The sequence below is a fragment of the Nuphar pumila genome, chromosome 17, assembly GCF_984573655.1.
Source record: "Nuphar pumila chromosome 17, dmNupPumi1.hap1.1, whole genome shotgun sequence".
In the NCBI taxonomy this organism is placed as follows: Eukaryota; Viridiplantae; Streptophyta; class Magnoliopsida; order Nymphaeales; family Nymphaeaceae; genus Nuphar; species Nuphar pumila.
The window spans coordinates 65,567,894-65,628,841 of record NC_143265.1 but is presented as its reverse complement, the minus strand read 5'-3'; the positions used below and the strand labels follow the sequence as shown (position 1 = coordinate 65,628,841).

At 37.2% G+C, this 60,948-nt stretch overlaps 1 protein-coding gene and 1 pseudogene across 4 annotated transcripts; one reads left to right on the top strand and one right to left on the bottom strand.

Annotated features, from left to right (window-relative positions):
- Positions 1-11,498: 11,498 nt before the first annotated feature.
- Positions 11,499-33,110, top strand: CXIP1 (CAX interacting protein 1). 4 transcript variants are annotated; one of them, XM_089993836.1, is made up of 4 exons: positions 11,499-11,877; positions 13,434-13,726; positions 32,283-32,329; positions 32,832-33,110. In XM_089993836.1, coding segments are annotated over exons 1-4 (537 nt in total). In that variant the 5' UTR covers positions 11,499-11,681; the 3' UTR covers positions 32,833-33,110. The 4 variants fall into 4 exon arrangements, with proteins under 4 accessions (XP_089849962.1, XP_089849960.1, XP_089849961.1 ...); XM_089993834.1 differs by having other exon boundaries at positions 11,501-11,877; positions 13,434-13,703; XM_089993835.1 differs by lacking the exon at positions 32,283-32,329 and having other exon boundaries at positions 11,501-11,877.
- Positions 33,111-43,832: 10,722 nt separating this feature from the next.
- On the bottom strand, positions 43,833-50,307 carry LOC149812070 (uncharacterized; annotated as a pseudogene).
- Between the last annotated feature and the right edge of the window lie 10,641 nt (positions 50,308-60,948).

The following is a 60,948-nucleotide window of genomic DNA, read 5'->3' as shown; positions in this document are numbered from 1 at the left end:
TAGCATAGTTTTCTATGATCGCAACTTGATGTTATATAATGGCCGAAGAAATTGCAACAAGTGTTTCCTTCAGCACACTCATTTTGGCCTCCTTTGTAGCAAGTGTATCCTGCAGTTGCCTAACCTGTGCCAACGCAAGAGCTAACCGAGTATCTACTCCACTTGGATTTTTTTTGCCCTTTTGGCCACACTCCTCCTCCTCCTCTTCCTTGGCTCTCCTTTTGAAGGGATTGTCTACATCATGATGAGAAGCTACTTTTTTGTCATCACCGACAACTACCATGGAGGTCAAGCAAATGTCTTGGCTTCCCCGACCCGAGTTTGCAAGTTTCAATTGGAATAAGGTGGGGGTAATCCTTTAACTTATCCTTGATTGTCATCCGGACAGTTTTGCTAACTACGACAGGGCGATCAATTCATTGTTGAATATAGCAAAAAATCTGGACCACTCGAACAACTATTTGGCGCTCGACTTCATTCATGTTGTGCAACCAAATATCCTTCCTCGCTATAGCTTTTGCTTGCAAAACGATATTCTGGTTCTCCTCCTCCTCACCCACATCTTCATAAGGGCACCACTTTACCTACGTAATGAAGTTTCATTCATGGTTAGTCCTATATTGCATTACTTAAAAATATATATGATATTAAAAAATATATATACTTATATCTAGTCTGGTTTGCTTTTGCTATTTCTTGAAGTACTGGTCTCAACCATATGATGACTAGACTTCCTTCCACAAGGTGTATTTTCATTGATATTCCATCTCCACATTGCGAGACATGAAAATTCATGGACAACCTAACCTCTCAGGGTCCTTCCAACAGATATGTGCTCCCATAACCCAACCTACATGGATTAATACAAGGATTGACACATAACAACACAATAAATTACATAAAAAAATATAAAATACAACTAAATAACTAATATTTTAGCTTAAATCAATAGTTTAAGGACAATAAAGGAGTAACTACTTCCAACAAGACCAACATGCCAATCAAGTTTAATTTTTCAGTCTTTACACTAGTCAAAGAGGCATAAAAGTGTGTAAGCACAGTTGCCCCTCATGCATATTTGTCGATGTGATCCAAGTTTGTCACCATATTAACAAAGAAACTATGGATCAACTTCTCACCGTTGTCAATGAATAGGCATGTGCTAAAGAAGTAGTGCAAGAATGCTCTCAAATCCTTCTCCCGAGTGCTACTGACCTTCCCTCCAGCATACGGTAGTTTGTCCTTTCACTACAAGAAAATACGTTGTTAGCGACGGAAAGATTCCGTCGCTAGTTAGCGACGGATTGGCGAGCGACAAATATTCATCGCTATAATTACTGAATCTTATGAAAATAGTGACGGAAGATAGTCCGTCGCCTAGTCCGTCGCTAATTAGCGACGGATGTTGCAACGGACTGTTTTGTCGATACGATCGCACCATTTACCGACGACGTTAGTGACAGAACCTAGTCCGTCGCTAAATAGTGACGGATGTGGCGACAGAATATAATTCGTCGCTATTTTTGCGAATTTGATTTTACGTTGGCTTAGCGACGGAATGAATCCGTCGCTAACTTTCGAATAACCCTAATCCCAGGCAGCTTTTCCTTTTCTTCTTTCGCTGCTCCTGCCGTTCGCCGCTCCCGTCGTTCGCCGTTCGCCGGTCCCGCTCCCGCCGTTCGCCGGTCCCACCGTTCGCCGCCCGGAGAAAGGTAACGCCCTCCCGTTTCCGGCAGGGGGTTAACCCCCGTTTTCACGCAGGGGGTTAACCCCCTGTCGTTTCCGACAGGGGGTTAACCCCCTCCCGGTTCACACAGGGGGTTAACCCCCTGTCGTTTCCGGCAGGGGGTTAACCCCCTCCCGGTTCACGCAGGGGGTTAACCCCCTGTCGGAAAACGCAAGGGATTAACCCCCTGCATCCCCTGCCGTTTCCGGCAGGGGGTTAACCCCCTCCCGTTTCCGGCAGGGGGTTAACCCTCTGCGTTTCTTGCAGAGGGCTAACCCCCTGCGTTTTTTGGCAAGGGACACTTGCCCCCTGCCTTTCCGGTAGGGGGTCGACCCGGGCAGGGGTTCGACCCCGGCAGGGTCGACCCCGACAGGGGGTCGACCCCGGCAGGGTCGACCCCGACAGGGGGTCGACCCCGACAGGGGGTCGACCCCGGTAGGGGGTTAACCACCTGCCATAACAGGCTGGGGGTCGACCCGCTGCCCGAACAGGGGGTCAGTTAACTCCCTACGTTCCGTAAGGGGGTTAACCCCCTATGTTCCGTAAGGGGGTCGACCCCCTGCCGGAACAGCAGGGGAGTCGACCCCTTGCCAGAACAGTTTTTTTTCCGTGGTGACTTCATTTTAAAACAGTGTTTTTTTGTGCAGATTTTTCAACGGAACTCGCTTGTGCCCCGCCACCCGTGGTAAGTAAGTGACAAAAACAATGCAAATCGGGTAAATACCCGTGGTGAGTAAGTGATGCAAGCGCATCACATGTTATTTAATTTATTAAATGTAACACTTTATTGTTCACACACTCACTTAGTTGTTGATATATAGGACTGCTTTGTTAGAGTTCGGAGATCATGCTAAGCATGATTTTAATGTATGAATATGGAAGTGTTCTTATTTTTGGAGTACGAAGTCCATGCTAGGCATGGTAGTAGTTAGTGGGATATTGAAGTGTGTTTGCTGCAGGTACATGTTTGAGATTTGTTTAATATGAATTATTTCAATGTATTGCAATGTTTGATGTGATTGTATCCATGCTTACATGTAGTTACTTTCAATTTGATTATGTCTACCATGTGAAATTGTATACTGAAAGCATGCTTCAAATGAATGTATCGTGTCATGAATAGTTTGCACATGAAAATATTAAGTTATCAATGCATGTATCATAATTCTTGTGATTGTATGACATCATATATTGCATGATAAATTTGATATTTTCTTCATCATAGCATTCTGATGGTTCTCTTTCAACTGGTTAGGATACTATTTGCAACATCATACGACAAAATGACTGCAAACCGTGAATGTATGTACCGTAGGATAGTAGACAATGAGTTATCGCATGAATATATGGATGGTGTTGACAATTTTATTGAATTTGCAATGGCAAGTGTCAGTACAGTAGATCCCACAGGTCGGATTAGGTGTCCCTGCAAGATTTGTAAGAATAATCAATTTGTAGAACCTCATGGCGTTAGACATCACGTATACAGGAAGGGTTTTGTGAGTGATTATCAGAACTGGATGTTTCATGGAGAAGAATTTAGAAACGATTTTGATGCACGGGTGAATGTGGTGCACGATAATCCATATACGAATTTGATATTTGATGCCGCAGGAACAGAACTGGGTTCTGCTATGAGTTCTAGTGATGTAAGAACTGCCATAGATGAAGAATCACCAAACGATGCAGCTAGTAGATTTTATGATTTACTTAGAGATGTTGATGAGCCACTTTGGAACGGTTGTGAGAGTCACACTATCTTGTCTGCAGTTCTTCAACTAATGAATTTGAAGTCCGAATATAATTTGAGTCAATCATGTTTTGACCGTTTGTGCATGATTGTGAAGAGTATGTTGCCTAAAGATGAGAAATTGCCACAAAATTTCTATCGTGCAAAAGTTATGGTCAACGCTCTAGGTATGGGTTACAAAAAGATTGATGTTTGTCCAAATCACTGCATGTTGTATTTCAAGGAGCAGGAAAATGACATATCATGCCCGTCATGTGGGCATCCTCGGTTCAAGCCAAAGACAAGAGGCAATAGTAGCACAAGATCAAAGGAAGTTTCATACAAGTCGCTTCGCTACTTTCCTATCACTCCTAGATTGCAGCGATTGTATATGTCTTCAAGGACAGCTAAACACATGAGATGGCATGCAAATAAAGTTCGACACGATGAAAACAAGATCACGCATCCTGTTGACGCTGAAGCTTGGAAGCACTTTGATCGTACTCATCAGAACTTCGCAATGGAAGTGCGAAATGTTAGACTCGGTCTATGTACAGATGGATTTAATCCATTTGGGGGTAGATCAACTCCATACTCATGCTGGCCAGTATTTGTTACTCCATACAACCTTCCACCAAGCTTGTGTATGAAACGTCCAAATCTTTTCTTGTCTCTGTTGATCCCTGGTCCGACCTCACCTGGCCAAAATCTTGATGTATATCTAAGGCCATTGATTGATGAATTAAAAGTACTGTGGGATGACGGTGTTACCACGTATGATGCCCAGAAAAAACAAAATTTCAACATGAAGGTCGTTGTTCTATAGACAATCAGTGACTTCCCTGCATATGGTATGTTATCTGGTTGGAGCACACATGGGAGGTTGGCTTGTCCGTACTGCATGGAGGATTCCAAAGCTTTTAGATTGAGGCATGAAAGGAAGCCTTGCTGGTTTGAGTGCCATCGTCGATTCCTACCCAGCGATCATCCGTTCCGACGTCAAAAGAATGCATTTAAAGCAGGCACAACTGAAACAGAAGGTCCATCCTCAAGATTGTCCGGCATAGAGATTCTAAGAAGATTGCGATACTTTCCAGATGTATTAACAGATGTTTGCAGTCCTACACCCTTCCGTGGATTTGGGAAGGATCACAATTGGACGAAAAAATCTATTTTTTGGGAACTACCGTATTGGCCGACCCTATTGATACGACATAATTTGGATATGATGCATGTAGAGAAAAATGTGTTTGATAATGTGTTCAATACAGAAATAAATATTAAAGGAAAAACGAAGGATAATCCGAAGGCACGTATGGATTTAAAATTAATATGTAAAAGACGAACTCAAAGAGTATAATGGCAAAGTACTGAAACCAAAGGCGAAGTACGTGCTCTGACCTGATCAAATAAAACATGTATGTCAATGGTTGAGACAACTGAGATTTCCAGATGGATATGTCTCTAACATTGCTCGGGCTGTGAAGATTGACGATGGACAGTTATATGGGTTGAAGAGCCATGATTGTCATATCTTTATGCAACGATTGATACCCCTAGCATTCCATGATATGTTAGACAAACCTATATGGGGGGTATTGTCTGAGTTGAGCGGATTTTTCAGAACATTGTGCGCATCGGAGGTCGTTGTATCAGATGTAAAGAATCTCGATGACTCTGTCATCACCACTGTTTGTCTGTTAGAAAAGATATTTTCGCCAGCATTTTTCGATGTTATGGAACATTTAATCATACATCTGCCATATGAACTAAGGGTTGGTGGCCCTGTGCAATATCGATGGATGTACCCATTTGAAAGGTATATGTTTTTTTATATTTGTCTCTTTAATGACAGATATTTAAAATTTGAAATGCATATTCTTGTCACATGCATGTTCGACCTAAAAAAAAGGTTCGTAATAAAGCAAGAGTAGAAGGCTCTATTTGTGAGGCGTACACTTTAGAAGAGATTTCAAATTTCTCATCTATGTACTTTGAACCTCATATTCCAACACGTTACACATGCTCGCCTCGTAACGATGATGGAGAACAAGTAACTGTAGCTGACAAACTGTCCATATTTCAACCACTTGGGCATGCATTTGGTAGTTGCCGATCAAGGCTATTGCCTGCCTAAGAACACATATGAGCATGATAGAATCACATATAAAGTTTTTTTGACTGCATTAGAACACATATGAGCATGCTATAATCACATATTCAGTTTTTTGACTGCCTAAGAACACATATGAGCATATTATAATCACATATTCAGTTTTTTGACTGCCTTAGCACACATATGAGCATGCTATAATAACATATAGAGTTTTTTTACTGCCTTAGAACACATATGAACATGCTATATATCATTTATGATAGAATCACATATAAATTTTTTTGCTTTGCCTGCCTTAGAGCACATATGAGCATGCTATATTCACATATTCAATTTTTTGACTGCCTTAGCACACATACGAGCATGATCGAATCACATATATAGTTTTTTGCCTGCCTTAAAGCACATCTGAGCATGGTAGAATCACATATAGAGTTTTTCTAGATGCCTTAGAACACATATGAACATGCTATAATCACATATTCAATTTTTTGACTGCCTTAGCACACATATGAGCATGATAGAATCACATATATATATATATATATATATATATATATATATATATATATATATATATATATATATATAAATTTTTGTCTGCCTTAGAGCACATATGAGCATGATAGAATCACATATAAAGTTTTTTTGACTGCATTAGAACACATATGAGCATGCTCGAATCACATATTCAGTTTTTTGCCTGCCTAAGAACACATATGAGCATGTTATAATCACATATTCAGTTTTTTGACTGCCTTAGAGCACATATGAGCATGCTATAATAACATATAGAGTTTTTTTATTGCATTAGAGCACATATGAGCATGCTATAATCACATATAAAGTTTTTTTGCCTGCCTAAGAACACATATGAGCATGATAGAATCACATATAAAGTTTTTTTGACTGCATTAGAACACATATGAGCATGCTATAATCACATATTCAGTTTTTTGACTGCCTAAGAACACATATGAGCATATTATAATCACATATTCAGTTTTTTGACTGCCTTAGCACACATATGAGCATGCTATAATAACATATAGAGTTTTTTTACTGCCTTAGAACACATATGAACATGTTATATATCATTTATGATAGAATCACATAAATTTTTTTGCTTTGCCTGCCTTAGAGCACATATGAGCATGCTATATTCACATATTCAATTTTTTTACTGCCTTAGCACACATACTAGCATGATCGAATCACATATATAGTTTTTTTCCTGCCTTAAAACACATTTGAGCATGGTAGAATCACATATAGAGTTTTTCTAGATGCCTTAGAACACATATGAACATGCTATAATCACATATTCAATTTTTTGACTGCCTTAGCACACATATGAGCATGATAGAATCACATATATATATATATATATATATATATATATATATATATAACTTTTTGTCTGCCTTAGAGCACATATGAGCATGATAGAATCACATATAGAGTTTTTTTATTGCCTTAGATCACACATGAGCACATGATAGAATCACATATAGTGTGTAATTTATTTCATTATATTTTGTTTATCAATAATGATTGTTCTTTTCTTGTGTAGGCTGCTAGCGATAATCAGCGTAGTGGAGCTGAAGGGACAGATAAAGACAATGAACAAGAAGACGCACAAAATCTTGGCGATGATTAGAGGACTGTGTTGAAGAAGTTCTATTTTTTTTATTTTTCCTAATTGTAATTGTTGAATTGTAAATAATTAAACTTCTTAATTTTAAGGTGGAACGATTAATTGTTGTAGATTCTTGTTATATGAATTTTTTGTGTGGTTTGTTTTTTATTTACAGGAAATATAAATTGTACAGGAAATAGAAATTGTACAGTTCTCGGTATTTAATTTTCAAATAATTTTTTTTTTAATTTTTTTTCGTGTTTGCGACGGATTAGCGACGGAACCATCCGTCGCTATTCATATTAATCTAGCGACGGCATAGCGACAGAAGTAAATCCGTCGCCAAGCCGTGGTCGCCGTTTAGTACCGGCGGATTGGCGACAGAATATAGCGCTCGTTATTCTGTCGCAATTAGCGACGGACCTGGCGACGGAATAATTCTGTCGCCAGTTAGCGTCGAAATATTCGCGACGTAAGCATACTGTCGCCTCGTTATCGCTAATCCGTCTCTAACCATGTTAGCGACAGATTAGCGACGGATTAGCGATGGAATGTGGTCGTCGCTAATCTACTGCTTTGTTGTAGTGTTTATCCTTCTCACCGTTGTGGGTCATGGTAATTCCTCCATCGTGCTAACTTCAACCTTTCTCCTTTAAAGACACCATCTGACACTCTCAAAACCATGGTAGTCAACTGCTTGTAATTTCTTCACCGCTGACCACTCACTGATACCTCATGACACTTCAATCTGGTGATTTGTGTCACTTCCTCCAACGTGATGATTATCTTTGTATCTTCAAATCAAAAGGTATTGGTTTTTGAATCCCAAAACTTCAACACGACCTTTAAAAGCGGGTGACTGATCTTCCATGGTGAGATATTGAAGAAACTTTAAAAATGCATACCACCAACCATTTTCTTCGTGTCCTTCGGGATAGCTTGGAACCAATAGAAGTGGTGCATGTGGTTGTCATCGGCTTGTGCCTCCTGTCCAAGAGCATCAGACCATCTTCCACTCTTTGAGGAAATCCTAAGAGCTTGCATTTTATTCTCGATATCCGCCCCTTGTTGTGATGTCATTGAATCTTGCTGAGCTGCATTCTCCTCTTATTGAGAAGCATCCTCCTGTTGCACAACTACCTCCAACCTTTGTTGAGAAGCATCTAACTATTATACAACTCGGTCCTCTCCTTACTGAGCTGCTTTCTCCCCTTGTTGAGAAGCATATGACCATTGCACAACTGCCTCCAACCTTGGACGAGGAGCATCCAGTCATTGTGCAAATCAATTCTTTCCTTGTTGAGGTTTATCATCCACTTTTCTATCATCCACATTCGCAACAAGGGGTGGAGGCAACTCAGGTACATCTCCAACAACCTCTGAGTGAGTGCATGACTCAAACAAATGCTCCATCGTTGAGTCCCCCTCCCCCTCCTTAGATGCTTCGAGAATCAGAGACATCATTGTGACATCTACTCCTTCATCAAATTTTTTCGGCTGGTATTTGTAGTTGCTTCTTACAGAGTGACAAAAATTTCAACTTACATTTTTTGTAGAAACGTCTAAAAAACTATGTTTCAGCCATTATTGAGGCAAAGACAGTGAAGGTGTAGCCCACTTTCTCCAAGTTTCAAGACATTCACATACTTTACAGTACAATGATTGAAGAACAGCATACGTCACGTACACAAGGTTCTTAATCACCATAATACCGAAAAAGGTTGCTGAAATGCTAAAAATAACTACCGAATTATTTTTGTGGGGACCACAAAGAAAACTCTAGATTATGCAAGAATAGTGCTAGAATACGATCCCTGAAATATGAGATGTCTTGGCCACTACTATTTATATAACACAGAGGAGCCCAAGAGTCGGTTAGAGTTTAAAAGACATTTCACATACTTTTTATGCGGATTGCATATATTTTTTTATGCGAAGTAAGTCAAGCATTTACGATGTTTGGAGGTTTGAGTTTAAAAGAAAGTTCACTCACACATATTTTATGCGAATTTAATAATTTTTTTATGCAAGGTAATTCAACTATTTATCAGGTTTGGAGGTTCGAGTTTAAAAGAAATTTTATAGCTTTTTTATATGCATTTCTAAATTTTTTATGCAAAGTAACTTGGATATTTGCACAATTTTGAGGTTCGAGTTTGAAAGACATTTCATAGATTTTTTAATGTGATTTTGTTATATTTTTTATGTAAAGTAACTCAGGTATTTGCGTAGTTTATCGATTCGAGTTTAAAAGAAAGTTCATAGATTTATTATGAGAATTTAATAATTTTTTATGCAAAATAACTCAGGTATTTGCTATATTTTGAGTTTCAAGTTTAAAAGAAAGTTCACAGATTCTTTATGCAAATTTAGTAAAATTTTTATGTGAAATAACTCAAATTTGAGGTTCAAGTTTAAAAGATAGTTCACTATTTTTTTATGCAAGTTCGCCCATTTTTTATGCAAATTTTATAAATTTAATTTACAAAGTAAATCACGTATTTGCATAGTTTATGCAGACTTTATAGGTTTGCAATTTTTACCTTTTTATAGTTTATGTGAATAAAAAAATGATAGTGAATCCAATTTACAAATAAATCGAATTAACAATGAATCAAATTTAGAATGAATCAAAAAATGACAATGAATCAAAAAATCCATAGTGAATCAAATTGATTCCATTCATTAACAAATAAATCAGCTCATACACTCATTCATTTCATTAATTTATCAAAGAATCAAATTTACAATGAATCAAATTTACAATGAATCAAATTGATTCCATTCATTAACAAATGAACATGATCATACAATCATTCGTTTCAAGGACCTAGTGAGATGATGTTGCCTCCTTTGAACTTGCATTGACAAGTTTAGGGAAAGTTAAGTTTGCGTCGTCCTATGACTCTTCTCATACACAACCTTATTTTCACAATGCGTTAGAGCAGATACACCTTCAATTTTTAGAGCGAGTTGCTTTGAACTGTATAGACGATTTATGATCAAAGAAAAAAGTTAAGCAAAAAGCACCAACATATTTCAGGCATAGACCTAGTTTGAGAATAACTGTAATGAAAGTGACCGCTCAAACCATATTTTTTCTGTATTGTGTGGGTGTTTTTTTTTAACTTTCTTTTTTTTCACCGCAGACCGTCTGCACAGTTCAAATCAACTCATTCTAAAAATTAAAGAAGTATCCTATCTATCGTACTATGAAAATCAGACTGTGTATGAGAAGAGTCACATGATAACACAAGCTTAGTTTTTACTAAACTTGTTGATGTAAGTTCAAATGTGACAACAATACTTTACAAGGGCATAACTTCTAGTATTTGACTACCCCCTTCACTCCAACTTACAAGAGCATCCCATTCATCCTCCTCACAAACTTGCATACATGTGACATCCAACCAGAGAGAAAGAGTGATGAGCATTTCAATAATTTCGATTTCTTGTCTTATGCTAACAATGATAGCTCCCTTTTATAGGCTAAAAGAGGCTCAATAAAAGCTTCACAAATTATAAGATATTTAGTAAATGAAATTGCAAAGTCCCAAAAGGCTTCACCTTAATTTTGGTTAGGGCATTGAAGAAAGGAGGTCGACCTTATCTCTTTGTGCATGTCCACCTAGGACACTGAAGATTCCTGTGAAAATACTTAATTCATATATGTTTGAGAAACTTTTAAACTTTTAAACTTTTAAACTCGAATATCCAAACATCCCAAATAGGTGAGTTACTTCGCATATTTTTTTTAAAATTTGCATAAAAAATCTGCAAAATTTCTTTTAAACTTAAACCGATAAACTTCATAAATACTTAAGTAACTTCGCATAAAAAATGTAATAACATCGCATAAAAAACTATGATTTTTTTTTTAAACTTGCGGTTCAAAACTTCGTAAATACTTGAGTTACTCTGTATAAAAAATGTAATAACTTTGCATAAAAAATTATAAAGTTTCTTTCAAATTCGAATTGACAAAATCTGAAAATACCTGAAACTTACTTCACGTAAAAAAACATAATAACTTTGCATAAAAAAACTGCAATTTTTTTTTAAACTCAACCTGGAAACATCCCACGCAAAGAAAATTCACACGGAAAACGATAGCCGCTAGGGTTAAGAGGGTTATAAAATAATAATATTTGCAATTTAGGACCAAGACAAATTTAAAAATTTCTAAAGCTTTTGAGAAAACATGTAATTTTGATCATAAAGTGCAACCATTTTTTTTAAAGTAAAAGTAAATACTAGAGAGGGAGAATAAATGGGTGACGGCGGCGAAAGACGACGACGACGATGGGTAGTTAAGACTTCTCTCGCCCGTGACTGAAAGAGAACCTCAGGATAACGCAGATTTTCCTCTACCGGGAAGCTTCCCTCCCTAACCTAAGCAGGAGGAGGAGGTAGACCCCCCTTTTCAATAAGCTTTGTTATTTGGGTTGTTGGGGTCGAAGGCGGACAAAGGATGGCTATGGTTGCAGCAGCAGCTTTTCTGACGCTTCCTTCCTTGTCAAACACCACCCTCTCCTGCCCGTTTCAAAGAAGGAGTTTTTCTTCTCCTCGGCATCTTGGGTCCCAAATATTTGATGTCACCGTGTTTAGGCGTCCCCCAAAGACCTTCGGGAGGAGGGGAATCGGTGTTTCTTCTCGATGTTTCGCAGGTACTATTATCGGGATACAGTACCCATCTCATCTTTCTTACTCGCATCATTTTGTATTCCTCCATTCGTGTATCTCTGCCTCTGTGGTAATCAACCTATTCCCATGCGTATCGGCATCTTTTTTTCGTTGGTCATGTTTGAAGTTTTCGATGGTTTCTCGTATAAACATCCTCTTTTGGCTACCAGAATCGCAGTTGTTCTTGGTTGGGAAGGGCAGCATCTTATGCAGGTTCGCAAAATCTTATGGGTTTGACGACCTTTGGATTACTCATAATTGATGAACATTTCCTGTCTGGAACATGTTTTGCATTCTGTCAGTACCACATGGTAGCATCTCGTGCAAGCCATGTTCACACTGTCTACAGCACCGGACACTCTCTATGCAAGTAGCTGGTGATGACAGTTGTGCAGGTCGGAGGGGATGGGGTGACTTTCGTTCGAACGTCTCAGAACATAGGGAACGGTCCATTATTCTATGGCCTTAGTGTTGAGAGTTTTTGCAACTGTACGCACTGGGCCTCTGCGTAAGCTCAACCTAGACCTTGTTCTGGCGTAACCAACTGCAAAGTAATAAACGTGGGCCGTATGCATTCTGTTGTGTGCAACAATGGCGTTATCTTGCCTGGTATAGTGCAGCGACTGCCCGTGTGCCTTTATACATGGACCTTAAATGATTGGAACGGCTGCTAATTTCCTTAATTGTGCCCATGGTTCCTCCATGCTTCATTTTGTAGCTCCTGAGCCCTGACTAACTTATGAGGTGTTACTTTAATCAATTCTGTTGGTTGGTGAAATTATAAGAATGGATTTAGATTGCAAGAGACAAGGTATATCTTGTTTTTCAGCAAACGAAACATTGAAAATCTAGTGGGCATTTCTGTTTTTTTTTATTATGGCAAGGTGTTTTTGATGCTATACAGAGCATTAGTTGGGTTTTCTAATATCAGTCAAATATTGGCAAATTTTCAAAAATTAAAAAAATGGGAAATTTGTAATGATTTTCAGAAAATTATAAAAGTTCAGTTTCTTGAGAACTGACAATGGTAGTAATTTTATCATAAATAAAATCTAAATGGGAGAAATTAAAATTTCCATGACATTTTGCGCCTATATCTTGCTTCATTTTCCCAACTTCTCATAGATATATGCTATCGTATCTTTGACTATGCTTCTAACAATTGCAAAAGCTGCTGAGGGATGTGGAACACCCTAATGTTGCTGGATTCTGAGGAGTCCTATTTCTTCAATAGTTTCCGCCAAATAAGTGTTTGTTTTATTCCAACAGTTTATGTTAGGATTCAGACTTTGATTCAGATTAATCAGCTGCAACATCTTATTTGCTGGTATTACAAGTCACCTGTTTAACAGTGTGAAACTTTTTCTCCGTTGCTATTTATGGGCAGATGTTATGGATTGCCTATATTCCACTTGTATATATGTAACATATCATGCAAGTGTTGTCTAGTTATGTTGTTAAATTCTCAATAATAATGCTGTTCATGTGTGAGCAAGTTCTTGATTAATTATCTTATTTCAGTTTTTCCATACTGTGCCAGCATTAACTCCTGAACTAAAGTCTACTTTGGATAAAGTGGTTTCATCACACAAAGTGATACTTTTTATGAAGGGAACCAAAGAATTTCCTCAGTGTGGGTTTTCAAACACGGTTGTACAGATATTGAAGTCATTAAATGTGCCATTTGAAACATTGAACATACTGGAGAATGAAAATCTACGTCAGGGATTGAAGGAATACTCAAACTGGCCTACATTTCCCCAACTTTATATTGATGGAGAGTTCTTTGGTGGTTGTGATATCACAGTAGGTGAGCTTCTACATTTTATCCAGGTTATCTCATCTTAAACATTAACTCTCTCTCTCTCTCTCTGTGTGTGTGTGTGTGTCTCTCTCTGGGTACATACATACATACATACATACATACATACATGTATGCGTGTATGTATATATACACACATTTTTTTTTCTTGCCATGATTATTGTTCCTTGATTTGAAGTTGGTTGACCAAATCTGCACATATCTGCCTTCATATTTTCAACTTTTTAGGTTTTAATTATACAGGATTAACATCATGTGTAGAAATTATGATGATAGAAATGGAATGTACTTGTTTTAGTTGTACTTTAGCTTACTCTCATGTTAACTCTCATTAAAACATAATATTTTGGCGTTAATAATTACTATTTTTTACTGTTTTAGATTTTTATGGCATTTTTACGCTGAAAATCTTGTTTACTTTATCTATGTCACAAGTTTACAACCAAGGACAGTGAAGTTTACACGTCATACCAATTAGTTGATTGTGATGCTTGATATAATGGTCTCTTGAGTCATGAAAAATGAAGAGTTATGTATCTAATTTATATTTTCTGATACTTTGATATTAGTTAATTCACTAAACGTTATCTAATTGTTACTTATATGCTAATGTTTTTATGTTCATCGATATTTTTTCCCTCACATACAATTTATTTATTTATATAATAATAATATGTTATTATGTTTATAATTGTTACTTATATGCTAATGTTTTTATGTTCATCGATACCTTTGCCATCACATACAATTCTTTTATTTATATAATATGTTATTATGTTTATACTATTTTTATATTAAAAATATAAGTTAACAAAACCTGGCTGAGTCACTGGGTTGACCCAGCTGAGTCCCAAGTCAAGACCAAACAAGTAGAGTTATGAGTTGTTCGGTTTTCAAACTGTGCAAGCTTAGTCTTTCTGAAACATACTGACACGATGCTTTGAGTGAAGGAAGCAACACATTTCCCAAAGGACAATACATGTTGCTTGATAGTACTAATAAGAGCTCATACTTTTAATGTCTTCAAATTAGTTAAGTGGCACCTTTTCTTGAGCTTTAGTGGAAAATCAAAACCTGACTTCAAGACTTAACGACAATGTGAAATTTACATGGTAGGTAATCAACAACATGGTTTCCATTTTCCACCTCTGCCATTTTTATTTTTTCTGATAAACCTATAATAATTTCCGCCAGGGTTTTAACTTCAACATAGCTCTTAGGTGTATGGAAAGAGACCATGCAAAGATCATCTCTTTTAATTATTGCCTTGAGTTCCCTTCCCACCAATTTTATAGGGTCTTGGAGAAACTAGCCCTCTCTAGATGTTATTATAAGAATATACACCGTCCAAGAAGAGGATGCAAGAGATATTTTTTGAGAAGATGGGCGATCAAGCATGGCAATCCATTAGATTATAAATTGGTAAAGATCTGCTCAGTTTATAACTTTATAGATTTTTTCCTAAACAAGTGAGGCACATCGTGTGAAGATTCGGTGGGATGGTAATTAGGTGTTTTTAAATAAAACAGTTAAAAACTGTTTAACCAAAGGTACACAGGAAATAAATTTTTTATAAGAACTCTAGAATAAAATGATTTTAGGGATTTGCAGAAGGAAAGTAGATTATATGGAGTTCAAGAACAGTGAGAAGCTAGGGAGGAGAATGTATAGTTAAGATGGAAAACCTTTTTGTGCAACAATGCAAGTTCATGCTCGTATGATGAGTACTTGGCAGTAAGAAGCAACAAGAAGAGACTTACATGCTGTCACATAGGTGCGGGGAGGGTATATATATATATATATAATTTTTAACAGTTTTAAGTTAACACTATGTCTATGTGTGTGCATTTATGTATTTATATATAATATAGATAAAAATGGACTTGATTAGGGTTAACTGAATATACTTTTGGATAGAAATGGACCTCAGTGTGGTTGACTTCACCTAACACAAAGGAAGCTGTGTCCAAGTGTCGCACCCGCCTGGGTGCGGGTGCGGTGCCCTGTTAGAAGAGTCTGTGTTACATAGCTTACACGTATTGAAGATACGTTCGTTAAATTAGATGTATGAAATGACACAAAAAGGAAATTATTGACAATATACTATTGGATGCTAAAAAAATATTGCTGAGAAAAGGCAAAATTACGGAGTGTGATTAAATATGATTTGCACATGTTGCATAGAGGCCTATAAGAACTCTAATGAAAAAGCTCATAAGATGCAAGTTGGAGGAGTTGAGAAGAGTAGGAATCCAATGAAGACATGGACAAAAACTAAGGGGAAGTATACCAAAGGATGTGGGTAATGCTGGATTTGGTTCTAGATAAAAAGGAATTGAGAAACAAGAATTTGTAACAGGGTTACCGGAAGTGCCATACCATATGGGGAAGCGTGCTTCTCCAAAGCACATTTCGAAAGCACCACAACGTGCGGGGAAGCGCCAAAAAAAATTGGAAAGCATGAGCGTGCTTCCCCTAAATTGGAAGTTTGCTACCTCTTATTTTTTCATTTTTTTTGTGTTTTTTTTTTTCTTACTTTTTTCTCTTTTTTTGCTTCTCCCTCGCTTCTTAGGTCGCTTCCGGTTCGCTTTCGAGACGATTCCTGGTTCGCTTCTAAGTCGTCCCACGCTTCCCGCTTCCTAAAATTTTGGAAGTGCCTCGCTTTCCGCTCTCGCTTCCCCAACCAACAACTCTGCTTTGTAAATCCAAATCCATATATTTGGGAGAAGATCTGAAGATAATGATGATAATAATGATGATAGTGATGAATCTGATGATGATAATTTATAAAGGTCAAAAGATTCTAAAAGTACTATAGGAAAATGTTACTGGTGTCATAAACAAACGAAAGGCTATACTATGCTCTAGTGCTTTATGCTTTCTAAAAGTTTTTTGTTTCTTCCCCTAAGAGATGCTTTCTAAAAGATTAAAATGGTTATTTTGGCTAATATTACCTATGAAAATCAGAAGTAGAAAGTGCCAGGCATTGGCCACAAATACCAATATGAATAAGCTCAAATATAAAAGAAGCCCTTTTACTACTTTGAGGGAACGACGACATGTTTTGGAATTTGGCAATCATAAGACATATTTTTTATTGTCTTACTCTGAAGACTAGAAAGTCTCTTATTACATAATGACATGTCAGTCATCTGCATTGTTGTTGAATCATGTGACAGTGAGAACTTGGAGCTTTTTCAACTCTTCAGTTATGGCATATGACCAGTCACATCACAAACCCTAGCTCACATGTTATCTATAGTCAACTCTTTCGAAAAAACAAATTCAAGGGTAAATTGGATCAATCAAACACATTTTTACTAAAATTGGATCAATAAAGACATTCTTTACAGTAGCATGACCTTTGGACAGTTAAAGATTTACAACACTAATGTGTCGTCGAATGACCAAAATGATCTCTAATAATAATGGAACCATTACTTTGAAATGGAATAACGGTAAGAAAATAAACCTGAATTTCTTGTCACATGGTAGCAGTGTTGTGAAAAGCGTTGAGGCGTAGTGAGGCGCTCCAACAAAAAACGAGGCGAGGCATAAGCCTCGAGGCGTAAAGCGTAAGCCTCATTTTTTTTGAAAACTTTAAAAAAATTATAAAAAAATATCTAAAAATACAAATAAATAAAGAAATGCTTTATTGATGAAATAACAACCAATAAGAAATAGAAAATCTCAAATAAGTACTAAAAAATATGAGATTAACATATAAAAGTAACTAAAAACTGATTATATAATTGGAAAATACATGAGATTAACCAAAAAAAGTTAAAATATACTAAGAAACTTATTACATAACTGAAATAACTGAAAAATATATGAGATTAACCTACAAAAGTTAAAATATATGATATTATTCTAAAAAATATGAGATTAACATATAAAAGTAACTAAAAAAATGATTACATAACTGGAAAATATATGAGATTAACCAATAAAAGAAAGAATATACTAAGAAACCGTTTACATAACTGGAAAATATATGAGATTAACCAACAAAAGTTAAAATATATGAGATTATTCTAAAAAATATGAGATTAACATATAAAAGTAACTAAAAAACTGATTACATAACTGGAAAATATATGAGATTAACCAACAAAAGTTAAAATATACTAAGAAACTGATTACATAACTGAAATAACTAGAAAATATATGAGATTAACCTACAAAAGTTAAAATATATGAGATTATTCTAAAAAATATGAGATTAACATATAAAAGTAACTAAAAACTGATTACATAACTGGAAAATATATGAGATTAACCAACAAAAGTAAAAATATACTAAGAAACTGATTACATAACTGAAATAACTCAAAAATATATGAGATTGACCTACAAAAGTTAAAATATATGAGATTATTCTAAAAAATATGAGATTAACATATAAAAGTAACTAAAAAACTGATTACATAACTGAAAAATATATGAGATTAACCAACAAAAGTTAAAATATATTAAGAAACTAATTACATGACTGAAATAATTGAAAAATATACGAGATTAACCAACAAAAGTTACAATATAGTAATATACTAAGAAACTTATTACATAACTGAAATAACTGGAAAATATATGAGATTAACCTACAAAAATCTTTTTGATTATGTCTCAGAAGTCTTGTATAATTTTTTTTTTCGCCTTTAGGCACAGAGGGCCGCGCCTCAAGGCGAGGCGTGCCTTTTGTGCCTCAAGGCACATTTTTGATACCACTGTTTGGTAGCCTGTCACATGGATGCTGGTGCGGTTGCAGGTATGATGGGTGTGACACGGCAATTTAAAAAAACATGGGTGTGGGGGTGCAGCAACGAAATATATGGTGGTTCTGAACCATGATATTATATGGTGGTGCACACTCTTGTTTGTATAGATCTAGTCACCAAATGGTAAATGACTAACCACACAGATATGTTTAGCAAGATATGTTTAGCATGGTTTGATTACTATATTAGAAGGTTTTGTCATATCTAATACATCATACGATTTCATTTTTAAGATGGTGAAAGTCAACAGTTCACAATTCATGAGAATAAGAGGCTTAAAAATGGTATAAAACATCATATTCAAGTCAACTTTAGCACATGAAAATAATAAATAGAACATACTAAACATGATCCAATGGTTAAATTTTGTTTTTGGAGCTCACATCTATGTATATATATATATATATATATATATATATATATATAGAGAGAGAGAGAGAGAGAGAGAGAGAGAGAGAGAGAGAGGTTGGGCTTGGTCAGGGTTGAAATAAATTAATGTGGGGGCGTTTATCCCTTGACATGATTTGAGTGCTTCATATATCAAACATATAGTATTTCGGTGTTCATTAAAAGAAACAACAAAGGCACATAATAGTGAACAAAACTAGTTTATAGGTGTTCAGCTGTTAGTACCAGAGTTACCGGAAGCGCCTAGCTAAAAGGGGAAGCGCGCTTCCCCGAAGCGCGCTTCGGAAGCGCGAAACGTCGCGCTTCCGAAGCGTGGGGGGAAGCGTCCCCCTTTTTTGGGAAGCACGCTTCCCTTTAATGGGGGACGCGTTTCCCTTTAATGGGGGACGCGCTTCCCTTTAATGGGAAGCGCGCTTCCCCCACGCTTCCCCAACGCTTCCCCCACGCTTCCCCCTCGCTTCCCCTGTTTTTTCAAATTTTTTGTATTTTTTATTTTTTATTTTTATTTTTTTCGCTTCCCCCTCGCTTCCGAGACGCTTCCTGGGTCGCTTCCGAGACGCTTCCTAGGTCGCTTCCGAGACGCTTCCCGAATCGCTCCTAAGTGGTCCCACGCTTCCCCGCTTCCTAAAATTTTGAAAGTGCCTCGCTTCCCGCTCCCGCTTCCCGTATCGCTTCCCGCTCCCGCTTCCTCAACTGGCAACCATGGTTAGTACCAGGTTCAGATCGGCAACTGCCCTGTAGTCAGCAAAGCCGAGACATATGGAGGAGAATAGACGAGAAAAATATATATATAATGGAAATAAAGGAGAAACTGTTAAAAGACTACGATTGATACAGGAAATATGAATTCTCAAGAAGGAAGGTAACTTGATGAACAATAAATTTGGGTAATTAAGGAGAAGGTAAAGAAGAGTATTAAGAGGGATAATACGAAAAGGAAACACAGAAAGGAAGCAAAGCATGCAAAGAAAAGAAAAGAAATATGATAAGAGGAACAAGAATGGACGTAAGAGGATCCAAACCTAATTTACTTTGATTTACTGTGTATTTGGCTTGGTATCATGTAAATCTTAGAGAAAAAACCCACAACAACCAATAGAAAGAGAGAAAAGAGGCAAAGGAGCAGCCATAAACCCGAGAATCTTTCATTGTGTAAGTTGGCACACAAAAAGATGTATTTATATTATGTTTGTGGTTACCCTATTCAGGATTTTACTTGACTTTTGTAACAACACAAAATTATGACAAATGTCTCAAAAGGGATTCCTAACTAATTACATAGTATTCTAATAGATTGCCATTACTTGATATCTTTTATTGACTTGAGTGACTGTCTTATTGCCGGTGGCAGTCATCAATAACATGGATATGCTTACAATACAGGGTTGCATAACAAGCTAGGACAATGTTGTGTGCACTATGTATATACCAATGTTATTAAAAACGCGCTTCGCCTCAAGGCGAGGGGCTTTATGCCTTGAGGTGTATGTATAAAGCGCAAAAACCCCGAGGCGTGCGCCTCTTAGGCCTTGAGGTGCACGCCTCGAGGCGAGACGCCCCTCAAGATGAGGCGTATATGCCTCATTGCTTTTGGTCAAATGAGGGTCAAAACCCTCATTTGACCAAAATTTAGGACTTAAACAAACCCTCATAGTATGTAATATCATGTATTCTCACACTTAGTTGAATTTGAGTTTTTCGAAAATCGGGTTAAGTATAGAAGAAAAATCGGGTAAACCTCGATAATAGGTCTATGTTCTTTGAGTCTAAAATCGACCCAAGTCCCATCGAGAAGGTCTAAATGAGCCAATTAAAAGGTGCGAAAAAGTTTTATTTTCAACCTTTAAATTCAAGCGAATTTCGAATGAAATTCGGGTTAAATTCAAGCAAATTTCGGAAGCCAAATTCAAAGTCTGTGTCGTTGGATGCGTCTCGGAACCCCGAGTCCAGCGCTATTTTACTTTTCTCAATCTGAGCTACGGTTGATCCAAAAATCATTTTTTTCAAAAAGGGACCGCCTCGATGGACTGGGTCCGGATTTGGATCGGACTGGATCCAATGCTTTTGATCCAAATTAACATGGATCTGGACTTTGTCCAAGACCCATATTAATTAGGATTTGATCCATCCCAAGATCCATTTGGGGTCTGGATATAGATTTAGATCTTGGATCCGAATCCAGATTTAAACCCATCCCCAACGATGATATAGCTTTAAATTCACTTTTATATTCAATTTAAAGTTAAATTAAAGTTAAAAAGGCCCTCAGAGAGATAAGATACCCTCTGGAAGCTTCTGGATATTTATTTAGTAATAAATAATTTAATTATTATTTAATGGATATTTATTCCGAATTTTTGGTTAATCTTGAGAAGAATCTACCCTAACTATGAAAGGAGGAGAGAAAAAGGTAAGTAAAAAGGGTAAAGAAGAGTAATTTGTAAAAGAAGGAAAGTAATAAATGGGTTTGAAAAAGTTAACAAAAAGTGGTTTGAGGAAAAATAGGGAAAGTGGAACTCTATCTCCTGCCCACCATATGGGGAAACCCTAGAGGGGTGTCACCTCTAGGGGCTCCCTCAATAAGAAGAGAGAGAGAGAGACCGTCTTCTCCTCCGTATTGTCGAAGCGCGTGGGGTTCTTTTCAAATCTCAAAAAAAGGTACAGGCCCTTCTCTCTTCTCAAATAGGAAAAAGATGTAAATCGGATTCTATGAAGTATGAATCCGATTCATTCTACTTTGATAGTTTTAGGTAGGTATATATATCTTGTTGTTCATTTCCCTTTTATGAAAGTAAAAGTTGGAAAAAAATGGATATGTGAATTTGTATGCAGATCTGTCCACTTTAATAAGTAGACATGTTTACACAGATCGGCCACATGTACCACATGTAGTGTGGGCTGATCTGGATTGGTCTGACACACACATGTGGTATAGTTTTGGAACAGATCGGCCATGACTGCCATATGCAGATCTGACCCTGCGCAAAACACATGGATCAGATAGATGGTGTCCATTTGCAGATGTGGTTCTGTGCAACATGCTTGGAACAAACCATGTACATAACGTAAGGGTCTGGCCATCAGACCTTGTACCAAATACATGGGTCTGTTTAGAAAAAAAAATAGGGACTGGATTAAGTCAGTCCAGATTAGTATGCACTTGGATCCGAATTGGGTGGTCTCATGATATCCATGATCGAATAGAGGGTGTGAAAACATCATATGTAGACCCATGGAAAATTATTTTATTATACCACCATGTATATACTTATATTTTGGACCGTTTTTCTTAATTGAATTCATTCATCGCTGATTATAGTGATGTCTCACAGTTATGTGAATAGGAAGATCATATATACCTGCACCCTGATGTCATATGTAGATTTACCAAATCTGATATTGTGATTTGTATACTTAATCAGGCATTGTTTACAATTTTTTTTAAGTGGTTGTGAAACTTCTCTGTTAGATGGCTGTGCATAGGCATATGCACTCGTGTGTTCCTAGTTAATGTATATACGTGGGTCTGATTCCAATACATGTACGCAGCTATGTGAATCTTTCTATTTCCCAGCTGGTCATCTAGTGCACATCTTCTTGTGTTGGGACGGTTTCAATTAATCGAATTGGGGTCTACCACACCCCAGATTATATGTCAAAAAAGCATATAATAATAATTTTCTGGGCAGTTAGAGGGCCTGTCAGGCCTAGACAGTGATGGCTAGTCCCAGCCGAACCAGTGTCGGCTGGGAGCTGTTTGGCAGCTTGTCAAGCCCATTCAAACTGGATTTGGCTGGCAGGTGGGCTGGAACCCTGTCAAAAAAAATGTTGTATTTTTGGGCAAACTGTTGCCCTGTCAAACCCAGTCAAACTGGGTTTGGCTGGGCAGATACAGAGGCCTGTTAGGCTCAGCCGAACCCAGTTCGGCTAGGCTGAACAGGGTCTGTAAGGCCAGGCCAGCCTACTCAGGTAGGCTGGGCTGAGCCATTATATATATATATATATATATATATATATATATATATATATATATATATATATATATATATATATATATATATATTTGGGGGTGCCTCTTAGTGTTTCCAGATTTATGCATGATAAAGTTCACATGCTGATTTTTGCAGATTAAAGTATTCAAATTTCTCTTGTTATATGTTTAGCTTTTTGATAAGATAAATACTCTGCCTCTGCACATAAATGTGCAGATTTAAGTATGTATAAGATTATGCTTTAATGTGTTGTCATTATGCAGATTTACACATATTACACATGCCTATGTTATAAAAGTTCAGATTCACATGAATGAGAGACTCATGTTATTTCTAGATTGATGATGTATGTCAAAACATTTAGTTTCATGCAAGTAAATGTATAGACGTAGACATACATTATGTGCAGTTTTGCGTGAACATACATGTGCAGATTTTTACATGACATTTACTGAGCTGTCATGAAAACATTTGAAGGTGATACTATATCTACCAATGCTGTCCAGTGTATGGGTAGCAATGGTATGGCCTCGGTAGGTATGAGTGTCGTACTTTGAGCTTGCCCAAAATGGCAAGGGCATGTCGGTTGTGCATGCTTTTGACATTTAAAGTGATGTCCGCATACATATGCATGAAATAAAAATGTACACCTTGGAAATTTGGATTTTTGTTATGACACGTACTTAATCACATGGATAAGTGCATAATGATCATATACATGAGATTGGTTATTCATATATAACCTTGCTTAATATAAGTGAATGTGTATTTGAGTGCATATTAAATAATTTCATAAAGTGGCATGTTCACTATGGTGTTTGCCTTGGATGCATCGGTGGTCAAAATGGATCACCGTAGGCCATGTGGGCCTTGAGCAGGTGTTGCTCCATGTTTAGTCTATGCATCGCAAAAATCAACTTAGTGTTTTTAAAAAAATTGCATAGTTTTATGTAATAACGGGTCTAGGACCCGTGATAAGTTTCGCATGTTGAATTGCCAAACAAATGCTTGACTTCTATGTCACATGGGTGCGGGTGCGGGGGTGCGGCACTTTCAAAAACCTAGGGTGCGGGGGTGCGGCAGGGGCAAAAATGTAAAAAAAAATTATATATATATATATATATATATATAATTTTAAAGTTTTAACAGTTAACATTGTCATACTATCATTCATCAATCATCATTCATGCAATATATCAACCTAAATATCAATCAAATAAGTAAAGCAATTACATAAATCAACCTAAATATCAATCAAATAAGTAAAGCAAAAAAAAACTAAATTACATACCAAAGTATATCCTGATGAAGTAATTGATCTTAATAATTTTCTTCTTCATCATCAAATGCATCATTAGAAGGAATACTAAGCTCAGCTAAATCCATGTTTGTTATGTTGAAATCATGCTCTCCCTCGAAGTCACACTCTTCTGGGTGTTCCTTGTCTGTGTTACAAACCCAATTTGAAAATGTTAAATACAATACAAATATATTTAAATGAAAAACTAAGAAATAATCAAATAACTAAGAGAACAAATTAGTACCTGTATTCATCATTGGTTCGTGAAAGTAATCGAAGATTTGAATGAACATATACTAAATCCTTTACACGTTTGCTGGTGAGTTTGTTTCTCTTCATGTTGTAGATTTGATAATATGCGCTCAAATTTCTTTTACAACAAGATGAACTAGCAGGCTGCGATAGCAATCTCAATGCAAGACATTGAAGAAGAAGTGTTTCTGATCCAAATGTTGACCACCATGTGATAGGATCTATATTATTCTTTTCTCTCGCGAATAATGCCGGTCCATATAATCTCGAAGATGAAAATTTTCCAAACTCTTGTGTGACTTGATGTAGAAGAAGATATGCTTCTGGAAAAAGTCTTGTCATACACATATTTCTATGTCTTGATAGCTCTGGGTCTAAATTTGCAGGGATACGACCAATACCACCAGCTCGCCACTTATGTGCATAATATTTTGGATTAAGAGAATGTGCCATGCAATGCAAATGAGTGTTGCTCTTATCCCATCTTTTGACTAAAATTGAATGAATAGGATTAAAAACTTCTGAATCATCTAATGCAAAAAAAATTTCTTCATGCTTGAAAACTATAACTTTTATTTTTTCAATTATATTATCCCACTTTTCATAAATTCTGTGAAGCATGAACTCATCCTTATAAACTTCTCTTAACATTTCTCAAATATGTTGCATAAATTGAAGTATACCACTCTGTCCCAAAACTCATCATCAAGAATGATTTTTTTAATTTCTTGAACCTTGATATCATCATCAGCACGATAGAATATCCAATTTTCATCGGTCACCATGTTAATCAAAGCATTCTTCACTCTTTTAATCCTCTTCACCATCACAATAATGGATGCAAAACGTGTTTCAGCGGCCTTCAACAATTTCAGGTCAGAATGCCTATTAAATATAGCATTAGCACGATGGTGGTTAACAACAAAATTCCTACTTCTTTCTAAATCTTCAATCCATGAACATAAAGCATATGCTTGTGAATTTTCTTCTTCTTTGGGGTTGCAGATGCTTTTTAGGGCTAAATTTAAGTTGTGTGCTACACAGGGAGTCCAAAAAATATGAGGGTACTCACTCTCCAAACTCAACGCTGCACTTTTATAAACTGGAGCGTTGTCTGTAATGATTTGTACCACTTTCTGATCACCCACTTCTTTTATGACTTCTATAAACAATCCCTTCAAATACTCTGCATTTTTATATTTCTCAGATGCATTAACTGCTTTCAAGAATATTGGGCCACTAAGCGAACAAATAATGAAATTGATCAGTGGACGCCTTTGAATATCTGTCCATCTATCAGACACAATAGAAACTCCATTTTGCTCCCATGAATATTTTTTAATCTCGAGCAACCTCTCCACATTTGTCTTCTCTTCTGCAAGAAGTGTGATTCGTATTTTTTCTGAACTTGGAGGCACATAGCCACTCAAATTACAATTTGCCAAGGATGTTACTAAATCCTTCCAATAAGGATTTCTAGTCACATTAAATGGGAGTGAACTAGAATAAAAATACTTCCCAACTTTTCTATCCAATTCTTCTCTCCCATATGTATTGAATGCTGCTTGTATCGTTCCTCTACCTCCTACATTGACTTTTTTTTTTTCAACATCTTCTTGGTGGCTTGCAAATGGACTGCACAAGAATCGGCCATTGCCTTTCTCTTCTCATATTCTTCTTGTATTTTCTTGTATTGTCTTCGCATTGCTTTATCAAATTTTCTGCATCCTAAAATGCCATGTCCTGGTATCTTCAACAAATGAGCCTTCACTCTTGTGTAAGACCCAACAAAATTTCTTTCGCAGAGCTTACATCGAAATCTCTTGTTTCCACCACCTCCTTCTCCAGTTTTTGCAAGTTTATCTACATGTACCCATAGTGGCCCCACATCATCAATCCCACTACAACTATCAGCAAAACTAGCAGCAACAACAGAACTCACATGTTGGGATAAGGATGACACAAGTCCTTTTCCTTTATCCATCATTTTTTATCCTGAAAACACAAAAAAAATACATTCAAAATTTCAAATCAATTATACAGACATTATCTTGATATAAAAATATATATAAAATCAAGGGCAAGGAGGGGGGGATCTATCCCTTCCCTACCAAAAACAGGGAGGGACTCAGCCCCTCCCCTGAAATAAGAGGGAGCAGGGATGGGGGCTCGACCCCCTCCCCTGTCGAAAACAGAGGGAGTAGGGGGGGCTCAGTCCCTCCCCTGCCGACCCAACAAGAGACCGAGAGGGGGGGAGGGGCTCCCTTGCCGACTCAACAAGAGAGCGAGAGGGGGGGCTCGACCCCTCCCCTGAAATCAAAGGGAGCAGGGTGGGGGGCTCGGCTCCTCCCCTGCCAAAAACAGGGAGGGGCTCAACCCCTCCCCTACCGACCCAACAAGAGAGCAAGAGGGGGGGGGGGGGTCGGCCCCTCTCTTGCTGAAAACAGAGGGAGCAGGGGGGGGGGGGGCTCAACCCCTCTCCTGTCGACCCAACAAGAGAGCGAGAGGGCGCTGGGGGGGGGGGGGCTCAACCCCTCTCCTGCCGACCCAACAAGAGAGCGAGAGGGCGCTGGGGGGGGGGGGCTCGGCCCCTCCCCTGCCAGCATAAGAAGAGAGCGAGAGAGGGTATATACCTGCGAAAGGAGAGGAGGAGCCTAGGAGGTGGCGCTGGGGCGTCGGTAGGAGAGAGCTCGAGCTGAGCGGGAGAGGAGAGATTAGGGCAAAATTTTTTTGCCCTAATCCTCCTTTTCATTGTTTTTTTTTAACGCCAAAAAGTGGATGAAAATGATCCTGGGTGCGTTGACCGTACCCAAGGTCGTGTTGACCACACCCGGTGCCGCACGCGCACCCGCGTCGCGTCGACGTGGGTGCGACACCTGTTTTGCCAAGTCCCTATGACTTAGCTTGGCTTTTGCATGCTGAATTGGAAAACAAAGAATTGAAATAAATCATTATTTTAAATGAAAAGATAAATGAGAAAACAATGTAATTAATGTTTTTCGTGGATGTCCCTTCTCTAGTGTGAGAATCTTGGACTACAGTTTTGAGGAACCGTGATAATACTAAAACTCTGTGTGCGATTGTGCCCTTAAACCCAATTAGGTGGTTCACCTCCCGACCACGACTTTAGGAAGATTTCGCCACTTTTCTTGGGGGTGGTGTGTAGACAGTTGTTGTTATTGGTATATCAAGAAAATGTCATTAGTGGATGCCGATTTTCCTAATGTCCCGACATTAGATGCTGAATTCTAATGTTCCGATGAATGATGCTGAATCCTGAAGTCGGTCGAGGGTCAAGTAGGAGACCCAATATTAAAATATCAATTTGTGTTAAGCTACAAGTGGGGATCCAACTTGAACTCGGGAATTGTTTACCCGTATTGAGTATTCGCGGGTTATGATAATAAAATGAGAAACAAAAATGTGTGCATTAAATATGGACATGCATATATAAAGAAAACTCTGATAATAACTTAATAAGTTATTCATGCTTCTTCATTGAATCCATGCATTTTTCTGTTCTGCATTAGATTATGCAACTTTATTGCTTTCTGAAATGTGATATTCCCGGCTGCATAATTCTTGTTCTTAGAATGCATAAATGATCAATTGAAGCGTGAGATAGTTGTAATATTTCATCTAATATACTGCGTGAATCTCATTTATGTTCTCTTTTCTTATTTGAGTTGATAGAGGGATTTGTACGCAGGATCTCGCATTATGAGGCCATTTTTTTTCCTGTTTTTTTTACTGTTCAAGTATAAAAACATATGATAGTACAAACTTTTGGTTGGACCCTATAGTCATTGTAGTAAGTTTGCTGCAAACTCTGTGGATCTCGTGATAGACGACTGCAAACTCTATGCATATTATTATGCGAAAAATGATGAGGGGATCACTGACATTTTTCATTAATCTGCATATTATTTTCACCATTTCTTATAAAAAATGTCTATATTTTATTTTTATAAAGCCTCTATTGATGATAGGTTCGGGTTTGTAGTAAGACATGAGGTAATAAGTAGCAATGCAACCTTGCATTTAAAAAAAAATAAAGAAAAAAAGCTGCAGTTAGTCGGACCCTTACAATTATACAATCATATTCCATTGAGATCGAACTTGCAATGTTTCAACAGAAGGTGACTTGCCCTAAATGTTTGATGCAGATAAATTTATATTTAGTTTAGAGTTTATAGTTTTTAGATCTTACCCGCTGAGTTCTTTGGTTAACTCCACCATCAAAACTTTATTGCAGAGTTACTGTGAGTACTATACACTTGAAGAAAGAGACGCCACATTATATCTTGGCTGGAAGAATAAAACCTTAGTCACCTCTTGTGCCTGGAGGTAAAATGCAGATGCACTTTCATTATCACTATTATACCTTGTCAACTTGTAATTGTTCTCCTTTAGTTGGTCAGTTAGAATTTGTTCTGTTTTTACATAATCCATGCTAGTTTTAAGCTAAGAAATAGGCAGACATCTTGGTTTCACTTAGAGATCCTTAGCATTTTTAGTGGTTTGTGCATGCTTGCCTCCTTTTCGTGTACGATATGTCCCAGTACTGGGTACAAGTCATCTTAGCATTGCATGCATGAGTATTGTAAAGAAAGAAAGGTTGTCTTGATATCACGAGTGAATGTTGTTTTTATAGCATAATTTCGGGTATATAATTAGTTTTCAAGTTATTTAATTAGTTTTAAGTTATTTAATCAGTTTTCAAGTTATATATGTTGATTCTTATTGAATATGAATCTAAATTATTGTGTTAATATATATTTTCTTATATGCATTTTTGCAGTTGAACAATGAGAAGATGATGGGATCATGAAGCTAAAGTTTCAAATCCCACTAAAAATCCCAAACTCGTATGACATGTAATTTGCAATTACTGTAATAAAGAGACTACATGAAACATATGTAGGTTGAAACATCACTTAGCTGACCCGAAACATGGTGTAAGCATGTGTGAAGCGGTTCCACCTAATGTGAAATGATTTTTTTAGAATCATCTAAGAGATCAGAAGTAAAAGAAACAATAGAAAGAACAAAACAAGTTAAAAATCGCGAAGAATATTTATTTTGGATCATCAACAAACGATAATGTGAACAAAGAAACCAGTGGATCATGTAGTGTTGCAAAAACAAGCACAGGTGGTCCCATAGACCTCTTTGTGAACAAAGAAGCACGACAAACCACAATAAACACTGCTTTTAAAAGGGATGAGAGAAAAAGTGTATGTCATGTCATTGGTAGATTTTTTTATTCAAATGCCCTATCATTTAATCTTTGCAACAGTCCATATTTTGGTGTAATAGTAGAAGCTATTAAAAATTATGAGTGAGGGTTCAAACTGCCTTCTTACCACGAAATCAGAACGTGGATTTTGAAGGACGAGGTAGATTGTACTCATGAAATTTTAAAAGAGTTAAAAAAGGAATGACCAAAGGTTGGTTGCAACATTATGGCAGATGGTTGGACATATGAAAAAGAAAGAAAATTAATTTTCTTGTGAACAGCTCATCTGGGATAATATTTTTGAAGTCCATTGACATCAGCGACATAAAAAACTGGTGGAAATTTGTGTAAGTTGTTTGAAGTTGTTAAAAAAGTTGGTGAAAGTAATGTGGTGCAATTCATTACAGACAATGCACCAAATTATGTGGTAGTTGGGAATATGTTAACAAAAAAAACATGTTTTTGGACACCATGTGAGGCGCATTGCTTGAATCTGATGTTAGAAGATATTGAAAAGATATAAAATTTTAAAGATACAGTGAAAAAGGCAAAAAAAATTACAAGATATATCTATAGTTATGCATGAGTATTAAATTTGATGAGAAAGTTCACAAAGAAGAAAAAACTTCTACATCCAGCTGCCACTTGTTTTGCCACAACATTATCTCACGCTTCATAGTATTGGATGTTATAAGGAAGTGTTGAAGTCGATGTTCTTGTCTTCAAATTTTAGATCATCTAATTACTATAAGAAATACAATGATAAGAACATTTTTTTATGTTATTCTTAATGATCATGAGTTTTGGGCTGTTATATCATATGCAATTAAAGTTATACTGCCTCTCGTGAAAGTGTTGCGATTAGTGAATGCAAATAAGTTTGTTATGAGATTTTTGTACAAGACAATGGATAGAGCAAAAGAGGAAATTGCTTCAAACCTTGACAAGGTTGAAAAAAAATATAAACCTATTTGCGATATCATTGACAGACGATGAGACTTACAACTTCATAAGTCTTTGCATGCAGCTGCCTATTGTTTAAATCTTCATTTTCATTATGCTTACAACTTCAACCCGGACGAAGAAGTTATGAGTGACTTTTATGTTTGTGTTGAAAAATTGGTTTTTGATGCAAATGTTCGATTGAAAATTACAACACAAATCAATGTATTTAAAAAGACAAAGGGGTTGTTTGGTAAAGAGGCAGCCGTTACAACAAGAAAATTAAGAAGTCCTGGTAAGTTTGTAATTATGTTGTTATTTGTGAATATTTTCTTTATGTTTTTGTTAATTATGACATTCTTAATGTTTTTATCAAAATTTTATTGTTTTATTTGAATGCAGTTTATTGGTGGAGTTCATTTGGGCACGAAAATCCTAAATTGATGAATTTTGCAATTCGAATTCCAAGTTTGATGTGCAGTGCATCGGGCTGTAAGAGAAATTTGAGTACTTTCTCATTGGTTTGTAACTTTGTATTTTATTTTTGAAATACATTTTTATAAATGTAATTATCTTATAATTGATTATCAATGATTTCAAATTATAGGTGCATACAAAATGGAGGAATAAACTTGAACAAGAGAAGATGAATGCATTGGTTTTTGTAATGTACAATATGAAATTAAGAAAGAGAAATCTGAGGATGAGAGCTACTAAAGACTCTATATGTCTAGATCATATAGACTCAGACAGTGAGTGGATTGTGAAGGAAGATCTAATGTTGCCTAGTGATCCCAATTGGTTGGAGAATTCATGGTTGGATCCGAACTTCGACATAAATGCCATTGAGCATGTGCCTATTGAAAGTCCCTTCACCTCATGATTCACAAAGTGGTTCTAAAAGTCCCTTCACCTCATGATTCACAAAGTGGTTCTAAGAAAGACATAGTTTTAAGAGATCGAGCTAAAACTATATTTTTTTACCTTGCTATGAATGTAAATGTATTTTTTTAATTAGATAAAATAAGTATTTAATATATGATTTTTTATTGAAGAAAAAAGAAAAACAAAAGAAGTGATTGAGGATGTGGAGAAAGAAAGTGTAGATGATGAAGAGTTAGAGAATGAAGATGATTGATAACCTATTTATATGAATTTCTCAGATGATGATATTGAAGACTTAAATATTGATGATGACGAAACGCAAGAAGAGCCTAGGCCCTATTTCATATCATAGGGCTATGACCATTTACATGTTTTTTGGGGTATTTCATTTGCAATTGTAAATGTTAATACTATCATTTTGAAGAGTTTTGGACAAATACATTAACATTTGGTTGTTAATGCTAACATGCATTTTCTAATTATGACATGACGTTAATGCTAATATACATTTTCTTGTTAATGTTAATTTTGTAATGAATGAATGCTCATATTTTATTTTTTAGATACTTATGTAGATAAAGTTGTTGCATTAATGTTACCTTTACATGTTAATATCGTATTTTTTTCAGTATTTATTTGAAATTTTTTATTTCATGTGGGTTGTTTCTTCATCAATAAGGCATTTTTTATTTATTTGTAATTTTAAATATTTTTTATAGTTTTTTTAAGTTAATTTTTTTTAGGCTTATGCTTTACGCCTTGCCTCAGATTTTGGTGGAGCTCCTCGCTATGCCTCAACGCTTTTCACAACTATGGTATATACTCAAAATTTGAAATCTAAAGCGCCTAACTGGTGTCATCTCGAAATTGCTGGTTCTAGCCAATAGCTGTCTGTTTCTCCTAATCTATTTTAACAAAGTTCAAACCTCCTTATTTATAGAGATCAATATACCGTATACAACACCAGAGGACTTGTAAATTTTTTTGTAGGATGTTATAGGATTTTTGTCTACACGTTCATTTGGAAATATATGAAAATTTCTTTGGTTCTAAAGCATTGGTATCATTTATTGGTTCACCTTGTCTTAATTCCTAAAATCATAGCCCTGGCAGTTTTCTTTTAAGAGGGAGATAATAGTTCATGTTAGAAGCTATATGCCTTCCTCTGCAGCTCTTGAATTAGATGAGGACCAAATTAAAATGGCTTCATGCTGGAAATGAATGTGGAATATATTACAACAGCGAGTTCACAACCAATAATCTACTAAGCTTATTATCTTACTGGGAAAGCATTTGACCTTTGACTTATTGCTGCAGAAGCACACAAGACGGGGGAATTGCAGGAGTTGTTGGAGAAAGCAATCTGCTCCTGATTGGTATGCAACGCCAGCTAAGCTTGTCTCTGTCCTATACCTGTGAGTTTATGTTATTGAATGGTGGCTGTGACAGCAGTCTGGATGTAGAGACGCCAATAGAAACCTGATTTCTGTTACCTATATCGGTGACATACACAACTGGATTAATTTCTAACTTAAAATTATGTTCCATATGCTAATGACATGTTTGGCTTATTAAATAATTTGGGTGTGAATGCAAGTGGGTAGCATTTTTTTTAGTGGTGCAATCCAACAAAATATTAAAAAAAAAAAGCATGAAAAGGGTTCAACCTATTAAAATGAGCACTTAAAACATGTCACAGTATGTCTTTTTTCAGGAATGAAGTCTCAATGTGGGCCATAAATTTACAAAACAGACACTGCTTACAAAAGAAAATGTTGCAAACTCCTTTATCTGTTGGGCCTATATCACTATGGGGGATTCCAACTGAGGTTTGATCAGAAGTGCGATGAAATCTTACAATTGTTGATGCCCCTCTCAAAGCAACAAATAAGGTACTGTCAGAAGGAAAGCATGACATGAATGACGTCTAACACGGGAAGAAACCTGCACCAGTACCAACATGGGATTGAGGCCTGATATGCAGCAACCCTTTCTGATTTTAACAATAACGTTAACAATGACGATATGTTGGTGACAGGATGTGCATAAGCAATCAATCTAGTAAAGCCATTAAGGTGAATTCTTTTAGAGCTATTGACACAATCACTTCGACTTGGGTGATCGTTTGGAGTCCTGGATAAAATTGGTGACGTAGTGATCAAGACAGACAAAGTCGAACGAGCCATTATGACATTGGATTCTTGTTGGCCAAAAGATGGCAAGCGACATCCCCACAATCTGCCTACAGATGGAAAAAACGATTCCTTGTACGCCACTGGTTCCAAAATACATCCTGAGCGAAGAACAGAATCATATATTGTGAAAATTTATCCTTGCCAACCAAGAAGAAAATCAAGATCTCTTTGAGTTGCAGAAACTTGTGACGAATTAGTGTTGGGTTCAAACGATATGTGTGATCTCTGTGGAGCCTCTCTGTTTAGGCTCCAAACAACGGCTTCCCAAGGCAAAAACGGCTTCATATGAAGTTAAATCCTCAACGCAACAGTGATTTAAGAAACCAAATGGATGGGCTTGCATCGCAGAATTTTAGGCTTCTTGAATATGGTAAGGTTACTGTTATACATGCAAGAACAACTGCATATGGTTTGAATTTATGTAGCTTGTAGCAGATCATTATCAGCATGCTCAAAATGCATTCACAAATCTAATTGCCTCAAGAAGTTGGAAGATACTTTTCAGGCATTGTTCGTCTCTTTTTCTTTTCTCTGATAATGGAGAAACTGGCCCGAAGGGTCTTGTAAGTCATCAAATCCATCCTTGCCTACTGAGGAAGCTTTTACCATCTGAATGGAGGGGTTTGGATTCCAAACGTCATAATTTCCAGAGACAGGTTAAGCACGAGGCATCAGTACTGGTACATGGAGTATTTAAAAGCAATGAGTCGAGAAGGATTAACTCAGAACTTGGCCAAGTCATGCCAGGGGTGGATCGAACTTCATTTCCATGGAGAGAGACTCCGCGCATGAAGATGTGCGGAGGTCCTTTCTTTGGCACACAAACATGCCCTTAGGGATCAATGGTTTGGTTGCACTATCATAACCGAGGGGTCTCAGGTTCGAATCCTGCAGAGGGTTATCCCTCAGCTTGCCTGTTGAAAATACCAGTCTCAGCTCTTTTGAGATCTAAAATTGGAAATATGAGTGACTTCTATTGAAATATAACTTCAATAAACATTTAGATATTGGGAAATAAAAATAACCTTTATGTAAAGTCCACAAAACTTTATGGATTATGTTTGATATTTTTATGAAATTCATCGACCATGGATAAATCGCTGAACTTAATTTTGGATGTTAAAAAGGTATAGCATATTCAAACTAGTTATGGGTCTGGATCTTGACAAAAGATCCACAAAATACCATCTGGCTCAATGTCCAACATGGTTGGTTTGGTTTGTTAAGGATGCACACTGAATTGTATGACATAAAAAGATCGTTGGTCTTTCGAATAATGAAAATTTGGTATATTGTGGATTGTTGACTTTTGAATCTATAATAAGCTTGCTTACATGGCGCAAAAAAACTGACCCAAGACTCGTTTTCTGATAAACAAAACATGTTGACAACATCTGAAGGTTTGATGTTCAATCGGACATACTAATAATGATAGTCCATGTACTAAATAGATAGATACCTGAATTACAAAATAAGTACGATTATCATATCCTTGTTTTGGTGGGGATATAAGATTCAGTTTGTTATTACCGTGAATCTTGGCGTGGTTCTTGTGTCGAATTTAAATACATCTAAGAAAGAAAGCGAGTTGGGAACCGAAACTAGGAAAGGAATGCAGACTGGGTCGGTAGGTAACACAGGAAGGGACTGTTGAGTAATTATAGTACATGAGTGGGAACCTCCCTCCTCACTTCACAACAACCCAATTAGATTGTTTGGGACGGCCATATTTTCACCTTTTTGTTTATGATGTATATACCTCTTCGGCACTCTCCAGTGCAACATATGACTTTTTTGACTTAAGAACCCGTGTACCGGGCCTCTCACTCCCCCTCTTTATGTAATCTATTTACAAATTGTTATAAAAGAATTCTTATGCATCCTTGCCTTATTGCTCGCTTTGTGTTTGTGCATACGCGCACTCTTGCTTTCGCTCCCGCGTGTGTGTTGTGAGTTGCTTGTGCGCTTAAAAAAGCTTGCTCTCGGTGTTTGTGATTACCCGAAGCTACGTCGAGGGCCTTCGCTTTTACGCCCGTGACAATTTGGTACCAAAACCTTATCGACATTGAGATTGACAATGGCGTCTAAGAGAAATGTCATGACTCCTTCAGACAGTATGTTGCCAAGTTGATTGGGACAATGACCAATGTAGAGAAGTTGGTCAATGGGACTTGTGCTACTTTTATGGATCTCAACAGAAAGATCAAGACGACAATAGAGGGGGTGGAAGACTATGAAAAATCTTGCCACTAGATTTGGCGATTCGGTGGATGACCTTGCCACCAAAGTTAGATGATCTGTTGGGTTGGTTCAACATCATGGTTGCGAAAATGGATGTTGTCTTACAAAAGAATGATCAGTTGGAGTGATAGTTAAGGAGTGTCCTAGATAGGCTATGTTTCAAGCTACCTGAGCCCACAAAGTACAAGGGCACTCAGAACTCGAGGAACCTTGAGAACTTTATTTATGAGATAGAGCGATTTTTTAAAGCTGCTAGGATAGACGAAGATGCAGATAGGTTGCGCACTGTAACAATGTACTTTACAAATGAAATGACTCTTCGATGGAGGCGTCACTTAAATGATGTTCGATAGGTGATGGACACAATCGTCTCATGGGAGGACCTCAGAAAAGAGTTACACGACTACTTTTTGTCCAGGAATTAAGAAAAATTAGCTTGCAATAAGTTGTTGGAATTGAAGCAGACATGGTCAGTTCATGACTATGTCAAGGCATTCTCCTCGATAATGCTGGACATCGAAAGAATGGATGATCAAGATCAGTTGTTCTACTTCAATCATGGGTTGCAAGGGTGGACAACCACAAAACTCATTCGACATGATCCTTCAACTCTCGCAACAATGCTTGTTGCAGAGAAGCGTGCCGAGCTTGATAGAAACAATACGACATTTCAAAGTAGACAATATGAAAATGACCGTAACAATAATAATAGAAGGGATAATCAAAGAAATGATAATGCGCAGAATGCTGGCCGAGGGAACCAGGAGAATCAGGGCCGACAAGATGGCTAAAATAATAACCATCATAATATGAATAACTTCCAGGGTGACAACTATCTTCGACGTGATTGTCGTATCTGCCACGGTGATCACTGGATTAATACATGTCCCAACAAGAATGAAGATAACCGTGCACCCCGAGCTGTAAATGTCGTTCAGGGTGAGGAAGCTTATCAACCTGCAGAGGCACCAACTGTTGAGGCAATGCAGATGACAAATGCAATGAATGTGACAGCTACTATAGAACCGATTGTATGCAAAGAACTGATGTACTTAGAACTTCTACTCAACGAAAGACTCACCAAGGCATTGGTAGACACAGGTACCACACATAATCTCATCTCGTGTGAAGAGGTAGAACGATTCAGATTGCAGTGAAAAAAGAAAGAGAGCCACATGAAAGCGGTTAACTCTAAAGCAAGGGCCATCTATGATGTTGTTCGTAATGCGTGAGTGCAGATTCATAACTAGTTAAGAAGGACCATATTGTCAGTCACACCTATGGATGATTTCAAAGTCATCCACAAAATGAAATTTTAAGAAGTAATAAGGCAGTGCCGATGCCTCACCTTAACATTGTCATCTTTGAGGGTGAAAATTAGCTCTGCATGGTTATCGTGATACTGGTGAAGCCTTGTGCGTGCTTAATGTCTGCTCTCTAATTGAAAAGAGGCATGAAAAGTGGTGATGAATTTTTTTGTCACAATTCGTGCCACAGATGAAGCGAGAGAAGCTGTTGACGTCCCAAGGGCCTTAGTGCCCATATTGAAGGAGTTTGGTGATGTTATGCTTGCCGAACTGTCGAGCCAGGTACACGACCACCAACAATGGCTCCCTATCATATAATGATTCTTGAGCTGCAAGAGTTACGCAAGCAATTGAATGACATGCTCGAAGCAAAAATCATCCAACCATCAAAAGCTTTCTTTGGAGCGCCCATGCTGTTTCGGGCAAAGCATGATGGGTCGAAGCGTCTGTGCATCGACTACAGGGCACTAAATAAAATGACTCTAAAGAATAAGTATCTACTTTCTTTGATCGCAGACTTGTTTGATTAGCTTGAAAAGGCAAAGGTTTTATCTAAGTTGGACTTGAGATCAGGCTATTGACAAGTCAGAGTTGCTGAAGGGTATAACATGATATAGGACATTCAAATTCCTTGTTATGTCATTCGGCCTGACGAACATGCCCGCAACCTTCTCAACCATGATGAATAAAATTTTTTACTTGCACCTTAATAAGTTTGTTTTCATGTACTTCGATGACATAGTGATATATAATGACTCTATCGAGCATTATATTCAAAACCTTCAGATTGTGTTTCAGACTCTAAATGACCACAAGTTGTATGTCAAGCGAAAAAAGTGCCTATTTGGGTAGAAGGAAGTTCACTTGGCCATATTGTGAGAGGAGGCACATTGAAAATGAACCACAAACTTGCCAATTACTATCGGTGATTCATCAAGGGGTATTCATAGATAATTGCATCGCTCACTTATTTGCTGAAGAAAGACAGACCATGGCTATGGTTTGATGCATGTCAAAAAGCTTTTGATGAGTTAAAGTCCGCCCTGACCGAAAAACCAATGCTAAGGTTGCTAGATTGTCAGTGGCCGTTTGAAGTACAGACTGATGTGTCTGACTTTGTAATTGGTGGTGTGTTGCTCCAAAAAAGACATCTCATTGCATTTGAGAGCTAAAAGCTAAATGACGCTGACTATTGATACACTATGCACGAGCATGAGATATTAGCAATCATGCATTGTCTTCGCATATGGGGACACTATCTTTTGTGGTTGCAATTCGTTGTACGGACTAACAACGTTGCGACGTGCTACTTTCAGACTCAGAAGAAGCTGAGTTCATGATAAGCCTGTTGGCATAATTTTCTGGCAGAATTTAATATGGTCCTAGAGTACAAGTCTGACATGACTAATATTGTTGTTGATGCCTTGAGTAAGATGGCGAAACTTGCAGTTTTGCTTGCTTGGGATGACAATGTTAGCCAACCAATGAGCGATCTTCTCGAGCAGGTTTAAGAGCTTTAAAGAATAACCCAACAGTTGATCGCATTGGTAAAAGATGGAAAGACAAAGAGATTTTGGTTGGAGGACGATTTGCTCCACTCCACGAACGATCATCTATATAATTTGCGACAGGATACTCTACGAAGATGCTTGATGCACGAGTGCCATGATACTACCTGGGAGGGTCACCCAAGATAACAGAGAACGTTAGCGTTGCTAAAATGTGCATTTTATTGGCTGCAAATGCACAACGATGTGGACGCTTATGTGCAAACTTGCTTGATATGCTAGCAAGATAAACCCATAAACCAAAGACCTGGTGGACTATTGGAGCCTTTACCAATACCAAGCTGTGCGTGAGAGTACCTAACCATGGATTTCATCATGAGCTTACCAAAAGCACAGGGCTGCAGTTCTATCTACGTGGTTGTGGATAGGTTTTTGAAGTATGCTATCTTTGTGCCTGCACCTACCACCTACTCAGTTGCAGATACTGCAAAATTGTTTGTGCAAAATGTGATCAAATATTGAAAAATCTCTGAGAGCATAGTCAGTGATCGTGATGCCCGCTTTACTGGCAAATTTTGGCGAAAAGCATTTCACTTGATTGGGACGAACTTGCATTTCAGTATAAGTTTTCACCCCTAAACCGACGAACAAACAGAGAGAATTAATGGCATGCTGGAGAAATATCTGCGGTACTTTGTTAATGTCAATCAAAGAAATTGGGTTGATTTACTTGATGCTGCTCAATTCTGCTACAACCTTCAAAAGAGTGAGTTATCTAGGCATATTCCATTCAAAGTTGTAACCAGACAATAGCCGCAGACTCCACACTCACTTGCCATACGAGGACGTGACAAAACACCTTATACATACCAGTTTGTTACGAACTAACAAGATCAAACAAAGTTAGCAAAGGCATATTTGAACAAGGCGACCAAGCACATGAAGAAATAGGAAGATGAGAAACGTCGACCAACAAAATTTCGTGTTGGAGACAAGGTATTGGTGAAACTCTTCCCCGATCGTACAACTATCTTTCGGGGCTACCACCGAGGCCTCATTCGCAAGTATGACGACCCCTTCACCATCACCAAGCAAGTTGAAAACTTAGCGTACCGGCTGGACTTGCCATCAAACTTTCAAGTGCATCTGGTCTTCCACATATGCAACCTAAAGCCATTCTACGAAGATAAAGGAGACCCTCAACGAAATATGCCACATCGTATTTCCATTCCGCAGTGCACACTATCAACGATCAGCAACCCAGGTACAAAACCGAAAGTCATCATCGACTATTCCAACAACTATCTCGGTGAAGTCAAAAAGTATCTAGTGTAGTGAAAAGGTCTACTAGAATATGAAGCTACATGGGAGAAAGCTACCCATATATTTCAGCATCGTCAACTTATGGAGGACTGTCATGAACAATTGGCATTGAGGACAACGCTAACTTAGGCAAGGGAGCGTATTCCGGACCGCCATATTTTTACCTTTTTGTTTTAGATGTATATACCTCTTCGACACTCTCCAGTGCAACATATGGCCTTTTGGCTTAAAAATCTTGTGTACCAGGCCATTCTCTCTTCCTCTCTATGTAATCTACAAGTTGTTATAAATTTTTTTTTATGCATCCTTGCCTTCTTGCTCACTTTGTGTTTGTGTATGTGTACTCTTGCTTCCACTCTTACACGTGTTATTAGTTGCTTACAAGCTTGCTTTCATTATTTGTGATTACCCGAAGCTACGTCGGAGGGGCCTTCACTTTTAAGCCCGTGACATAGATGATCTATAAGCATAAACTTGAATTGAATCCTCACACTTCCTGTCGATCGTTGGTTTGAAAAATGAAAAGGATATGTCAAACGCCAACTGTCACTCGTTCCCGATTCTTCTAAAATGAAAGAGCCAAGAGTCAAAGTTTTTTTTCCTCTTTTCCCCGTAACGTGCGAGTGTGGACAAAGTTGTAACAAATTTAACAATTTTATTATCATTACATCAAGTCAAGATGGCCGAATTGGTCAAATGCGCCAGTTTCAGGTACTGGTTCAAAAGGCCATAGGTTCAAATTCATTCTTGACAATCAACTTTAATTTTTAGTTTTATTTTTTCGCAACGTCCCAACACAGAGTGACGTGCACTAACTGCTCCTACCGGACAATTTCTAATTAATCAAAACCGCAAAAAAAATTAACCACACAAACTATCTAGGCTCATTGTAACCCAACTAAAATGAAGAAAGTGGATGGAATTTTTTATGAGTTTGCCTTTCCAAATCCTTGACATTTGAGCTAAGGGTGCGTCTGGACCATAGTTGCTCCCATATAAATCCAAATATCGGGCAGCGAGTCTGAATCAAAACTTGGCCAATGTGGTAAAGTTGATTACTGGGTTCGTCTTTTCAGTGATGATACTAGAACCGAGGGAAAAAAGATGGTTTTACATGTAACAAAAAAGTACAACACGGATGGTATGGCAAGTCATGGGAAAGAATAGACTGCAGCACATGTAATTCATGCATTTTTAATGATCGCCGTCAGTGTTGTGAGAGGCGTAGGCGTACGCCTTAGAGGCGAAGCGCAAAATAAAAATACCGAAGCGCTATATGAAGCGTTTGTGGGTTCGAAGCGCACACTTTACATGAGTGAAGCGTGCGCCTCGCTTCGAGTCCCACTTCGATTATAAGGCGTACGCTTCATGTACAACCCCCAAAAATTGAAACACGAAAGGGTTTCTTACTTTCTTTTAATGTTTTAAGCCTTCATCCCCTCCCCCCGCCGCATCCCCTCATTTCCCTTTTCGTGCCTCCCCCAACCCTCTTTAAAAATCGCAGAGGGGAGGGAGGGTTTTGTCAGCCTGCACCTGCCTCCTCCTCTCCTCTCCTCTCCTCGTTTCTCGCTCCCAGCACCGACTACCTTGCATCCACGCCTCTCAGGGGAGCCGACGCTGCCTCCTTCTTTGTGTTTGGATCAACACACGCTGCCTCTTTCTCTGTAATCTGTATTTCTTTTTCCGCTTCTGTTAGAGTAATACAATCTCTTTGTTCATATAAGATGATGAATTTTTTTATTAGTTAAACCTTTTCTTGATTCCAGTAGAACCCTCAAATTTCTTGATTTCTTGATTTTCCTAGTACGAACAGGCCACCCAATGGTGTCCGCTGATGCCATAAAAATGATCTCCAACGACTCAATGTTCCCATTTGTAGTAGAAACTCGATAATACAGAAAATTTTTGGGAATTTTGTTGCATCCAAACATACTCTGGATGGCTTATTCAGGCCTGTCAGCTGGAGTTATCAAGAAGTGGGATAAAAAAGCATATTGAAGTTGCTTCGATCATTGACTCGTGAGATATGCTCCTTAATGTCGGTTTTGGCATCTCCCGGTTTAAATGTTGGCCTGCCTGCCTTGGAACAAATTGGACATGCCAATCGCATGGATTTTGCTGGAAAAAACTTGGATGCTTTTGCCTCAAATTCTCTGATGTGGTATGTCAAAAGATTTTAGAATTTGTGATTATCTCTGTGGTCTTTTTATATATGTTTCACTGAGCACATTGTTTTGATTTATTAGATGCTCAAATTAGCTGTGTGCAATTCAGATTGATGATCGAGTATTTGGATTGATTTGCAGCTTTCTATTCAAGCATAATGGTCCTACTTTTCCTATACTTCAACTTAGTTTAGAAGCTTTTCGTTGGCCTGATGGTGAGGCAGTGCCTAAACTCTTATCATTCTGTGAGGCTGTGATTCTTCTGGCTGTTTTAACAAATAATTATGAACTGAAGGCATTTGTTGCTAAAGACTTGTTTTCTACAATACTTAAAGGTTTAACACTGGAATCAAATGCAATTATCAGTGCGGATCTTGTTGGGCTTTGTTGTGTCATTTTCGTTTCTCTGTCTAACAAGGACCCAAGTCCTAAGCAGGTATGATGGAATCTTCTATGCTTATTTTCATATTCCATCTGACTTATTATTGTCAGTATTTTGAATGAAGGTTTTTCTGACCAGAAAATTTCAAAAGTGAGGCTGTTATAGACCTTTTTCTTCTGTGAACATGTTCTTCTTTTTCTTCTTGATCAATTTCTGTCTTATGCATCTTTCTGCTTCAATTATTTCCATCAATATGCTTAACAGGTGTTAGGTCCTCGAAATGGATACCTTCCTCTGTTACTGCCTCTTGTAAAGCCTCATTTCAGCAATGCTCTCCCTCCTGGTGATGATAGCATTTGGTTTGACTATAAAGGATTGCCATTGAAATGGTATGCCATATTGATTTTATATTGTTCTTTATCTTTTCTGTGTTTTTCTGTACTGATTTATATTAGACATATGTCTAATATAATTCTTATCAAAAGAATAATAACAAATATGGTTTCTTATCACACTCCAGATGATCCTCTTGAAGATATTTTTCATGAGTTCCTGCTAAACTTTAGTTGAATGTTTAAGCTTTCATCAAGTTTTTATGGTGATGCTGTTTCCTCCTTCCACTTTCCAGATGACTTTTAGAGTCGCATTTAACCCTATCAACATGGGTCTAACTAGTTTATCATGATTATGGTGGTGTTCTCTAATTCTTGTCCGACCTATTAGAGGAGATCATATTATTGTTATTTACTTCTATGTTCTTGAGCTATTTAAATTATGCCATTTTAAATATTTTTTAATGCTTGGTGGTTATGCTTTACCATGAGTGGAACAAAGAAGTGTGCTACTAATCTTATTTGAATGGATTAGATAGACATGAAAACCTCACCAATCTTATGGGGCTTTGGGATTTTCATTATTTTATTAATATAATATATTTTATTATTTTGATCATGAAGCTTAAGCTTCAACGCCTCGAGGCTTATGCCTCGCTTCATAACAGACTCAATGCCTCGCTTCGCCTCATCGCATTTAACAACCTTGATCGCCGTGTTCGGAGTGCCAAATTCTTTACTATTCTATGTTTCCTTCTGAAAGGGGTGTCTAGCAACAACCCAAGTTCGCAATTTGTTGTAAATCCAATTTTTCATTTTATCCCATAATTTTCCATCAGATAGAGTTTCATTTGCGAATGAAGTTGCTATAGAGTTTGAAAGTCCAACCGATTTACATCTCTATTACAATCCTTTCGTTTTGGGCGTGAGATTGAAACCCTTGTACTATCAGGCACAATAAGTAATGGCTGGTTTTCAAAATCCCAGCCTCTCAATTCACAGGTTCAGCCAAACAGAAACGGTGTGAACATAAAATAAACGGAATATCAGATCCGTTTAAAAATAGTATTGGTAAACAAAACTGAAAAAATAAAATAAAAAGAAAGAAGAATAGCAAGAAAATGCACTGTGCACTGCACAATAAGGTACCGCCTCCCAACTGGCCGGCTAGCTCCGATTTAAGATTAATACAAGACATGGCCTCTGGCTCACCCTAAAGTAACATCCATCCAGATTCCATTCTGTTCTCTGTGCATGGTGGCAGCTGTGGGCCGAGCACAGCCGCATGCTTGCTGCAATGGATGGATCAGCCTTCAAACTCAAACACATCCTATTCCTGATGAATCCTCCAAGTATCACAGGCAGAAAGGAAATTATAAAAGACAAAGCTGTGCAGCATGAATACCAAAGATTCCTCCTCTCTAGCATCAGCTCAGCAGCTCCCGGACGGACATTCAAAGATCAGCATTCCACATGCGATGTGATCCGAAGTGCACAAGGGCACCACTTTGTTTATTATCTGCTGTCTGAGTTTTGAAAATCTTGGATCTGCTCTTCTGTCTCATCTGATTCATTGAATTCAACCTCCACATGCGGTGGTTCGGAACCCAAAACCTTTGTAGTGTGTGTGTGATGATCGCACATCATGACAGCAGAGAGCCACTTGCTTGCACCATTTGTTAAGTTGGCAACCCAACATCCAATTTCTTGACATGGCCCCATATTCCACGCTGAGCTCCAATCAAGAAGTTCATTGGGAATACCCATGTCTTCATGATGGAAGAGCAACACCTCAGAAGCTGTTGAATGCACCTGCTTCCCTCGATTCTACTGCAGGAGGGAGAGTTCACAAGTATGAGATGCACCAAAGTTAGCCAAACAAAACTGAGTTCAACTCCATCTATGGCTGGCATAGCAGCGAAGTGAGAAGAAATAGGTTTATCACAGGCTTTAATGCACCAACTTGAATAGTAGAGATCAACGCGCTTAGGCTTTCTATCCCTTGGTAATGCAGGGAATGGTGTGCTCTGTCACAAGCATTAAAGAAGCCAACTCATTAGAAAGGAAAACACCTTCCATCAAATGAAACCATGACAAAGGAAATGTGGTTATCATAAGCAAATTCAGAAGAACTTGATCGTCAACCATCTGACAGTGGCAGCATAAAGCAACACTATATATATCACATAGATTTCTTAAGAAACATGTTCCAACCATTCCATGTGTTTTTGCTTATGGTTTGCATCCCACAACCAGCATTTACCTCAAACAGATGTCAAGAATACACTTCCACATGGAGATCTTCAAGAAGTCGTTATAAGAATCTCTCACAAAATAGATGTTAAAGGTCATCGAAGGTTTACAAGCTAAGGATAAAGCCAGCTCCGTTCAAACTTGGCTCCTTGAATAGTGTGCAGATTTTTTATGAAACCTTATATAAATACATTAACACACAGAAGAGTGAAAGAAGGAGAAGAATAAACAAAAGAGGACCGGATTAACCATGGCATCAGGGACAATGACCAGACAAGGATCTGCAAGGATATTTAGGTGCATCTTTGAATGCCTTGTGAATCTTAGATTTTGTCAGCTTCCTGTGATTGCAAATCATGACCACAGCACTTTCTCAAGTTTAGTGAAACATCAGAAAGTGCAAATGTGATTATGATTTTCACTTGAGAATGGTTCTCCCTTGAATCCTGTGAAAGTTGGTTACAAGACTGACCTGTGACCAGAAATCACAGCTTTTGCATTCTCAGTCGTGATTGCTCATCCCACCAGTGACAAAAGCAAACGTGAGATTAAAGATTAACACTAATAAAATACTTTCAAGGGATACAAGTGGCAAGATCAAGACATTTATATCCTTTCTCAAAAGAAACAGGTTCTCAACCTACTTGACATTGGGATATGCTCAAAGTTGGATTCAAACTTCAAGTACTACTAAGAAGTGCTCTGATACAGTTATCAGAATACATTAAATCCTGCTTGGAAAAAACACCATTGAAATTGTTTTCCTCATTTGGAGGATGCATTTATTTTTGGATGTTGATGATGTTGGTGGAATGTTACTTCATTAGACGAGTCACAAAACCAGTTATATGGTACATAAATCAAATGTAGTGGCTGAGAAGAGCATCACCTGAAACACGGAAATTCATGTGGATTAAGAGATTAACTGAGGAAATTGGGATTGAAAAGTTTCTCTCTGGGAAGACACACTACATTTAGCACTGAGAGTCCCATGTTCCACCAAAAAAGATAATATATCAACTTGGAGGAACTTCAATGGACAGAAGGTTGCAAGTCATGATCATGAAAAATCATAAGAGGCTAAAACCAGATCATAGATGTGTTCTTTAGAGGGGGGATTACTTGTGATATTTTTTCCTCTAAAAAATGGTTAAGGGAAAAAGTATTGGTGGACTTTTCAATGTCAGCTAAAAGCAGTGGATGTTATATACCAGGATCATGGTAACTAATGAATTTTCATTCTGATAGCTTTGTGCACAGTAGACATGGCAAGAATGTGTTGTATTGCAAGCTAGCAGAAATTATTGAAAAACCAATATCGGCATCGGGAGCCATATAACCTGCAAGGTCATTATGAAACCAAGCAAAATTAATTGGCCAGTGGCCAATCAGCTAGGATGGAATTTTTTGCACAGGGACGGGCTTTTGTGCTCACATTTTTAGGCTCTCGTGTGTCTTTATACTTGAATTTTTTATCAACCTTTTAAGTTGCATTTTCCTAGAACTAACATCTACTCAATCAGATTATTCTCAATAGAAATTTTCGATCAGGGGAGAAAAAATTGCAAAAGTGAAGACCCCATATGTCCAACTCTACCTTTTCTGAATTGACTAGGCTCCATAGGGTCACTAGAAGTTGTACTTACCAAAGTAAACTTGCTTGCCACATTTATTTACAACTTTAACTTTGAAAATCATAAAAAAGGCCCATACATTATCTCATTTACATAAGACATGGACAAGGAGAAAACATCGCCTCATTTACACAAGAAAAACATACCTTTGTTATGCAGTAATATGCAGTTCCTGATTCCCAACTTCGACAAATGATGATATATTCCCAATCACTACAGAAAAATGGGAACTGCAAGAAAATTGAGAACTGGTTAAAAATTATAACGTAAACAACCAAATAGTGTGCAGAGAAAACGGACAAATCTTTTCTGGATTACCTTTCTAATCCAATGAACAATCATGGTGACATTATGAGGATATTCCTGTAAAGTGCTACAGTAAATAAGCACGTCATCCCATTTAGTTCAAAAGTCATCATCCCACAAAAAATCACTCACACATTCTCAAAAACAATTCTTGAGTGATAGTGTGTAGGGCCAGTCTAGCAAAATACAAATCAAAGAGAGATTAGAAACTAGGAAAAAATAACCCTGGAACCATTTTCATAGTCTTTATGAGTATTATTAAAAACAAGACAAAGTTCATATCAAGCTATGTCACATGGGTGCGGGTGCCAGTGCGGGGGTGCGGCACTTTCAAAAACCTTGGGTGCGAGGGTGCAGCAGGGGTAAAAATAATATATATATATATATATATATAGAGAGAGAGAGAGAGAGAGAGAGGGTCTGGGGGTTCCCCCCGGCGTGGGTCCCGCTGCGCGGTCAGCGGGCAGGGGGGGCCGCCCAGGGTTACCGGAAGCGCCTAGCTAAAAGGGGAAGCGCGCTTCGAAAGCGCGAAACCTCGCGCTTCCGAAGCGTGGGGGGAAGCGTCCCCCTTTTTTGGGAAGCGCGTTTCCCTTTAATGGGGGACACGCTTCCCTTTAATGGGAAGCGCGCTTCCCATCACGCTTCCCCCTCGCTTCCCCTGTTTTTTTCAATTTTTTTGTATTTTTTATTTTTTTCGCTTCCCCCTCGCTTCCGAGACGCTTCCTAGGTCGCTTCCGAGACGCTTCCTAGGTCGCTTCCGAGACACTTCCCGAATCGCTCCTAAGTGGTCCCACGCTTCCCCGCTTCCTAAAATTTTGAAAGTGCCTCGCTTCCCGCTCCCGCTTCCCGCTCCCGCTTCCCGTATCGCTTCCAGCTCCCGCTTCCTCAACTGGCAACCATGGGGCCGCCCCTCGCGGGGGGTTATAGGGGGGGCAGCGTCTCCCCCCCCCTCCCCCCCCCCCTCCCCCCCCAAGATTTTTTTTTTAAATTCCGCAGCCCATTTCATAGGGCAATTTTAAAAAAAAAAATCCAAAAAATGGACCGAAATGACCCTGGGTGCGGTCAACGCACCCAGGGTCGGGTTGACCGCACCCACGTCGAGTCGCATCGACGCGGGTGCGGCACTCTGCTAGCCGAATCCCTGTTACATAAATATCAAGACTTCAGTCTTATGACGACATGCTTCATGACGAGATTCATGGACCATAATCATCAATTTTACCAGACCTGCAAACATAATCATGGTGAATGTTCATATTTACATAGCAGAAAACCTTTTTAAATCCTAGTCAGCTTCAAACTGAAATGGCAGTCGCATGGCTATGCCCTTTCAATCAAATGTTTTTACAGATCAGTATCCTCTCAAAGTTTTTCTTTCATGTACTTTTCCTCTTGTATGCTTTTTGTGGATGTCATTACTTTGTCTGTCAAGTTTTCACTTATTCAGTCTGCATCTCACACTTTAGATTACTATTCTTACTTTGGATAATTAAATATACTCCTCCATTATATTCTGATCACCAAATTCTGACGTTATCTTTATCCATTGAGATAATAGATTATATACGATAGGATGAGTGTTCAGATAAAAGTTTCTCATAATCGTAGACAGAGAAATGTCCATGATGCCTTAGACATCTACTTTAACCGCGCATGTTGAGTAAAGAGGAATCAGTCAGTTTAACTAAAACTATTAGTTTTGTAAGCTTTCAAGCGTCACAGTGCACCATGCTCTGTCATGATCATAAGCAGTACAGTTGTTGTTAGCCTCACCATTTTTGTATTTCATGACACAGAATGGTGAAAAATATATGTCCTTTCATCATAAAATACCAAATTTAAGGGTGTGAATGTTGTCTGCAGCAGCAATAGGGAACATAGAAGCAATACTAGGTTCACCAGAGTTGGCCAATTTTTATAAGAGCTCGTAGAAGATGAATAGATGCATAGATCGACTGGAGCTGAATAAAGAAGAACAGAAAGAATATCACATTACTTGAGTACTTTCTATAAATTTTCTTTTTATTTTTGGGAATGATTTAAAGAAAAAATTATGTCAGAAAATGTAATTATAGAGCTTAAAACAGGGGAAAAACAAAAGAACCTACAAGAATATGCCGAGCCAACGATACATTAAATATCCCTCCTATTATTCCCAATGGTTGGTCATGTGCTCTTCTTCTTTATCAGAATAAGGTCAAGCTACTATTTGAAAAGGAGAAAATGGATTGCCTTGGAGAAAACGGATTACTCCAGCAGATATGATCCAGAAGCACAAGCACCGAACATGACTCCAAACTTGTCGTCTATGGACTATTAGAAGGATGGAATTTTGGCAGCAAGAGATCAAAATAGGAAGGAGGAGCAGGTTATGTTTACCTCGGGATCACGACGTCAAGCTTGATAGGCGAATGATGTGGTGGTACGGTCCATCATCAGTTGCTAAGCTGGGCCTCCATCCTTTTTGTCAACGTAAGAAATTAATGTTTCCAAATCCGACTCGTCCAGCGCAGGTTGTTCATCCTCTGCATCAGAGACACAAGCACTGGAATAACAGAAAATATGATGAGTATTTTCGAAAAAAAATTGCCCAAAGACCATTTCTGCATTCAAGGAAATGAAACAAACAAAACAGAATATCGCATTTGAACCCTAAGAAGCCTCCAAGTAATGAGACCACTTCTGCATGGGCTTAACTGTGTAAACGTTAAATTTTGTTTACCCTTAACATTGAGAAAGAGGAAAAACAGACATTATCAACTACTCAGCACAATATTTCATTTCACCCAACGGGTGGAAGAGGAGATGAAGTTACTGAAAGGGGCCAACATACTCGTCCCCGTCTACGACAACAGGGGTGACGGCTGGCGGTGCCTGAGAAGAATGAGGAGGCGGGTGGTGGTGCTCAACGGACTTGGCAGCCTTCCACCTGCGGCCAACATTCTTGATAAGGGTGGTCCAGATGAGCCTGGAACTGGCCTTGACGCCCAAGAAGAGAAGGGACGCCCAATTGGGTCGCCAGGACCAACCGATGAGGAGGCCGAGCAGCAGGGAGATCCACAAGGGCATGAGCGAGACGACGACGTCCATAAACAGGTGATGAACGGGGAGATGAACGCTCTTGGCGATGAAGTCCAAATACAACATTTGCCCAATACCCTCACTTTTTCTCTCTTCAAACTTTTGTTCTTTTATTAGTGTTCACAGTTAGTACATGGAATGGGTGGCAAGAATTATTAGGATGAAAAAAGAGGGGGGAGAAGGTGAAGGAAGCAAGCAAGCAAGGAGACTCTTCGAATTTTTCCTGATCGATTTTCTTTTTTGAGGAAAGAGGGATTCGGCAGAATTCAGAATTTGCCCGACTTTTGTTGACGAGGTTGAGTCGTTACTCAAACCATGTCGTCCTTATAATGCAGGTACAGTTAAAAATACAATTTTTTTTATTATGCAGGTATTCCTTTACGTTTTATCTTTGGTCTTATTTTCTTTACCCTAATCCAATTTATTATTCGTGATCATGAAAACCCTACTCAATTTATTCATCATTATCAGTACCACATTTAACACACTAAGTCTCATTCAACATTTAGCACGTTATTCCTCAATGTGTCTCAAATCACTTAGACAACCATCTTTTACTTCATCAACACCCAACATTTTTGGCTCATGAGACCTTAGTGTAGTCACATTATAATACCTATGATTTTTTATAATTATTAAATCTTTAAAATATAATGTTTATACTTTAATCTAGTAAAATTAAAAATTTATCTAAATGCCAACTTAAAATGGAAATTACACATTGAATTGAGTCAATAGTTTAAATAAGATCTAATAATGAATTTAAAGAAGCATTAAATTAGATTTAAATCACATAATAGACATGAGTTTTATAAATTGAGTGTGGATATGGATCTGATTTGGGTTGCTTATATTGGATTGGATTTCAATTAGATTTAAAATCCACGAAGAAAATCTAAGAAAAAATCCAATTAGGCAAAATCATGAAATTTGAATTAAGAATTAATTTGACTTTATAAGAGTGTGGAGTCCAATGTACTCGATGCCCCTCGTGGGCCATACTTAAGGATATGCTATATGAAAGAAAAAGAAGAATAACAAATATATACCAAGTATAACAAGTCTAGTAAATTCCAAGTCAAATGAAAGCTAGATTTTTCCTAAATTAAAATGAAAAATTTAATTAAGAAGGGAGCCAAATTTGTTTTTTCTCAAAATGGATGCTCTAGGAGGGGATGTCCATCCTAGTGGGCCCTCCTCTATAGCTGGACTTTGTTCAAAAAATAAAATAAAATATGAAAATAAGAGAGCAAAGTGAAACCAAAAGTCAAAACTTTCTAAAAAAAGGTAAAACAAGAAGGAAGGCTTAAGGGGATTGAGTTCAGTAATTTTTTTTAGAAAGTTTCAACTACAAGGTAACACCCCCCTTGGTGGGCCCTCTTGTGTGTTGAGTGAATCTTCTTTAAGAGGTAAGGCGTACATATAATATATGCATAAGACATATGACATAATTGATTTTTCTTATACTTTATAAAGTATACTACATAGTAATAATATAAATTAAATAGTTGAAAAGCTAGAGGGACATTAGGGATTTATGAAAATTGCTTTACGAAACTAAGGGCTGGAGTTTTAGAATGAGATTGGAAAGTTGGAAAGATTTTTTGTAAACGTCTTAAAAGAGGGAGGCACCTTGCTTAGCCTTTTGTGATTTTTTCTAAAACCCCTATCTTCTCTCCTCTTCCCTTTTCCCTTTTTTTCACTTCTTCTTCCTCCCAACCTTGGAGGTAGTGCAAACCTCTATTAGAGACCTGCAACCACTTTAGAGAAGGCCTAAACCAACTCGAAAAGAGGTACATTTGGCAAAAAAAATGAAGGTTTCATTGTAGAAATAACGTTTTCGAGGTAGGAGATTTCTATTTACATGGTGTTTAATTTCGGAAAGTATTGACATACCCTCTATTGATCCAGGGCTTGGTTGTACATGTGATTTATGCCTGAAACCATATATGGCTAATTGATCTACGTGAAAAGACTTTCAAAAATTTAAACCGGTGTTTTGGTAAGCTAGTTTTGAGAAAATGTTTTTGGAAAAAAGGTTAGTTTTGAAGCCACGGTGCAAAATTTATTTTGAAGAATTTTTATTGACTTGTCCAACATATGTGATGTGCATAGGATGAATTATTTGAGTGATTAACATAATTTGTAATGATGCAATCTTGTTCTTATCTTGATCTATGCTAAAAATATGCAAAACTCATTTTGTAGATAAAAATAGGCAAAATCAGTTTTAAAGTTTGGTTTTTATGTTCGAATCAGATTAATATGAGCACGTTAATGGATTATGTCATGTTAGAAAAGAAAATAAGGATGATATCATGTCTGCAAAAATATAAAATGTCATGATTTAACCGATTTACCATGTGATTAGTGTCAAAAAGGGGTTAGAATTTAGATCTATGTTGTATTGTGCTTTACAAATGAAATTTATGAATCTTCTATAATGGGTCAACATGAAAAGTGCTAAATATTTACTGTAAAATTTATATATTCATGTTATAAGATCAAATACTATGGTAAATCATGCTTTAACGTCATGTTTAGCCCATAGTTTATGATTTTATTAGGAGTTATGACAACTCTATACTGTTGTTCCCGTTTGTGATCCAACCCGTTTTCAAAACAATTTTGTTTATCGTAGAATACCGATAATAAATATACTATGATTTTTTACACATTCGGAGCTAAACTCTATAATTTTATTTTGTTTGATTTGGGTCTGTTTTGAGGGAGAAATGCCTACGGTAATAGAGCATAGTTTTTTGCTCTAGTTACAAAGTTGTTCTAACCAGTTATTTTGAAAGTCATAAAAACCTATTCAAAATAACTCTTTTTTTTTTTTAAATCCGAGACAGAGTCAACATATAGTAGAAGGCTCTGTAAATTGAATTTTATGAAATGAGTTAAGAGTAAGTCCCAGAAAAATCCCCAAGTTGATTTTTTTTTGCAGATTACATAAATTGTTGTATAATTTTTTCCAGAATAGTATGCAGTTGCATAATTTTTATAATTTTTGTATATATGATTTTCAAGATCTGTTTCTTGGGTTATGTCCCTGACATGCTAAGGCATATGCAATAAAAAACTAAAGGTTAAATATATTTTCTATGATTTTTGGTAAATTTTATAAAAATAAGCAAACAAAGGTCTTAATTATCCTCACTTGTTCATCCAAATGCCTAAGCCTCTTTTAGTTGATAATTCATGTTAAGTATCACATAAAACTTAAATTATGCTATTTGATGCAAATTATGCAACATGCATAATGAGGCATGATTTTGGCAATGTTTGGATGCATATGCGCCATATGTAATTGTACTGTTAAATAAAATTTGTAATTGATATATGCACTCTGTGATTGAATGTATGTATCTAATGATACATGATATGCTTCTGTGATAGCATGATATAAAAAATGTATGCACGTAATTGTACATGACATGCTTGTGTTATAGCATGATATGAAAGTGTATGTGTTGCATACATAAAGTGAATTTCAAAGCAATGCTATGTTTGAAATATACATGCACAAGTATGAATGATTAGCCTACCCCGACTGTGAAAATGCATGTTGATTGTAGTACTCGTACAATTTTTATGGTAAGGACTAATCAAACACATGCATGATTGTGCCACTGATATTATTGTATATGAATCAAGAATGTGGTTGCATGTTTGCATTGACACACTTAAAAAGAGAATTAATCAAAAAATCAAAATAAAAATTAATTCTTTTGTAGCTCACTAGGAGAGGGTGAGCATGGTATAATGGGTGACTTTGTGGGGATATTACTTAAGCATGGAAGGTTGTTTTATCTTCCACCAACGGAGTTAGGGAAAACTACCATGATTTGTCTACGACGTGGTAGGTAAAACTCATGAGGAAATACTAATATATCATATTGCGGAGTTTGTAAACTCTCAAATTTATTGTGTCTTCTTCGGTAGCATGACCAGTATTGGGGTGTAATACAGGTTAATAAATCACAATTGTTTGAATATACAAACCTAGGTTGTACCTCAAAACAAGATGACTGTGTTGTACCCACAAATGATTGACAAGTGAAACAAGAATATGAAATGCATGTAAACATGTCATTGCATGCATCATTTAATTAAGAAAATGATAACTGAAGATAAGAAATTGCTCATGCATAAAAGACTCACATTATTAAAATGGTAAGTTCATGCATTTAGGTAAATGTTCATGCATACGTATGATTTTTGAAGCATTGCTACAAAATCATGACATAAATGAGTGTGCACTAAGTTGTATGGTTGTTTTCTTATTTGTACTTTTAGTATGATTTCATGATTATTGTCTGCCAAAGAATTTGCATGATTACTAAGATAGTTGCATGATTGTTGTGAGAGGCTATATTTTAATGTATACATATATCATGCATTTAATGCAAACATATTTATTTTCTACCCAGACTCAGGTTGTTTGACCCCACTATTTTAACAACTTTTAGGTTTTGAGGAGGCCAAATGATTTCTCCCTGCTTAGTTGTTTGTAGACTTTGCTTGCTATCTGTCGAGGTGGTGGTTTTGGTTCCTCATATTAGAAAAATTTGGTTTTGGCTTTTGACATCATGTTTAGTGGTGGTTCTGGGTCTAGACCATTATGGATGATGAACTTTTATTCAATTCAATTAATGTTGATGTATTTATTTTCATTATTATAATTTAGTTAGTGAATGGTTTGATACATCGACTGTGACAATCCTAAATCGCATGTTTCTGATGAGTTAAAAAAATAAAAAAAATCGAGTTATGAATTGAAATTGTTATACACATACACAAGAGGGCCATCCTCGCCTGCAAGACAAACTTACCATCTTCACGATCATAGCTGGGGCACCTTCTAACCCCAACAAGGGCAATTCTAAGCCCTTCATGATCCTCACAGAGAAGAGAGACCACCAACGTGTACCACGGGGATATCAACTCCCTTAAAGCAGCAACTTTCGATTTTTCAATGGTCTAAACTAGTTCTCAAGTGAAGGATGCTTACTTGTGTATCATCTCAGAGCGGTCCTTCAAAGCATCTTCCTGATCACTCGTCCACATAAGGGGCAACTCATGGCCCAACGCTATAACTCATATCCAGAGCCAGCAAACACTTTCTCACAGGAACCGAACCATCGAGCCACGAACAACAAATTTTTTCGCACACACACAATCCACAAAAAAATTATCAAACTCAAGGGACCAAAACAATGAACATTTTGCTCAAGATAAGCACTCCGCTAACCCACAATCCCGAAAGAGAACATAGAAGTTCAATTAAGTCTCCCATACTCAAATGTGCAAATCCATCTAACCGAATCCAATGTGCATTCTTTGCATGCACAAGACAAATGCCACACTCCATCTATGAGCTTGACGCACAACTGATAGGAATCTTTGAATAATCCACATTCTCTTAGCCAACTGAACAACAACCATATACTTTTGCTTACCATTGACAAGATGAGCCATACCACCATGCCAATAATTTGCTTCTACGCTCGGTCAACCACACTTCAGTTATGCAAATTCGCATAAACAGGGCAAACTATCTCTTGTTGGTTTCCAACTTGAACCAACGATCACTGCCCTCTTCAGTGTTGCACTTATCGAACAACAAAGTCTCTATGAATCTTCTTGCTCTGATGCCAATTTGTCATGTACATAGATTTTTTCACAAACCCACGACATCCCAGACTGCTTAGTCCGGCCATGTAAGAAATTTTAAGTATTATGAAAATAAATTGTAAATTGATAATGTATTTAAAAATATAATTTTGTGGATTCAGAACTACTGGAATTCGGATCTGAGTGCAGTACCAAAGCTCATTAGTATGGGAAATGGATCCAGTACTTGGATCTAGTTATTAGACAATATCCAAAATTTACAATGAAGGATATACAAGAAAAAAAATGTATAAGGGTTGAATTATGCTAATTGGATCCGGATATTGAAAGGATCCAAAATGGATCTGGATCACAAAGATCCAAAATCCAAATTGATTTTGGTAGGTGTATGGATCGAGGTGCATGAGACTGGACCCAACATGGATCCAAAACATAAGGAGGTAAAATAAAATGAAAGAAGTATTAGAATAAGATTTAATTTATGATATAATTTTATATGAAATAATTACATATTAAACATATCGATATAGATTTCATAAGATATGAAATAATTATATAGTACACACTTAGTAACACACACACACACACACACACACACACACACACATATATATATATATATATATATATATATATATATATATATATATATATATATATATATATATGTGGACTAATAAAGTAAGAGGGAGATAATGACGTTAAAGAAGGGGACAATCTCTTTAAGTGGACCCCACTTGAGAAAAGTAAATAACTTAATCAAAATAATATGATAAGATGAAATGGCAAAAAAACACGTTTTTGTGTTAAAAAAGTGGCATTAAGAGGCAAGAGTGGGCAGAACCACTCACTCCCATTTACGTAAATGGGAGGGGAGGTTACAATAGTGAAAGTGGAGAAAATAATAATAATAATAATGAATAGTGGTAGGTAAGAGAGAAGAAAAAACAAAACGTTTTGTAAGAGTGCACTAATTGGAAGAAGTGGGATCAACCCACCTTCTCTTTTACGTGAATGTGAAATGGAGTTACATTGGTTAAGTAAGATAGAGAAAAAAAAAGCGCAAAAAAAAAAAAAAAAGATAAGAAGGTGATGGGGTAAATCTAAAACACTATTTTTCCTCTATAAAAAGCCAAGAGAGCCTACACTATTTTCATATCCCTCCATGTTTCTCTCTTTTGTACTCTAGAAAGTTGGTGTTAGTTGAGTTCGTAGCCAACCTCTTGTGCTCATTCAACGTGATATCGACAAGGAAGCTCTATTATTGTGGTAGGTACTCTGACCTGGTGTATGTGCATTACTGTAGGCTGTGCATACTTAATTTTGTTCATGATCGGAATTTTTGAAATTCAGTATTATTCATCAGTCTATTTAACATTTTTGCCATATTGTGGCTTTTCCAGAAACTTGCATTTGTATTAACCGTGTTGTATTGCAATCTGTGATCGATGATTTTTCTATGACATGGGAATCTGGAAATTTCATTTAATTCAGTATTTTTCATTCAACCATGTTTATCGTTTTTTCCATATTGTAGATTTTTTGAAAATTTGCATTCGTATTGAATGTGTAGAATTGCGATTTGTTATTGACAAATTTTTTATGACATGAAAATTCTGGAATTTTATTTGAACTATACAACCGTGACTGACATAAGATACAATGATAAATTCTTGGTTGGAATTAAAAGATTGAATTCAAATGATATGCAGTGTTCTTTAAAAAAAAAAGAAATCTATACTTAATTAGATTCGGTTATGGGTGTGTGCATAACTGTTCTGGTGAAAAAAACTTATGGTCTGGATACTTGTGAATACGAAAAGTGTCACATCTAATTTATTACTTTGGCATATGCAGTTTTTTTTAAATGACTTTATATAGAAAAAAAAGAATTTTATGTGTAATAAAAATCGGCAATCTACGGTGTATTTGTTTTAAAAAAATACATTTACGACAAAGTCAACAATTTAGAACTTACCGGCCATGTGCTTTAAAAAAAATTATGTATGACAAAAATCGGCAAGTTGGAACGTACAAGCCATGTGATTGTTCTTAGAAAAAAAATATGCATAAAGACTTAAAGTCTGCACTTTTAGCATTTGGTTATAAAAATGAGTCCAAGGTATATTTCATGTTGTGAATTTACTCGGTTTTTGCTAATGTTTTGAATTCGTTGGCTTACAAATGAAACTGGTTTATAAATGGAGTGCTGAATTTGATAAGTTCCAAAAGTAGTGATGGATTTTTAATATGAATTATGTTTTGGTGTAACAAGATTCCATTAGGATGCCTAAATGATTTTGAAACGGCTTATTAGCTTTGTTTCGTGTCTTATGGTGAAAAACTTTAAAATATGTAAAAAATAGTATTTTTGCTTTATGAAAGAATACATTTTTCAATAAAGGAGAATATATGTATTTAAATAATACGAAAGGTTTGACATCCAACTGAATGATATTACTTGATAAATACAAAGAAAGTCAATATGTGATTTTGAGAAACTTTTGTGAGATAAGAAGAAAAATTCAACCTTTTTTCTGTTGGTCAACTAAAAGGGATGAAGGAAAAATCCTCGGTATGGCTGGCAGAAGAAAAATTCAATGATGTTAAGAAGCAAAAAATGAATTGATATTGATTACAGCAATGAAACATTTTTTTAGGCAGTTCTTCTGGCAATAAGGCAGTGAAAATATACTGTGTGGTATAAAACCCACTCCATTTTTCCAAACATTCAAGCATAATGAATTACCTCTAAAAGAGATCTCTCAAGTATCTCCAAGTTGAAGGCTGATATGAGAGTTGTAGATCTCTAAAGACAAAGAAGACTCGGATCATCACCAAGTTGAAGGCTGATGTGATGAACTTCCCCTACAAAGTGTTTGCTTTATGCTACAAGGAACATGTTTTTTTTAACCAAGAAAAAAACAATATGTTTGCAAGAGGGGAATTCTCAATTGTCACCAAGTTGAAGGATGACATGAGAGTCTAATCCCTGGGGGCAAGGAAGGCTCTGATCATCTCCGAGTTGAAGGAAGATGTGATGTGCTCTTCTAGGGAAGATTTGAAATATCTTAAAGGCTGATAAGCCGAACTTTCTGCCAAACCCCAAAAGGGCTTAAACCTCAATTTTATGTGTCAAAGAATGCAAAGAGATATAATGGGTAAACCTCAGATATCAAACTGCCAAATTACCAGGAATCATCTTTACTTGCATGAAATTCTTTGTTGATATCTTTTCATTCACTTGCTTTTATGAAACTGAGAACAATTCCTCTCTTTTTATATCAAGAAAATTGATAGCTTCCTTTGAGTAACCTGATAGCAACAACTTGAATTTGATTCTTGATTTTATGAGGTTAGCCTAATTGGAGGTAATACTCCAAGTAGACAAGAGAATGTCTTTCGCACATACGTGCACATTTTCAAATATTTTGATCAACTATAATTTCTGTCTTATTGGCAATTTCTCTTGGTTATCCTGGTATAAAGCAAGAGCTTGACTTCTTTTTGATATATCCTTGCGCTTTTTTATTATCCCTCTTCGGGATCTAAAAACCCAGGTTTTCAACTCCTTCCCTTCTTGTTATTTGAGTGCTTGAGCTCTCAAACTTTTGCACATTTCCCTATCTTTCTCACTATCCCGCCATAGACAGTTCCTGCTCAGGTTGAAGGTTAAACTTAAATCTCCGCAAAAGGCCCCCATTTCTTTTTAAAAGCTTTTTCTATGTCTCAATCATGAGACCACCCTTTTTTTAACTTCCCTTTTCAAAGCTTTTAGGAACCTTATTTTCTTACCTTTTGCAAACCTTTCGGATTTAGTGCAAAATTTGAAAGTCCATCACAGTTTTCTCACCCCCTTTTTATTAGTCCTTTGTTATCAAGGATTCCATTCTTTTCAATCTCGTTCAGGTCAAGGGATAAACCTGAGTCTATCCTATTTAGGTTAAGGGTTAAACCTGAATCTTTGCAAAAAAAAGCCATTTATTTTTAAAAGCTTCTATGTCTCAGTCATGAGACCACCCTTATAAACCTTCCTTTTTAAAGCTTTTAGGGATCTTGTTTTCTTGCCTTTTGCAATCTCTTTCAGATTTTAGGGCTAAACCCGAAAGCTCCATCATGGTTTCCTCACCATTTTTTTATCCAACCCCTTTATTTTCAAGGATTTTGTTCTTTTCAAAACCTGAACCTCATTTTATGAGGGCTTTTCAAAATCAATTATTCCATTCTCAGTTTAGATTTTCCAACTGGGGCATTTTTTTTTTCAAAAATTTGGTGTGTTTTTCTTTGCCACTAAGCCCGACTTTCAACTGACTTAGTAGCAAAGAGGGGCATCTATAAACACCCCAAATTTTCCAGGTTCATTTCTGGACACCCCCTTTCACAGATGCCAACCCCTGTTGCATAATGTAGGAGTCTAACCCTTAGGTCCATTCCAGTTCAGGTGTCATTTCACCCCCATTTTACCAATAAAATTACCATTTAATCCCTAGGTCACCTTAGACCCTTGTCAGTTAGGCCCAACCCAGCTCATTTTAAGATCGAAAGAGTTAGAATGTTAGTCCTTTCTAGCTCCCCTAAGCTCATGATGAGTAAACTCTGTTCATTTCAACTAAATTTGGTTCATCTCATGAAAAATGAGCTTATTTCTAGCTCGAATTTAACCCAATTGTCCCAAAGTCAGTCAATTCCAGTAAATCCTATTCTCTTGTGTTTAACTTGAGCTCATCAGGAGTTCAAGTGGTTCAGTTTCAGTTCAAATTTGTTTTTCACATTATTGGAGTCTATTTTAGCTCGATTCAGCTCATTCAGCTAAAATTGAGCTAACCCTAGTCAACCTAGCTAGGATTTAGCTTCAGATTTAGTTCATCTTAGTTCAATTGAGTGTCATTTTAGCTCAAACCCAATTGCTGACTTCACTCATAGTGAATTCCTCATCATTTCATGTAGAATTGTGTCCCTTCTCAATCATCCGATCTAAGAGTTTAGTTGAGTGTAAACACCCCAAATTTTCCAGGTTCGCTCCGGACACCCTCTTTCACAGATGCCTACCCCTGCAGGGTGATGTAG

Excerpts from the sequence above, each read along its gene's own strand:
- CXIP1 (XM_089993834.1), top strand. The coding sequence starts at position 11,682 with ATGGCTATGGTTGCAGCAGCAGCTTTTCTGACGCTTCCTTCCTTGTCA. Across the intron at positions 11,878-13,433 it reads TTCTTCTCGATGTTTCGCAG|CATTAACTCCTGAACTAAAG; the intron begins GTACTATTATCG and ends ATACTGTGCCAG. Across the intron at positions 13,704-32,282 it reads TGGTTGTGATATCACAGTAG|ATTTTGGTGGAGCTCCTCGC; the intron begins GTGAGCTTCTAC and ends GCCTTGCCTCAG.